This window comes from Homalodisca vitripennis, chromosome 7 (assembly GCF_021130785.1).
Source record: "Homalodisca vitripennis isolate AUS2020 chromosome 7, UT_GWSS_2.1, whole genome shotgun sequence".
NCBI classification, from domain to species: domain Eukaryota; kingdom Metazoa; phylum Arthropoda; class Insecta; order Hemiptera; family Cicadellidae; genus Homalodisca; species Homalodisca vitripennis.
In genome coordinates this window covers 108,762,445-108,823,392 of record NC_060213.1, presented here as the reverse complement: position 1 = coordinate 108,823,392, position 60,948 = coordinate 108,762,445, and the positions used below count along the sequence as shown (strand labels likewise).

Genomic DNA, 60,948 nt, shown 5'->3' with positions numbered 1-60,948 from the left:
TTCCCTGGGTGGGTGATTAATGATAAGGAGGTTAAGACAAGAGGGGGTTTAATTCGTCAGGATATTGTCTGGTCATATAACAAATTCCCAGGGGGGGTTAACGTTCCCGGGAGGGAATAAGTCTCCAGGGGGTTATCTGGTCATACCAGATCCTTCCCAGGTGGGGTTAAGAGATTTTGGTGACTGTCAAATTTCGGACCTGAGTCATGGCAGAAATTTTTCCCTGGGGGGTTAATTTACCAGGGGGGTTAACACGCCATCAGGGGTGAATGTACAAGGAGGTATATCAGGTTCATACCTGGAAATCCCCGGGGGGGGGTTTAATATTACCGGGGTTAATGACACACTTGGGCCTTTTTAGAGGGTATTGTGGTCTGTGAACACGTATAAATATTCCACTGTCCCTATCTACTATTGAACGCTTAGCTAACGCTCACCCCCCTCCCGAAGCCAACAGGACCTTTTCTGTAGATCACGTGATTTCCTAAATCCCGTTTCAAATTTGTTTTGAGTTACGACCAACCGTTTAGCCGCTATCATGCCCGGATGTAAATTTTTAAGCGAAAATGTACCAATAATATCACTTAATCGCGTCTTTTCGTTCAAACTAAGGGTAAAATAAGTAAAAAAGTCCCCTGTGACCTATTTGTATTCAATCTTATTTTCCTAAATAAAACGTTAGTCTTCTTTGAACCTCCGACCAATGGTTTCGCCGCTATCGAACCCCAAAAACAAAAGTTTCTCGCGTAAAAATTTACAACAAAATTGTACATAATCACGTTTTCGGCCAAACCAATCGAGAATAGGGCAAAAGATTCACTGGACCTTGATCTGTAGAATCGCGGCAATTTGCCTAATTTGAAATGGGTCACTCAGATTTGAGCAACGACCAACGGAATCGGCCGCTCATCCGGGCCTTGAAGCATTAATTTTATCGACAAAATCTCTGGAATTTCAAAATGTTCGAGCGTTTTGTACGCTAACCATGAAGATAGAGCAAAAGGTCCTTAGCACCTTTTTGATCGTTCACATTACATTCCTCGACCAATGAATTGTCCGTCAGATCCGAGCTAGGCCTCCAACGGATCGCGGGCGCTATCGTGGCTTACAAAAACTGCCTGCAGGGGTGAAGAATGCGCGATTTTTTGGGAATTTTTTTGAGGGTTGAAAATGCAAAAGATTTCTCACTTTTCGGGATTTTCCTGGTGGTTACACGGTGGAAAAAGCTATCTGTGTAACAAATTCAAGTCTCTAAACTGCATCTGGAAGTATGCTTAGAATTATATACGTGAGTGAGTGAGATCAGTCAGTCTTACACATGCGGATATGTATATTTATTAGACAATTCTTTGACATCAGCTGAACATGTTGTGAATAATAATTAATGGCAATATGAAGATTGGTGTGAACCACGATAGCATAGATTATAGGAAGCTACGGTAAAGTTTTCATTTACAGCCTAGTTAATGCCTTTTATATTCTAGCTTTTTAAATAAATTTTAATTACTTTTTTACGCAAACAACTATTTGAGATTTTGTAACACTGTACAGTTTTTTGTAAACAATAAAAGTGTGTATTTTCATTCAACCTGTAAACAATTCATATTTACATTCTACTATCAATCAAACCAATTGTTTCTCTATTTTCAGTAACAAAATTTAGCCATGTCCTTGCGCGAAGATAAGAAACAAAACTAGTTATGTCCAACAGTTTGTAACAAAACTAGCAACTGTCCAAACGATTATATGCAATAAAGTCCTTTAATTCAACCTTTTTTATAGGCTTGAAATGGATCTTATTAAGACATTACTTTTATCCTTTTAACACATTAATTACCAATAAAAAACTAAGTTGCAAAAGAGAAAATACCCCAAACAGTTTTTTTTGGATTTCTGAACATTTACCCATAAATGACAGACGAGTTTTTGATTCTAGCCCCCTCATATACCTTTTTATACCATATAATGATGGAACAGTAACAAACAGCTATGAAAGAGAACATAATTCTTATTATGGTCAACCCCAATGTCTTTCTGCAATTATTTTCAATTTTCTCAAAGTCAGTGGCTTTACTTAAATAATTTACTATACTCACTTCTTGAATTAAATGTTGATTATGACGCTAAAAGGTAAACTTCTAGTTGTTCTGTGATTACACTAAGTCCTAATAAGTAATCAGAGTCCTGAGAGGAAATGTTTATCGTTCGTTTCATACATTCTTACTCACTCTCAATTCCTTCTATGTTGCTAATTAGATAATATAAATAGATTATATCCAGATGTTAGACTTGTAGTCCGATCAATTTAGACATTGACCCTTACAAAAATTCCCAGAAAGCTGACAATGCATAGATGTTAGGGACACCATTGTTATGAGATTGTGAAAAGTCCCTATCAATCTCATGACTGCAAAAAGTTTTATTCAATGTCAAAGTTCACAAAAATTTTTTTTTATTTTTAAGCGAAACGGTTAGTTTTATGATAAAATATGTCAGACAAAAATTGTAGATCACGCAATTATCTACACAAATTGTCCATACACATTTTTTCATAATACTAACCATTTTTGAGAAAAATACAATTAAAAAAGTTTCTTACGCTGTATTGTCTATAATATGTAAACGTCTCCACGCCACCTACGAGGTAATGTACCTAGCGCGTTTTTTAATGTGGTTTCCCCGGTAGGCCACAGTCTATTCCAGTAAAATTTAATGAATGTTTGGTTAATCTACTTCTTTTCAGTCGTTAACACTCTTGTCAGAGTGGTCGTTGTCGATCAGGTACAGCTCCATGTTCCATGGAGTTCCATGGTTGTAAATATGGTTGTAAACATATTTTATTCATCATCATTAACCTGTACAAGCCCATGGGGTCAGCATCGACCTCTACTAGTACAAAAGTAGTAGAGTAGTAATATAGTAATATAATAATAATAATTATAATCATATAATTAAATAAATATAATAATAGTAATATAATAGTAGTAATAGAGACACAGTTGATCTGCTCCATATTCTGGGTATACTGTATATGATTTATATGTAATAGTACACTAATGCTTTAACCTGTATAAGCCCATGGGGTCATTACCCACCCTCTACTAGCACAAATGTATAACAGAGGAACAGTTAGTTTATCTGCTCCATATTCTGGGTATACATCAGTTAATTATTTCTTCTTCTTCCCTCTCTCTATCTTCTTCTATCTCTTTTCTTCTTCTTCCTCATCTTCTTGAGATGACGTAAATTGTACTAACAGCGATACATAAGTTATTTCGTCGATACACCAACACCATTGTTCTGGGTCCAGTTGATTACCAAGCCACACCTGAACCTGGTAATATACACGATAAAAATGTTGGTGAGTAGAAGCCGCGGTTGGAGAAAGGCAAGATAATATTGCACGCGTTTGTTTTGCAAAAGAGAAGTAACGTAATGTCAATGTAGGCGTAATGAGAAGTTACTTGTCAATGGAAGTAATTTTTTAGAGCTCCATATGCAGACCATAGAAAGCGAATTCCGTTGGTGATTAGAGTTTCTGGTGAAGAGTTGATATTTTCGAAAGCTGGTGCACAAGTAATAAAATTTTATTTTTCAAACAATTTAAAAATTATTGTTTTACCCCTTCGAAACATTGCTGATGTTGTACCACAGCCAGTCATTACATGTAAAAAGAGTATATGATTCAGTGGCGTAGCGAAGGGGGGGTCCAGGGGGTCCGGACCCCCCCGAAATGTTAAGACGTATTAAAAAATAAAGCATGGAGCAGGAGAAAAAAGGAGAGTTATCATTACTCTTGTCTACAAACATGAAATTGATTGATTTAATTAATTAAAGTGACCGTTGTTAAAAATGTGATGGTCCTTTCGTTTAAATCATAAAGTATCAAACTTGCGGTGTCATCAGAACGAGACTGAGCATTTTTCCTAACTGAGTCTTTAAATAAAAGAGTTGTCACTTTACAAATTTTACGACGAGATTTCTGTGCTTGTTTCTTTTCATATTCCTTATTCAACTCATTGCCGCAAAATAAACAACAATTTCAAAAGAAAAATATGACTCAGTTATAAGTTGTCTAGTACGAGGAGAACTTTTTGAGAGGTACAAGCTGATTCCTCTTCATTTTGCCGTTTAGTTGCTGCAATTGTACTCTTTCGATTGTATTGTTTGCGACACTGCACATGAATTGTCACTGTTCTTCAAGTAATCAGTAAATTGATCCTCCCTTTGAATACTCGCATCAATTAATGTCTTCATGCCGCGATCAACAGTAACACATGCACTTTAAGACAAAAGTTTAGTGCAAATAAAACAGAATTGCGACATATTTTCAACAAAAAGTGAATACAGCACAAACTTTAGCAGAGAATATTTGAAAGAAATACGTGTTTTCACTACGAAGGGTATTTCAAGACTAACGGTGATTTAGGTGCGATCTCAGAAAAGCAGGTAGACGGAACGGCAACACGAACAATGGAATGGCAGGCAGATGTTTTTCAAGGGCACACGGTCTCTTAGAATTAGGGACTCCGATTTTTAAACATCATATTCTCAGAATTATCGGTCAACATGAATGTATTAGTCACGCAGACTTATATAGTTTTATATATTTTACAAGCCCAATGATATCATAGGCAGCTTAGTCATGCTTATTATTGACAATACAGCGTAAGATTGTTCTGTAGTAGTTTTTTCTCAAAAATGGTCAGTGTTATGAAAAAAGTGCAAGGAAAACTTTTGTAGATAATTACATGATCTACAATGTTTGTCTGACATATTTTATCATGAAACTAACCGTTGTGCTAAAAAATTAAAAAAACCCAATTTTTGCGAATTTTGACCTTGAATAAACATTTTTGCAGACATGGGATCGATGGGGACTTTTCACAATTTAATAATAATGGTAATCGGATGGAAAATCCAAAATCCGAAATTCCTCCTGAAACACTCAAAAAATTATTTATAGAACAAATAAATGAGGAATTTTCAGACTACATAAAAATTTACACAGATGGATCGAGAAACGCAGAGGGTTCTGGAGCAGCTGTATTATTACAAGGTAGGCCTAATCATCTTAGTTATAAATTCTGTTTACCCAAAATAGCTTCCAGCTACACAGTCGAACTTTACGCCATAAAGAAAGCAATCGAGATAGCGAATCTTCAACCAGGTAACAAAGTACTAATTTGTTCTGACTCAAAAGCAGCCATCCATGCAGTCAAAACAGCCTGTAAACTTGATTATATTGATAACATTACATCCCAAATCGTGGAGGAGGTCCTTTCTTCAGAAAAGAAAATAACACTTCAGTGGGTTCCTGGTCATGTGGGTATTACACCAAATGAAATAGTAGATAAGCTGGCGAAAGAGGCAATTCAGACAGGAAAAGTAATCAAAGATCTGGTCCTTCCGATGGGTGACTTTGTCAGCCATTTAAAATGTGAAATGACATCCTTATACAAAGCTGAAGTAGAACAAAGCAATAAAGCAAGATGGTATAGGGATGTGCAGCGGGACCTTCCTATGGTCCCATGGTTTAAGAATGCTAAGATAGGAAGAAGTAAACTAGTCACAATAATTAGGCTAAGACTGGGTCATGCACAGGTAAATGAAACTTTATTCAGAATAAACTGCTACTTTACTGAAAAATGTCTCAAGTGTACATTGAATGTGAAAGAAAGTCTTCAGCACCTAATCTTTGAATGCCCAACATATGATAGCTTCAGAGAACCATTAATACAACATTTAAAGGAAAAGAAAGTAAGGCCACCATTCTATCTCAAAGAGCTGTTGGTAAGTTTTGACTTAGGCGTATTGTTAGAAATAGTAAGGTACCTAAATAGTATAAATAGGTCAATTTGATAAAGGCAATTGGGTGTTACTAACATTCAAGTATAGAACTCTTCCACACTATCTTGGAGTCATATTTGTTACCTACTCCAGGTTCTAACAATTTGTATTTATCTCCAGGGTCTGAATCCTTTTCGGAGTAGAAAGTCGCCTGGAGGACCTCAGGCGTGAAGAAAGTCTGATCAGTGGGCCCCAACCATTTCCATTGATCCTGTAACCTAAAAGCCTTTCCTATAGCTTGTCCCCCTCTGTGTGTAAATAACTGAACACTACAGGAACAATTGATTGATAACAAAGTCAGGTTATAGGCAAATACTAACATTTATGTGGAATTGTAATTAACTTCCCCTTCCCATGAAAAGAAACAGTGTGAAAGTGAAATAAAAAAAAAAAAAAAAATAACACCCTCACCACAAATCAGTTAAATGCAATACATACAGTGAAAAGTGAAATAAATAGTAAGGGTTATTCAAAACATTCAAAGTGCGATAAAAACAGTGGAAAGTGAAATAAATAATAAAGACTATTGTGGTTCCATGCCCATATGGTAGCAGAACCAGCTACATTTTGGTAGCTAAGAAAGAAAGAAAGAAAGAAAGAAAATAATAATGGTGTTCATAGCATTTGTGTAAATTTTCATCTTTCTTGGAATTAATACAAGGTTACCCCTTTTTTAGGTTAAATTGACCGGGCTATTGGAGGAGACATACTATGAAAAAATAGAATGATGATGGTAACTTTTTTTGTAATTGGACATATTTAACTGCATGTTGTCGTTTAATTGTTGGCTTTCTCACTGTCGCCTGTTGTGTTGGGTTCTTGTGCTGCTTACTCTTTGTTCGATGTTGTGGCTGTCGGCTGTGTAGGTTGATATTGCTCCTGCATCCCTGTTGGTTGGTGGATTTAGGGAGGCGTATCTAAGTTCTGATAAATTTTCATGTCATTTCCTATTCATATTGTATTCATGTATTTATTTTAATTCAGTTGTGAAAAGATACAAGAGGATGGATTTTAAAGCAATGTGGTCAATTTCATAGTATTCTATTTTTTGTTTATTTAGTGGTAAGTACAAGAAAATAGGCTAGACTGCTGTTTGTCCTGAAGGGTATTCATTTTAACTGTTATATTAATTAATAAATTCAGTTTGAATATCATGATTGTTTCAAAAACGTTTATACAATTTTATATTTATAGGTTTTCATGCTGAGCATAAAAAGTATCTAAATGGCAATATCTATTAACATTGTGATGTCCAAAATCCTATTTCTTCTAGCCTAATCCTGAGGAGTAGGATAGTGCTGTCATGCTCTGTTGGCAAAGACTGAAAATATTCCTCTAGAGGTACATGTCAGATAATAACACAAGACCACTAAAATTCAGCACCCTCTTCAGTAATCCCTATCTCCATCCAATTGAGGTGCAGAAAATAAAATGGTTAAGATAAATAATATATTCTCTTAGTCTTCTTTGAATAAGTCTATTTAAAGTTGAATGTCAATGTTTGAAGAACATTTTGTTTCTCATTGACATTATTAACACCTTAACTGAAATGCGTTTTGGTAATATTATCATAATATATAATTATACTCGGTTTTATATAGATTAGTATAATCATCAATACTTAATAATCATTTATTGGTTGAGTCTATCAATTATATCAACACATCTAATTATAATAATAATCATATTTGAAATTAAAATAATTAGTATAATATATATAGCGACAATCTCATAAGGAGATATAATGATCAAACAAACAACTAGAACTTTGGTATTTATTTACAATACCGTGACCATGAAAAATGGACTTTTTTTTCATGGGTTGGGCATTTATAGCCAAGTATTATTATCACAGGTGCATATAAACTGGGGGGAAAGTATATCATTGTATTATATTGATGCCTTTCGGGCATTATTGCATTAAGGATTGAAAATAACCGACAAACTTTTGTCGAACAACAATTGGAGGGTTAAGGATCAGGGGCATCACGTGATCTGGGATTCGACTTTTGCAAGCTCGAGTTAATTTTTTTTCTAAAAGAGCAAGCAGTGCGCAGCACTGCGCAGCGGGCAGGCATCGTTGACAGGATTAACGTCATCATTTCAGTAAAATTGCCAGAGGTACTGTCAAAAACAGAGTTTTCAGAGGATTTCAAAAAATCGTAACTCCTTTGATTTTCGTTGCCGACGAATTTTTTCTTCACTATTGTTTTCAGGAAAAATTGTAGTTTTCAGGAAAAAAAAATGAACATACCTTTCCATGGTCACGTTATTGTAAATTGATACCAGAATTTTAAATAAGAAACACTCATGAATAATAATGAAATGATAACATGCATAAAATATGCATACCTATTTGTTTCCTCCTTTGTAACAATGTTCAAACCGCTTCCAAGAATTTCTTGAAAGTATCCTCTCTAGAAAACCGTACTTCTCTTCTGTACAAATAGCCTACTCACATAGATGATCTGCAAGCACGTCGGTATATATGCCACTTTAAACTTCGTTTCACGGTCATCCACAAGCTTTTGACTGTGTTATTTTCTATAAAAGACAATATGTTTAATATATGAAAAAGTGTTTAAAGTTTATTCAAATTAGTTATTGTTCCAAAATCAGGATGAAATGTTTTTACAGTAAAATACGAATAAAGAGTTGTCACTGTATGAGTAAAATTGGAAAAATTAATTTAGAAGGTTTCTGACTAAAAGAAGTATTTTACATTAGCTGAAGTGTAAAGCAATATATTCCTTACATTTTTTAAACATCTTACTATGATGCATTTACAATATACAATTAATAAAAAGTAATTTATTTAATTAGGCTAAAAGTAAGCCATTGACATAATTATTATATTAGTAGGATTGCAGTATGATAAGCATCCAACACCTAAATGATTGATAATATCTAATCACAATTAGAACAATTTAAACGCTGTCAGACATGTTTACTCTGTTTTAAAGTAATTGAAAGTACTACACTGCTCAAACTTAGTATAAACAAAGTTTGTTATTGTTTTCTGTAATCTAAAATGCGTATATTTCGTTGGAGTATAAAAATATAGCTTCACTGTAATACAATCTTAAAAGTCAACAACGTAAGTCAGTCCGACATTATTGTTCCATATTAATTCAAACCAAGTTAAATCGTGTATGTTATTTCGAGCATTAGTCGCTAAACGAGAAATGCTGTTGTGTGTCAATAATCTATTACAAAATAATGTGTTAGAGATATCATGTTCCAGTAACCTCTTACCATTGTAACATGTTAGTGTACTAAAATTTAACTAACTCATTACAATGTAACACAGTGACAACATAATTAAGGGGTTAGTTCAAATTTTCACTATATAACACAATTATTGGGTATACTACAAAGTCCTTATCTACTATTTGTTATTAGGCTATTTGATATAATTACGTATTATAAATATTAAGTTTTTTGGGCTGGTTATATTAGTAGCCCGATTGTTTATTCATATATTTGCTATTTTGTATTCGTGCCTATAATAAATATTTGCAGGACAATTAATTTACTTCATCAGATCCGTCACTTGTTAAAAATACACTTAAGTTACGCAAATAATTCATTTTGACAAAATGTTTCAATGTTATTTTACAAAAATCAACATTAGATAGAACATATAAAACAAGAATACATTTTAATGAACCAGATGTATTTTTAAGGCAGTAACTAAATATTATCCAACCTTGGGAAAGACTCATGATAACTGCAATTTTTGGTTTGATTGTCCTGGAATTTTAAATATATGTGAGTGAAAATACAGGAATTCTACAGGAATTTCATGATTGAAATTGGTTGGATATCCTGTGTAAGATCTTTGGCCGACCCCAGTAGAGTTTACTTCTGATTGGTCTATACCTTCCAGTAGAATCTACACTGGGTACAGCAAACACTGATGTGTCATTTAAATCTGAGGAATACTATGGATGTCCAGGAGCGGCACATCACTAACTGCAAATGTCGAGATAAGGAGTGCAAGGTTAAATCGATAGGTCTACTGTTGGGAATGACTGTTGGAGTTAGTGGGGACCCCTGTGTTTAAGTTCCTAGCCTGGAAATAAAGGCGTGTCACCACCTCTACCCACTTCACTGGAGTGCAGAGGTGGTCTCTCTTTTGTCTAAGGAGACATGACAAATTTTGTTGCCCTAAATCCTTCCTCATGGATCGGAGCAGGAGGTGGCCCCTACTCCCAACCTTACTGTCCTGAATATCCTGCTACTCTTGAAGCAGTGCAGAGGTCCTTTTATGAGCAATAAGAGGTTTTCCAGCTTCTTGTCCTAAGAAAAAAAAATCTTTGGTCTAACTTGTGGTAAAATCAGATTTTGTAGTTGAAGTGGTGTCTTTGTAGCATAAATACAAAATGCACACATTTAAACTAGCACTACTTAGGAGGTAAAAAGTAGTCAAGAGGCCAACGTTTTAGGAAGTGGCCCCTACTCCCAACCTTACCATCCTTAATATCCTGTTACTCTTGAAGCAGTGCAGAGTATTTTTGTTAATTCTAGACTACAAAACCAATTGTTAACTGTCACATTATGGTTACTTCATTGTATTGGTTTTGTAAATCTTAGAACAGATTGTGTCTGTATTAAAAAAATCTTTTTCAGATTATTAACTTTACAATGTATTAGAATTTTTTAACTGATGTTCAAAGTGTGTTATAATTTTAATATTATCAATCAGTGGTATTTTAAGAAATAGTATTTTTATTCATTATGACTGCCTTTGAAACATTGTAATATGTTAATGAACAATAAAGTATTCTATTATTCTGTATAGATGATTCAGATACTACTGTTTTATTATCTAGCAGGTTTTATGGAGGGATGAGTAATTAGCACAGTATTAAAAAATAAAAGTATAGATAACAAGTGATGGAACATAATGTTATGAAAATAATTATATTTAACTGCCATTAACAAATATTGTTTTATTGTAAACTGAAAGCAAGTTTAAATATTAAGTTAAAACATTTCACATGAAAAACAAATGTTACCTTAATGTCACATACATAATTTAAGATCTATTTAAATATCTCCATGTGTTTGTGTTCCTCTGCAGGCGGTCTTGAGCTCATACTAGAAGTTTATTAAAAGACCTGAATGACATTTTAAGTTAATAGAACATTGTTTCCTTCATTAATAGGGTGATCTCAATATGTCCTGTTTTTATTCTCTTCTTCCTTTACCTGCACCCATAAAAGTCTACAAAAGAGTCCCTGTATGGAATAAATATATTTTACTTAAATATCATCAAAAGTGGTATCACATTTAAAAGAACTGAATTATCATTCATGTTCAGGATTCTCACAATTTGATTTTATATAAAAATCAGTTCTTTAGACTTTATACTTTATAGTGTAATGCCGTGTTTAGAAATATATCCTAACCAAATAGCTATTATAACTATGTACAATATATCAAATTGTTTTATAACAATGGTATATTAATGTTTTTTAGACGACGATTCAATATATGAAATCATTACTATTTTTTATATTTTCAACCATTCGAATACTGTGGAGTTACATGGAACAACTCAATATTAAAGCTATGCTACATTGGAAAGAAATAACATTCCAGTGATTGTTTTTTTTTATCTTAAACAAGTACTTTTGTGGTCCTTGCATTTCGTATAAGTTCCTGTATTCGTTTGGTGCTTAAGCACATAATAACTTCAATATCCTACTATACATTTAAAGGTAAAACTTCAAAGTTTTGAGTGCATGCTAGAAAAGAACCTCATTACCAAAGTCTAAGAAATTTAAATTCATTCAGTCATTTGACTCATTATTTATAACTTACATGTAACATTTAAATACACCTTGGCAGTTTTAGGTGGTTAGGCTTTGAAAGTTTTAGGTGGTGTTGAAAGGGTGAAATAAGTACCCATCAAATGAAAAAGAGAATACACAACTGCATAACTACTTAACGTGATTTAGTACGTGTTTTATTTGCAACGTGAAAGATTTTAAATCTTCGTACCATATGTTGGAATTATTCCAATAATGTTTGTTGTTTTAGGTGGTCAAGAGGTGCCACAATGATTGGTGGACTGTTTGTGTATAACCACAAGGGGGAAGTGCTGATATCGAGGGTGTACAGAGATGACATTGGCCGTAATGCTGTCGACGCATTTAGGGTCAATGTTATTCATGCCAGACAGCAAGTTCGCTCGCCGGTCACTAACATAGCTCGTACCTCTTTCTTTCATATTAAGGTAAGAAATAGGCTGGGCATGTGTGTTGTAATGTAACTAACATAGCTCGTACCTCTTTCTTTTATATTAAGGTAAGAAATAGGCTGGGCCTGTGTGTTGTAATGTAACCGGCTAATTGGCAACAGTTGGAAACTAAATGGGAAATGTCTCATCAGTGGTGATCATGAAATGTTCAACTGTCATAAGAAAACTCGTTTAGTTTTTTAGTCACTGGTTCAAGAAAACAGTGAGATATTTATTTATTGTATTCATATCACGTAATAAACAAGAAGTTCTACTTTTTTATTTGACTACTGGTCTAGAATTTTAACATCTCTTGAATGGATGATGACTCTCTATAGTGAGGTCAAAATATCTGAAATCTATAATATTGTATCAGCAATAGTATGACACACTGTAAATCGTAAAACTCAGAAAATTGACTGTGTAAGTTTTAAGTATTTCATCTATATCCCTTCATCAAGTAGTATATGTGCCTTTGAGATTAATTGTACCTTGATTCCTAATGTTAGGAATGTCCTGTGTAAAGTCCTTATCAGTTTATCTAAACAGGCTATGAGGTTATATAAACCCCTATTAATATTAAATCTATAGGCCTATATAGACTACATTTTTCACTTATTTTAACCAAGTCAATATTTACTTTTAAGGATCAATGATTCAAGATTTAAAATAATAAACAATATTAAAAAAATTCCAGCTTATTTCGTTTAGTTTAATAAATGTTCGGCATTCAGATTAACGCATACAATATTATTTATTACACATGAACAATTTTGTAGAGACCTGAAAAGGGTTGATGGTTGTCAATATGCAACTGGCTTCATACTGAAGATGATTGGTTCCTTGTTTAGTTAGTTATTGACGATGGATGATTAGAAAGGATAGTAGGATGTCAGGCAATGATTGTTGGTGTGATGACCGACGTAGCAGCAGCTTGTTCTTTAACGATAATAGAGGACAGTAAAATCGATTCTTTTAATAAAGAACAGAAAGATGTCATGACTCACTGGTGCCATGGTGCAGCTTGACCGATTCAAGGTCTTTTTTCTCCAAAATTTCAGCTTTAAATGCCTACAATAACAAAGAAATGCCTTGTGGAATGATGAAAAAAGTTTGATACATTGTCAGCGAAAATGGTGGGCTATGAACCGGGTCTGTTTGATCGTATTTCACAGTAGTAATGTGTACCAAAATTAAATAAAAAGGACTAACTTATATTTTGTTATTTTTATATACAGTAATTAATATTTGTAGAAGAAAATAATAAATTGGCTCTCTTTTAGTGTTACACTTGCAATAAATAAATTTCATATTATCTGTATGTGGGCCTAATCTGTTGTTTTTATTGTATTAACAGGTTATTTGGATTGTTGTTTGTCTAGATCACCTCCCGTCCTAATCATTCCTAATAAATAAAGTTGTACTGTGTTATTAATAGCCATATTACTATGTAAATGGTTTCACAAGGTCAGTTACTGGACATTTATCTAAAAGGAAATCACATCTGAAGTTTTCTGTAATATTTTAATTTTACTGAAATACAAATGCGCAGGTGTTATAGTAGTTTTAACGATTTTATTTTGGAACCTTTCTAGTTAAAGCAATCTTTTCTAGAACATCAATTTAAGATAACAACTCGTTTTACTATACATTTTACTACAAGATTAGATGGGTCACACAAGATTAGATGGGTCACAGATAAGAAGGGCTCTCTCTGTTGATAAGACAGTGCTCACCTTTGGACCTGGCTATAACCTGCTACTGATAACTTGACTTCATCTGTCACTCAGAAGAGCTGCTTCTATTTACAATAACAACTGATTGTGACTGATCCTAGCACACTGTGTTTGTTTACTGAATTGACTTCAAATTTTATTTTAAAGTACGAGGGCTGTTCAGAAAGTAACCTCCGGTTGGTCACAGTGCGGGTAGTGGAGGGGGAGTAGCGCGCCATCTGTGCATTCACGCACTAAGCACGTCAGTCGGCATCAAGCTGTAGTCGAGTGAAACATCGTACCTGCGCTAGTTTAGTTTTTGTGGCAGTTTGAAATGTGTGCTGCAATAGAAAATACCGCCAAATGTGAAGTGCGTGCTGTTATACGGTTTTTTACAGCCAAAGGATACTCTGCAGCAGCTATTCATCGTGAGCTTTGTGCCGTGTACGGACCACAAGTTATGAGTGAAGGAGTTGTCCGTGAATGGGTACGTTTATTTAAAAGTGGACGAGAAAAACGTTCATTGATGAAGAGAGGAGTGGTAAACCATCCTTGGTGACTGACGAAACTCGTTCAGACAGTTGATGCAAAAGTTCGTGAAAATCGACGTTTCACAATGGCGGAGTTGTCTACTGATTTTTCCACAGATTTCTAAGACTCTTTTGTACGAGATAGTGACAGCAAGATTGGGTTACCGTAAGTTATGTGCACGATGGGTGCCCAAAATTCTTACCGACCACCACAAAACTCAAAGAATGGCCTCTGCATTAGACTTTCTGTCACGTTATGCGGACGAAGGAGAACCATTGTTAAACAGAATCGTGGACCGGTGACGAAAACCTGGATTAAGTACGTAAACCCTGAGGACAAAAGAACAATCAAAGATGTGGCACATTCAGATTCGCCTACCAAACCAAAAAAAGCCCGGCAAGATTTTTCTGCCAGAAAACTGATGGCAACGGTGTTTTGGATGCCAAAGGGGTGGTTGTTGGTTGAATTCATGGAACGTGGGACGACCATTAATCAAGATGTGTACTGTGAAACACTAAAAACATTACGACGGGCTATACAGAAAACAACGCCGTGGTATGCTGACTTCCGGTATCGTTTTTTTGCACGATAACGCCCGTCCTCACTCTGCTTGGCAGAACAACAGCCCTTCTTAAGTCCTTTAAGTGGGACGTTTTCAACCATCCACCTTACAGCCCAGATCTGGCGCCAAGCGACTATCACCTCTTCATGCATATGAAGAAATGGCTCGGGTCCCAGCGGTTTGATGACGACGAAGAGCTCAAAGATGCGGTCACAGGCTGGCTCAAGGCACAGGCAGGTGATTTTTATGCAGAGAAGGAATTTCAAAGCTTGTGAAGAGATACGATAAGTGCCTCAATCGTGATGGAGACTATGTCGAAAAATAGTGCAAAGATGTAGTTGTAAGATGTATATATTAAAATATTTTTACTTAACTTGGTGTATTTTTTTCAATCGACCGGAGGTTACTTTCTGAACAGCCCTCGTATCTTTAAATTCTATTTGTGAATTGACTTAAACTTTATTTTAATATCAATGATGAACTTTTAATTTATGTGCATTTTATTTAATTTATCAAGTTACATACCCTGCCAATATATAAATTAATTATAAAATAAGAGAAAAGCCATAAATACTAACTTTAATCACATACATAATTCAATAGTTTGAAAATATAGTTAAATATTAATTTTTAATATATTAATGGGATTGACAATAAAATTATGATATGGACTGACTGATGTATATACTGTAAATAAATATTTCTGTGTTTAAGTGAATTAAAAACACCATTTTAATATTTAACAACAGGAAATAGCTAAACCTAGCACAATTAACTTTTTTGACCTGAAAATGGCGCATAGTAGGAACAGTCATAAGTGTGGATCGTGTCCAAAATTTGTTACAAGTAAGTAAGACTGGTGGCAATCCAGTGTCAAGGAAACTGTAAGTTGTGGTTCCATTTTGAATGCGCCGGTAAATCTAGTAGTGAATATTCTTTTACTGCTGGTGAAAAATCGAACTTCACTTGTGATAAGTGTGGTAAGAAGTCGGACGAGGTTATGTCAATAACCGTAAGTAAGAGCAGCGAGAACTCTGTAGAGATTAATGACAGGGATGACTGGTAGACAATGTAGTTTGCATATTAATATTCTGACAGATCAAATTTTTGAACTTTCTAAAAACCAGTCAGAAATGAGAAAACAATTAACACAACTTCAGAAAGAGAATGTAAACCTGATCGCGAAGCTGAATGAGGTGGGTTTATTGGTGGATACGTCTTTAATATCTCAAGAAAAACAGGATTCGTATGCTGACAAACTTAAACAAAACCCGATTGTAAGAAATTCTTAGTTAAATGGTGCTAATAATTCACACGCTCAAAACATTCAGTAAATCCGACGGCAATAATTATACAGTTTTGACTTCGGAAGTCTCGATTATTCCAGCAGTCGATAGTCAATCAAGTGACAGTTCAATTTCAAAGTCAAACACAGTAGTTCAAAAAGCTGGAGAATATACGAGAGAGACCGGGGAAAAAAAATGGAGTCGGAGGGAAAAAAAGTCCCTTCATCATAATCTTGCTTCTTCTGTGCAGGACTTGGAAACGATTTTCTCCATGTGCCTCAGAAACTGAAATGGCCGACGGTGGCGAACCTCAGCCAAACAAAGATGAATTTATTGAGGTTGAGAAACAGAAAGCGTAAACACAACAGACGTTTCAATAAAAATAATTCTGGTTTTATAATTGGACGAGCTAATAGTGATGAAACACTGAAGATAGTGGACAAAACTTAGATACCTGTTTCGTATCAAGAGTAGGAGAAAATGTAGATAGTTACTCTCTGAAACAATACCTTAAAAAGAAAGCGGAAGGTAACTATGTAATAACCAAGTTAAAAAAATAAGGGACCTGGTTACAGTTCGTACAAGGTAGGTGTACCTATATCTTTATGGGGAAAAAATCTTTTCACCTGACTTCTGGCCTTCGGGAGCCTTCGTAAATCGATTTCGATATTACCGTACAAACTCTTCTACTAGAAGGGACTCTTCTTTTTTGGAACAGGGACCAATATGTAGAAACGAAGAGCTAGACCTAAGTTCAAAAACAAGTGGGACTCAGAGTAGGCCTATGTCTAGTTTGTGTAACTCCGTCAAAGAACACTCTAAATTGTTAGACTTGAGTGTAGATAAAAGTGGGACTCAGTGTAGGCTTGGGCCTGGCATGTGCAACTCTGTCGAAGAAAACTCTGAATTGATAGTTGCACATCTTAATATTCAATCAATAAAAAATAAAGTAAATACTCTGGAAGTTTTTCTGAATGATGTCAAGTGCAATGTACTGTGCATTAATGAACATTGGTGTACTCATGATGAGTTGCACACATACTCACCAGTAGGCTACATATTGGCTGCAAGCTAACTGTGTCCTATGGGGGTGTGGCTATATTTGTGAGAGACTATCTTCAAAGTTGTTGTGAGGTTGTGAACATTTACTCTTTGTGCGAACTGAAGCAGTTTGAGGCAGCTGTGATCGCTTTCACTTCAATTAACTTATTAGTTGTGTCTGTCTACCGTACTCCGGATTCCTCTGTAGAAATTTTCACCGCAAAGATGTCCAAAACTCTTTGACACTCTTGGACAACATGGTAAAATATAGAAACTTTAAAATTTTAATCGCTACTGACATGAACCTAGATCCAAGAAACAATGACAGTCAAGTTAAAAATTTTTTAAACATGCTAAAGTCTTATGACTGTTTTTGTCTGAGCTCTCAACCAACCCGTAACTCTTCCTGTTTGGATAACTTTATTTCCAACCTGCAGCCTACAACTTTTATCTGTGAAACAACACCCCCTCATCTCTCCGACCACAGTGGACTTCTTCTGAAAATGAGCTTCCTTGGCCTAACTAAGAAAAGTAAAGTGTTCCCATCAGTTGCAGGACTGCACACCGAGAACTATAACTTACAGGACTATTGAATGAAAATTGTATTAATAGGCTTAAATGTAGGTTAAGTCAGATTAACTGGTTAAATGTATTTTTACTGGCAAGTAAAGTTGACGAAGCTTTCCAGTCTTTTATGCAAATTTTAACTGACAATTTTCAATGAATGTTGTCCTTTAAAAAACAAAAACTATCAAAACAGAATAGCAATGAAAGCCGTAACACGGTAAACAAAAAATTGGTATACTCCTTACCTTGCTAAAGTTTAGGCTACTCCTAGATATATGCTACGAAAGAAGTAAAGTCTAATCCTAGCCTAGTGTGTATCCACAGAAATTTGAAGAAATATTACAGAGAGCAAATAGACAATGCAAAAAGAATTGGCAAATGATAAAGTATATAATGGAATCCAATAATCACTGTAAAGCTGCATGGGCGGTTATTAACTCTGTTACTGGCCGCTTAAACAAAAAAAGGTCTAAACCATGATACACCTATTACAGCTGGTGAGTTTAATGGACTTCTTTGTAAATATTAATAATATTGTAAATAGAAATAGTGATAGTGTAAGCACTGCTTGTCCTATAGATGTATTGAAATCATCGGGTATTAAAATCACCCAATTCACCCTCTTTCATTGGTCTGAAGTGAGCATTGCTGACGTGTGTAATACTCTGTAAATAAGCTAAGCAATTTTTAAATCTGAGGACATCTTTGGCCTCTCGAATTTTTGTGCTAAAAAAAAATTATTGAAACATATCCTGTCCATTAACGTATTTAATTAATTTTTATTCTTAGCATAGGCATTTACCCTCAATGTCTAAAGTTACTGTCACTGTTCCTATCCACAAGAAAGGAGATAGGTCAAATATAAGCAACTATCGTCCAATCGCCCTTGTGGCTGTTATATCTAAAATAATTGAAAGTATTATGAAAAAGCAAATTGTGAATTTTTTTGAGCATAACCACTTGTTTACACCTGCTCAGTACGGATTTCAGGAATAACTTGACAACTGTTAAGGCAGTGGAAAATGTTGTATCTCATGTATTAGAAAGTTTTGAAAACAAGGAAGAAGCCTGTGCAACTACTTTTAGACTTAAGTAAAGCATTCGATATGGTACCCTCATAATGAACTCATAGAAAAGCTAAGTTACTATGGTGTTGAGCACAAGGAACTGTCTCTGTTCATTTCTTACCTGACTGATCCTTTGCAGTATGTGAGGGTGGGCGCAGACCTGTCTAGTCTTAAGCATGTTACTTGTGGAGTGCCTCAGGGGCTCGTCCTGGGCCCCTTCTTGTTTACTGTTTTTGGTAAATGACTTGCCTGCCTTTGTGCCTAACAAAAACCATACTCTATGCAGACGACACAACTCTGTTAACATCAGGTAAAGATCGTAACCTGAATAATGTAATTTTGAATTACATGAAAGAAAGATCCCACATATGGTTTCATGCAAACAAATTAAAGGTTAACCAAGAAAAAACAGAAAACATTGTATTTAGTTTAAGTAGTAGACCTAAAGGCTCTGAAAATAAATCTGTGAAACTTCTAGGAATTAATCTAGATTCTAGCCTTACTTGGGGGTGTTCATACCAACTCACTCTGCTCTCGCCTTTCTAGAGTTATCTTTTGTTTAAAGAAGCTCAAGTTATGTACAAGTCCTAGTATACTTATCAATGCCTACTTTTCACTTTTTCACTCTCACCTTTTGTATGGCACTATTCTTTGGGGCAACTCTGCTGGTGCAAAGGAAGTATTTAAATGTCAAAAAAAAAAGCTATTCGATGCCTTGTGAACATAAGTGAAACAGATTCTTGTAAACCTTTTTTTATAGAGCTAGGCATACTAACGCTGCCAAGTATTTACATTTTGCAAAGCCTGGTTTTTATCAAAGAAAATCTGACTTCGTTTAGCCTAAGAAACTCTGTACATTCTTATAATACCAGATCTGTAAACTTAATTGATGTGAAATATACTAGGCTGAGCAAATCCCAACATACAGTAGCTATATCTACATTGGTACAAAACTATTTAATAAGTTACCTCTCAACGCCAAAACAATGAGCACTAAGAACTTTAAGAATACGTTAATTTAAGTGGCTAAAAGTGAAAGCCTTTTATTCAGTTGAGGAAGTTTATTTAAATGATTTTAATAACATTGAATGTTGAATTTTAAACTAGTTTTAAGGAATTTTAATTAGTTGTAAATGTTGAATTTTAAACTGGTTTTAAGGAATTTTAATTAGTTATAAGAAATGTGACAATTGATGTGGCCTAACTCATACCAGCTCTGACATTGTTAATACTTTTAAGTGGGACAAACAATAAAGATTCTTGATTTCTACATTAAGGAAAAAAATTGCATTTTTATGTTTTTTTCCCATAGAGAGCCAATATTTGGCTGGCAGCTGTTACCAAGCAGAATGTCAATGCTGCGATGGTGTTCGAGTTTCTCCTCAAAGTCATAGATGTCATGCAGTCCTACTTTGGTAAAATTTCTGAAGAAAACATCAAGAACAATTTCGTACTCATCTATGAATTACTTGATGGTGGGTGGCAAAACATTATATTATCTGTATTGTATATTTTATATTGAATAATATATTTCAGCATCTATTCACTTGGGAAGATTAATTTATTGAGAGACCGTATTTAAAAATTGTTATCAACCAAGTAAACCCTTGATTTCTAGGAAAAAAATTAAAACAAGTACTTAAAGTTGTTCTATTTATGACAACATCCCTCTACTTTGTTCTTAGTTAGTATATAATTATCTAGCCAAGAACAGAACATTTGGGCAAGTTTGTGGTTGCAGGATTAGAGTATTTTAAAGGAAAATAGATTTGTAAGTTTTTAACTTTGATCAATATATATATGAATTCCAGGAAATTTTTCACTCTACCTCGTATGACAATACACCATTGACCTATGTAAACCCTTACATAGGATACAACTGAAGGTGGTGTAGAGTATATTGTATACTAAACTGCTACCAGAAAGGGCAGGGTTGAAATAATTTTAATTATTCTTACAACTGGCTAGTGATGAAACGTGTGAACCAGCCTTCTTGCTGGCTGCAGAATGTTTTTTTAGCAATCACATGATCAGAACGCAACCAATCAACATTGTTCATGTCATTTCATTACAGAAAAACCTATTCTGTATATATCAGTCTAGTAATTTATGCAGTCTACAAATTGGTTGAAGAAAAACTAATTTAAAACATACCTATAGTGAGTTTTAAGTTTTAAAATATAATATATTTTTAGAGTTGTCAAACATAAAGTCTTGAAAAAACGTAACAACACTATCTCTATTAGTAAGTTTAATTTTGGCTCTGATGTTAGCCTTAATATTATTTTTACTAGCTTATTGATACAAAATTGATATATTTTCATACAGTTTTCATTTATATTTAAAATTCAAAATACCAATAATTTATGAAGATTCATTTTTGAAATTGTATGAATGTACTCACATATTATTGTCAGGACTGTATTTTATAATTAAATACATACTGAACTCAGAAATGGGACTTTGTTAGCCGGTTCTCTCAGCTCAACAGTTTTTATATTTATTATACATTTTGCATTCAGTATTTAAACCTTTCATAACTACAATGTCAATTTGTAATGATTGTATAAGTAAATTTTGACTGATTTCTCCAACAGAGATTCTGGATTTTGGATACCCACAGAATTCTGACACTGGTGTGCTCAAGACATTCATCACCCAGCAGGGTGTGAAGTCACAGAGCAAGGAGGAGCAGGCGCAGATCACTTCACAGGTGACGGGGCAGATCGGTTGGCGACGTGAGGGCATCAAGTATCGCCGCAACGAACTGTTCCTTGACGTCCTGGAGTATGTCAACCTGCTCATGTCCCCACAAGGTAAGTGGATCATTACAGGTGGATGTTACTGTTAGACCAGACTTAACAATACCTTCGATCCCTTCAAGCATAAAGTGAAGTTTGCCACGTCACCTAATCTGAATGAAATCAAGCAACGTCGAGCGTGGCTGCTGCTTCAATGGGCAATCCTGTCCTAATCCATTTGAAAATCACTTTTGTTGTTCAATTTTTCGGATAAAACATTTTGTTCAATAACCAATTGACAGATTATCATTATTTTTTTTCGTTTTCTTTTTTTGCAATGTAATAAAGAATATAATGCATATTTTTTCTGGTAAAATAACTACCAGAGTTGTATGGTAATACTACCACATGTGTAGTATTTTTAATATGTAATAGTACAAATTGTTTTACAAGTTTTTTTATAAACTTTTGAGTTGTATTCAAATTTGTTCATATGTATTATTTTAAAATTTTTTCCTATACCATGTAAAAGACCATGAAGTTATAAACAAAATTCATGTATAATATATTTTCTCACAGTAAACTAATGTCTACAATAGATTGTCAAACTTTTATGCACTTGGCAGCAATATTGGAAACAATAAAATAAACAAGATTTTGTTGCTATGGTAACATCCAAATATCAATACAGATGAACTAATTGGCTGACAGATTATATTAGTAAGTTAATTATCATTCCAAAGATGAGGAAATAATAATAATAGGAATAAAGGGCATATATTTTGTATTTTTTTTAAATTTCTAAAACTAGTTAAGCTGGCACATAGGTGTGGATAGATAAGAGAAACAATGTAAAATACGAGGGTCGTCCATAAAGTAACCGCCGTTTGGGCGTGGCGCGATAAGTAGTGGGGGTAGCGCCGCCATTCTCACATCGGCGTGCGCAGCCGTTCAGTACGCTTCTAGCTGTGCAAAGGAGAGCATCGTGCGATCACGCGTTCTTTTGTTACAACGTAAAAACATGAGCGCTGTGATAGAAAATCCCGCCAAGTGTGAAGTGCGTGGTGTAATAAGATTTCTGTGGTCGAAAAGTTACATAGCAGCTGAAATTCATCGTAAATAGAGTGCGGTGTATGGCCCAAACATTATGAGCGAAGGTGTAGTCCGTCAATAGGTTCGTTTTTTTAAAAATGGAAGAACGAACGTTCACGATGAAGACCGGAGTGGTAGGCCATCTCTCGTCAGTGATGACTTGGTGAACAAAGTGGATGAGAAAGTTCGCGAGAACCAGAATTTATGGAGCATGGTACGACCATTACAGCTGCAGCTTACTGTGAAATCTTAAAGCGGCTACGACGAGCGATTCAAAACAAGCGTCGTGGTCTTCTGATATCTGGTGTTGTGTTTGTCCACGACAACGCCCGCCCACATACAGCTCAAAGAACAACAGAATTTTTGGAAAAGTTCAAATGGGACGTTTTTTGACCACCGCCCCCTACAGCCCGGACTTGGCTCCCAGTAATTTCCATCTTTTCCCGTACATGAAGTGGTGGCTTGCATCTCAGAGGTTTGCGAGTGATGAAGAGCTTCAAAACGCTGTGACAGGTTGGCTACGTTTTCAGGCGGCAGATTTTTTTAAAGACGGAATTTCAAAAACTGTTAAAAGATATGATAAGTGCTTGAATTTGTATGGTGGATATGTAGAAAAGTAGAGAAAAGCTGTAGTTTTAAAATTTATATAATAAACTTTTTGTATCTCAACTGGTTTATTTTTTATTTCAAAACGGAGGTTACTTTGTGGACGACCCTCGTATAATTGTGTTATTTTGTTTAATATTAACAAAATGGAAGTCTTTTGAAAATTTAATGTAATAAAAAAAAAAAAAACAGTACAGTTATAAAAACTTTACTGCACACCAGCTATTTGAACAATTTCATTACAATTCTAATGGTACTTGTTTCAACAAAACATACTTAAATAGCTTGCACAAACCGGGAGCAGCAAACATTTTGTCTTTTGATAGGCATCAACTGTTTTACATAGGTTATAAAAATTGTACAAGATACCAACTATTTTGAAATTCTTAAAAAAATTCCAACGGTACTTTTTCCAATGAAATCAGGCAACGCATAAGCGAGCACAATCACTTTAAAGATTACGCTTGCATAATCTGGGAGCGTAAACTACTGATACCTCTCAGTTGTGACATGTTTCTTGCAAGCATACCTTTAAAGCGGTACTGCTCGCTTATGCATTGACAGATTTTGTTTAAACAAGTACCGTTAAAATTGTAATGAAATTGTTTAAATAGTTGGTGTCTGGTAAATGTTTTATAACTATACTGTTTTTTTTTTTTTTATGACTTGGAACATTTTCAAAAGACACCATTTTGTTCTTCTTATTCTTCTTCTATGGGGCGGCTTATTACCAAGCACTTAAGCCTCAAGGGCTTTTTGCGCACCCCGAAAGCACACCATGAGGCCTACCAGCCTCTGATTTCAGCAGTTCCACAAACTGCCAAAAACAACCTATCAGATCCTCCTGGGAAATTCACCACCCTTGTCCAAACTACCAAAGATGGCATACCTCTCCCTTGCTATTGCAGGACAATCAAAGAGCAAGTGTTCGGCAGTTTCATCCTGCTCATCACACATTCTACAGAGCAGATCCTCCTGAAGGATGCCGACTCTGTGAAGATGCTTCCTCAGGTGACCATGTCCCGTGATCAGACCTGTAACCCGAGAAGACATTGATCTACTTAGTGAGAGAAGGTCAGATGCCACCCTGGAGGAATGGCGCCTGTAGTACCATTCTGCTCATTCTCATACCCAGATGCAACCTCCACCTTCTCTCATGTTGAGCGCGAACCCATTTTGAGACAGCCCCAAAGGATTCACACCTTGGAATACCACAGAACGGTTGAGGACCTGTCATAATTGACGCTGAGCCCTGGTTGGCCAGGGCATCAGTTCTTTCATTCCCAGGGGTCCTCTGATGACCAGAAACCCAACAAACAGTCTTTTGAGTAAAAATACTTTAAAACATAGATTTTTAAGGAGTAGCAATGATGTACTAAGTGTTACTGCTTTTTTGTAACCGTTCAGAAAATATTAAGCCATTGTGGGACTTTATGAACACCCTGTATATTAGATATCTTAAGTAATTATCAAACATTTTTTCAATATTAATTTTATTTATTTTGCAATTTAATATATATATTTATTTGTGAAGTTGCCTGATGATGAAATCTTTGATTTAAAAAGCCCCACAAAAAATAAAAATAAAAGTTGAAAAATGTGTAATCATTACTAGGGGTATCAAATGGAAATCTTTCCAATTGTTTGAAATATCTTCACCCTGTATATTGATTATATTGCAATATAAATATGGTAAATAAATATCTTTTGAAATATTGTTATCTTATTTTCAAAATATTTTAATTTACTTAGCATTAAAATTGTAACTGATAATATATCCTGGCTTTTGGTTCAGTAGTTTCTGAGATTTTGTGGACAGACTCAGCTAGATATTGATGATGACTATGATCATAAGAGGATTTAAGAATTATTGTATGTTACAGGACAAGTGCTGTCAGCCCACGTCGCTGGTAAGGTGGTCATGAAGTCCTACCTCTCCGGAATGCCAGAGTGTAAGTTCGGTATCAACGACAAGATAGTGATGGATGCCAAGGGCAAGGGTGGAGCTGGTGGGTTGAGCGTTGCGGGAGGTGGTGAGGATCCGGCACGCTCTGGGAAACCTGTGGTAGTCATTGACGACTGCCAGTTCCACCAGTGTGTCAAGCTGTCCAAGTTCGAGACGGAACATTCCATTAGTTTCATTCCGCCTGATGGTGAATTTGAGCTCATGAGGTTAGTAGCCTGTCTACATGGCATTTCTTTATTTTAAACTACAAATTAGTTTAGGAAGAAATGCAGAACTTTGCTAACAAAGTTACTTTGGAATCGATTATAACATTTGTACCTACATATAGATAAGAAGCAAATTAATAAAAAGGTTTTTTTAAAAGTAATGCTTTGTATAGATATTTTAACTTTTATTAACTTGCTTTCTTATCTATATGTAGGTACAAATTTTATAATCGATTTCAAAGTAACTTTGTTAGCAAAGTTCTGCATTATATATAAGAGAGGCAGAACTTGAGAGTTAACTGGATATACAATAGGTTAAAAAAAAATAAGCAGTCTACTTCTTTGAAAATTTACTAGGATTATTTGAAAAGTAAGGTCAAATTTATTCTAACAAATAAACTATCAGAGATAAAAAAGCATTTTATTTAATTCCTCATATCTTTTTCAGTATTTTTACATAGTTTACATTTTTGTTTACTACGTAACATTCTACAGTTCTTGTATGTTGATGTAATAAAAGTGTACTGGCTGTGAGGGTTAACAGCTTTCAGTTACTTCTTTCACCTACCTTATCATCCATGATAAGAAAATCTTTCAGGTAGCAGCGGAAGTAAAAAATTATTCTGCATCAAGTCTGTTCTGTACGTGGGTGGTGACTCATTCAAAAATCTTATTAGATTTTGGATTATTTGGATGGTAGAATTGTTGTCTCATGATAGTGCCAGATCTCACTCTGCTAGACTTCTGGAACTGATGTGTTGAAACATTGCTGCCATTCAAATCAAAATCTGATTAGATATTTGTGACAAGAAAAAATGAACTACCTGTTATACAGTCAAGTCTTGGGACAGAGCAATTTTCATTTGTTCTGCTACATGGATTTGGCCACCTGTAAGCTACTGCTTCTTTGTCATGCTACATAATAAGCCATCTATTCTCTAATTGATGAATATATCAACGAAATATAGACAAATCTTATATGGCATGTTGCACTGATACTTTAAGGTCAGATATACCAACACTTTCATTAACAAGTCTTATTGTTCAAACGTTTTAAAATCCTTAAATTGGAGTTTATTTATATAGGGCATTCTTTGAGAGAATATGGTTAGATGTCTGTAAAGGCACTCCACATTCACATCCGGGAAATAAATGTCCTCAGCTCCACTTGTATTTCATGTACTCGCACCACCTATTTTTCTAAAATACCACCAGTTCTTCATACATACTCTTAAACCTTTGATTGCCAGGTTTTGTCCATGCTGTAATAATTGTATAACTCTAGTGTATGTAATGATACAAAAGTGATTTTCTTAATGATTATTAACTAATTTTGCTATTGAGTTTTGATATGATAGGAAGATCAGGTTTATAGTTACAAGCATGGAAGGGTTATCCTTTTTATTCTTAAGTAAGAGACATTAAAATAAACAAACAAATGGAGAGATTTCGTGCCTACTGGGCACTTTGTAACCACAACAAAATTTTCTTTTAGTGACACTTCAAGTTGAATCTTTTATTGAAATCATAAGGAAACTGTTAGCTTTGTGATTGCCTCAGATATCGCACAACCAAGGACATATCTTTGCCATTCCGTGTGATACCACTGGTGCGAGAGGTGGGCCGCACACGCATGGAGGTAAAGGTTGTCCTTAAGAGTAACTTCAAGCCATCTCTGCTCGGTCAGAAGATGGAGGTCAAGATTCCAACACCCCTTAACACCTCTGGGGTGCAGCTCATCTGTCTCAAGGGCAAGGCCAAGTACAAGGCGTCGGAGAATGCAATTGTATGGAAGTAAGTACTGATGTACTTTGGAACAAAAGTAATATCTCTTAGTTGATTTTGCCAATTCATTTGCAGTTGACAAACTGTTATCTGTGGATGAAATGAAATAGGGTTACTTTAGACAGTGTAAAGGTTGTCCTTAAGCCATCTCTGCTCGGTCAGAAGATGGAGGTCAAGATTCCAACACCTCTTAATACTTCTGGGGTACAGTTCATCTGCCTCAAGGGCAAGGCCAAGTACAAGGCGTCGGAGAATGCCATTGTATGGAAGTAAGTACTGATGTACTTTGGAACAAGTAATATCTCTTAGTTGATTTTGCCAATTCATTTGCAGTTGACAAACTGTTATCTGTGGATGAAATGAAATAGGGTTACTTTAGACAGTGTATAAAATACTGTATTATGTATGAATATAGAAAGTTAAGAATGTGCGTAGGTTGGGTTGAGGTGTACATAGAGAAAGAAGAGTTGAATAAAGGAATGATGCCACTCACCGAAGTCATCTTCACTTGCCACATGCACAGCATGGTACAGCTGAGATGTCTCATCCACCTATCTAAACACCTGTCACAGGGTCGATATACTGTCTATAAGCACATTTACACATTTAAATTTATTTTTTGTACTATTGTCTGCCTGTCTGCAATGCATATCAAGAGTGAAATGAGCTATAGATTTAAAATTTTGACTGCAACCATGGCAAAACATATTATGCAACACGTGGTGTGGCGTACCCCTACATTGTGTGTATATAGACAAGACAGTTCGATGATGGTTTCAATATGTAATTCTCGAAATCGAAATTACCCAAGGTTGTGCAAACATGGCAACTTGGGTAATACAGAAATTATAAGTATAATGTTAATTTTAATTTTTACTTAAAGTTTAAGTTTATGTATTTTGTGATAAGCTGAAATTTGGGGGGTTCTGGATCCCGTGAACCCCCTTGTTGGCTACGTCCTTATGTAGGACCATTCTGCTCATTCTAAAACCTGGATGCAGGCTCTGTCATGTTTGTGCTGAGTCCAAGTTGGTCAGGACAGGAAACCCTTATGACTAGGAACCCAACAAACAAGTCACATTTTTGATTCTGGGAAGCGACTTGTTAGTGATCGCAGACAAGTTTGGAGTTGAACACACAATAGTCCCACCAGTTCCCTACATGGTCTCACTGTAACAATTCCAGCCCCTGTGCCGTTTTTTGTTTTAGAGCCACCCAAAAACTATTCGAGTTCTGCTGGTTAGGTTTCTTTCCCTCTGACCAAGCCTCCCTAGAAGGTATAACAATCCTGAGGGGTTTGCAAAGGAAACTTTTTGAGGTATCTGATCAGAGATCATGTGCAAAGCATTCCCCTGAATTGAAAGAAACAATATTGGAAACTTACTATTTTATTAATTAAATGCCAGCAAAAAGTTTTCATTACAAAATACAATTTGCTTTGCTTCAGTTATGTTGCAAGTTATGTAAAGTACATAAGAATTGCTTTTTTTCTGAAACATTGTATATGCTCTTATTTTATTTCTTTTGCCTTAATTTTAAATAAAAACTAATGTTAACCTGGGTCTGATATTTCATTGAAAACAAAAAAAATCCACAAATAAAAACACTATAAACGCATTTAACTGTTTAATAAAGCTGTGCGTTATCTATTGCACAGGATCAAGAGGATGGCGGGTATGAAGGAGACACAGCTGAGTGCAGAGATAGAGTTGCTGGAGACTGATACAAAGAAAAAATGGACAAGACCACCGATATCTATGAACTTTGAGGTAAGTTATTCATTCAACATATTAAAAAAAATATGTAGATTAGAACTGAAAACTTGCAGACAATGGTCTTAATTGTGAAGTACTAAACATAACATTGTACACACAGAAATCATATCTGAGGACGAGGGGAATGGAAATGATTGAAAAATGGGTGCTTTTCCAGAAAATAAAAACTTAGAAACTTACTTTGTATTCACATTATAATTAATCGGTAATTAAAAACTTGGATGGGTACTTCTAAGTTATGTAAAACACTCAGAAGAATATTGTTTTCAAAACTAATTAAAAGGGAAAACAAATTATATTTGTTATCCAACCATACAAGTGAACAAACCACACAATTTGTATCTGAAAAAGATCTATTTATAAACAATCTGTGACACTTCTAGGATAGTGCTTTGAATAAGTAGACTATATTAAAACAGAGTAAAAAAATAAAGCAATTGAATTTCTGGAGTTATTTTGTTATGTAGCAGGTGTTAGTTAACCTATTGGCTACCATTGATTGTCCATACGGTCACTGCCCATCATGCTACGCTCATTATTCAGTAGTAAAAAATATTCCTGATATTGATTATCTTAGAATTTGTCTATACTATTATATTGATGGTCAAAAATAATGAAATTTGTAAAATAATTGTTCCTTCAAACAAAGATTCAAGTGTTTTTAATTTTTAATCAGTGACAGTAATGTCATGTTTAGGCTATTTTTTTTATTTCTTCATGAAAATTACATTTTTAGTAAAATTATTTCAATATATAAAAACATTAAAAGGAACTAGTTTTTGTAAACTGTGTTATCAGTTGACTCAGAGCAGCTGTGGTAGTTTGTATAGTGGTAAAAGTCTATTCTATAAACCGTCAAGAAAAAATATAACACATTATAAATATTATAAAGGTAATAGACCTTTAGGAATTTTTATGGATTTGACTAGAGCGTTTGACAGCGTAATTCATGACGAACTTATAAATTTAATGTTCTGGAAGATTTAGGCTTAAAAAATAAAGAAATAAATTGGTTTCACTCTTACATCAGTAACCGTAATCAATACGTTGAATTATCATACTTAATAAATAAAGACAAAATCAATTTTGTATCCGAAAAAAAAGCTCATAAAGTATGGCGTACCACAAGGTTCAATTTTGGGTCCCTTACTATTTATTTGCTATATAACAGGACTTTCTACAGTAGCAGAGGAAAACAAAATGTGTTTATACTCTGATGATGCAAGCGTAATTGTCAAAGGAAAGGATCCTAAGGTAATTGAAACATCATCTCTTAATTGTTTGAATAAAATTAACTCTTTTTTAACTAAAAAAAATTTGTTACTTAACCCCGGCAAAACACATTTTATACCCTTTAAAACACACCAATCGAAGTTTAATTTTCAATATGACATTAAGATAAATAACCAAAATGTAATGGAGGTAGAGGAAACTTGTTTCCTAGGTCTAATAATAGATCAAAATTTAAGCTGGAATCAACATGTACAAACCATAATAAAAAAAGCATCATCTGGCCTGTACGCCCTTAGGCAAATGGCAAACCTTTGTAACCAGGATACTTTAAAACAAATTTATTCTTCTTTAATACATTCCCATATAAGCTACGGGATCAGTGTATATTTAGCTACTTCAAATAAAAACCTTGAAAAAATTCTTATACTACAAAAAAGATCAATACGGTTAATTCTAAATTTACCATGGCAAGCAACCGTTAAACATTTATTTGCACAATTAAGAATTTTAACTGTTTACATTCAATACATATACGATACAATAACTTAAACAAAATTTAAAAATATACCTAACTATACCACTCATAGATATAATACTAGGAGTGGTATAATTTTTGAAAATCATAAATTAGAGCTGTTTAAAAAGAAAACTGAATATGCCGGTACATGATTTATTCAATACATTCCTATTGACATAAAAAAAAAATTGAAGGAATCAATCCGTTTAGAAATAAATTAAAAAATTATCTCATATCACGATCATTTTATTCTTTTGAAGAATTTTTTGAGGGTTTGGGCCATTAAACAAAAATAAAAATTAAGTTGATTTTAGTTGTTTAAATTAACAATATTTATGTTAAGTTAACATAAGATTTTAGATAGGTTAACCTGTATCTGTGATGATATTAGTCTATCTGTATTTGTGACACTATTCTGACTGTATTTATAATATTACAGCTTTGAATAAAGATCTATGACTATGACTATGTTTTTGGTTTAAAAAAATCAAATACGCAATATAACAAATACAGTTACTATCTTTATTTTCTGTTACTATCTTTATTTTCTTGCATTGTTTAATAAATAAAGGTACAATAGAGCATCTTTAATCCGGATCAATTGGGACCTGACCCGTCCAGATCGTTTAAATGTCCGGATTTTTGAAATGAATGAAAAAAGGTAATGACAAATAGCTAATGAAAAGTTATGTACAATTGAACATAAATAACTTTTTTTGGAAGTGGAGCGGACAAATAAAACTATTCATTACTGTAGTTATAAAAGCTTTAAATGCTGAACTAGCAGTCAAAAAAAGTAGTCATATTTTTGTGTAAAATAAATCTAGGCCACATAAAACTAAAATTTTGTACCTAATGTAAAACTGTGATTAACAAATCAATCAAATTAAGAAATATTTGAAGTTTAAAAAAAATTAGTTGTGGATTTTTGAACCACTTTATTGTTTTTTCAGCCAAGTTCTTTATTTGATTAAAGACAACAAGCTGAATTGGTGTGCTTTCAGCCCGTTTTTCAAACCATCCGTTTAAGTCTCTGTTGCTATAAAGCTTCAGATTATGTCGGTCCAACTTTTTCAATTTAATTTTCATCAGAATTGAAACCAGATTATTGATGGTCCGGATTTTTGACGCTCTACTGTAGTTGACTAAAAATTTGGAAATGGGATTCTTATAAAATTATTATTAATTTTAATTATTATTAATAATTAATTAAAATTATTATTATAAAATTACTTATTATAAAATTTACGTGTATTCTTTGGATTTTTATCCCATTTAAGAATAGATGTAATTTTAAATCAACTTTAATAACGTTTATAAATTATTGAAAATGTAATAACTGACTTACAGGTACCGTTTGCGCCGTCTGGCTTCAAAGTGCGCTACCTCAAGGTGTTTGAGCCAAAACTGAACTACTCAGATCACGATGTGATCAAATGGGTTCGATACATCGGGCGCAGTGGTCTCTACGAAACTCGATGTTAGATCTGAGATGAACCTGTATCTCCTTTCTGCCCCTAATAAAGTCTATCCTGCAGTTGTTGTTGATCCCAGACCTAGAGCATGAAATATTATTGGTACACGATATCATTGAATGTAATTGTATAGACAAAGGACTTTATTTATGTATTTATTTTATATATACTCTTCTGAAAATGATATGCTTACAAACTGTTTAGAGCTCATAATTTTTATTGAGGAAGGTGAGGATTAATCATTGGTATACATTATCTTTGTTTTAATTTACAAGAGACGTTTTGTATATGTAAAACATCTTATAATTATACAAATTGAAACTGTACAAATCCTTACCATCTTGAGAAAAGTATGATTGTAATTTGAGATATACCACTATGTGATTTTGCAAACTCTCTATGTACTCTATAATGAAGTACTAAATGCTATATTGAACATTATTGTGAATAAATAACTAAGTAACTATTCTAGCTACTATAAAGGGAAAAATATGTATGCAATACATGTATTAGAATGCTTGGTATATACATATATACTATAAGCTGCTTTAAACATTTTTGTTGATTTACAGATATTATTATTTCATAATTGTGTGATTTTTATATTATATATGTTATTAATGTATCTATCTATTTACCTCTGTGTTTCTTGTTTTGTTTCTATTTACTTTTCAAACAACATTAAAATAATGGAAATCATTTAGAAAAAGCACATGGCTAAATAAATTATGTTATGTTAATATAATTGTATTTTTATTCGATTAAGTTCTCCTATTTTATTTGGTTCCTCTTTTTACTAATGCAGGAAGTATATTTGACTGTGAATGTACCTGTACTTTTTTAACTCACACATGACCATTATCCACTACAGAGAGTCCATAAAGTACTGTTATCAAACCACACCATTTCATTTTTCAGGTCAAAATAAATAAGAAATGTCCTATTAAGAATATTCATATAAGTTGCTTAGTTTACTGTCTGTCTGTTCGTGTTTTTAGGAGAACAATTATAGTAACAGGCTTTGCATGCAAAATTTCAAATCTTTTAACTCATTTCATTCTCAAGATGTCCTGCAAACAGATAAACAGAAAGGCAATCTTACAAAAGTTAAAAGTTGATGACACGAAAAGGACATATAGAACTCATCCTTGTAGAAATGAAGTTTTATTATAAGTCTACCTATGAATTCTTTCTCGACATATCTTGCCACATGATAAATTCAGATTTTTGTTCATTAAATTGGGTTTCATATCAGTGTTTAAATGCTAAAAGTCAACATACCAAATCAGTATAAATGATCTAAGTATTGGGATGTTTAGATTACATGTGTTAATATGTCACATATTTTATTGGTGAATTGAGTTTGTTTACAAATTTATTTATTCTGCTATTTCTCGTTTCCCTCATGGTTATGGTTACCCATAACGCCAATGTGCAAAGATCCATGAATGCTCATCCAAATCCTATGGAGCGACATGCAGCATCATTAACTCATAGAGATGAATGTTCATACACAATTTCAAATGAATAGGTCAGTTTGATTTTAAATACCGTGCGGATAGACAGACAGACAAAAATGAAATGTTTCCCAGGCCTCTAGTGATAGGCTTCGCTAAGGCTCAGCTAATAAATACAGTGTGCCTACAATGTTGTGTCACTTCTATCTTAATATGCTATATAACGCTATGCTTTTCCACAAATTGAAAATGGAAATGTGATTGGAGTACCTTCCCACTATGGCATTTTATGAATAGAAACACATGGAAATTAATGTGTGGCCACCAAAATCGCCCAACCTTATCCCTTTAGATTTTTATTTAGGGGGACGTGTCATAGGTCTGACAGTGTTCGGAAACAAGAACAAGCGTTAATTTTATCTGCACTCATTCATTCCCAAGATCCTTATATCTGATAATTCAATTACGATCAGAGTATGATAGTTTTAAATTGGTCTTATCCAAAAACACAAATAATAGACAATATTCTATATTTAAAAATGTATGGAGGGCCATTAATGAACTAATGAAAAATTGTAATTTACAAAGTTTGTATTGGTTTTCAGTTTCATCATATATAAAATCTGTTCTATAGTGTACAAGGGATTTTGTAGCAGCCACTTTACTTTCTTCATAACTTGTTTGGTTTTGTTGCTATAAACTTTTACAAAAAAATAAAAATTAAGGTTTTTTAAAGGATTAAAAAAAAATGTTCTATAAGTTTTCCCCGAAAAATTGTCATTGGCTTTTGGTTATTGTACGTAGAAACTTTCTATTTTTATGTTTGAAAATACTAATCAACTTCCAACAAGTAATAATTCCATTTGTATTGGATCTGAATATATCATAAATACATAGTTGTTATTTTTGTTTTTTTATAGGCTATAAATGTTTTCTACAGGCTTTTCAATGAAATACATATTGTTCCAGTTATTCGTGAAAAACCGCCTGAAAACATGTTTTTTGTTTGAAAACTGACAATTTCACTTGTGAATAAATTAAAAAGTATTGACTTTCAAAAAAAAACTTCATAGAGGAAAAGTTGCTTAGAATTAGTCAGTTTATCTATTTCCACACTTATTTTCAATGAAATATCGCTCACCCCCGAGAAGTATCCAATCCATGGGAAAAAAACAAACACCTGGCACATGGTAGACTTTAAAATAGAGGAAAATTAGAACCTAAATCCAAATTTTTATGAAAATCGGTGCAGCACAGGATAAATATACGGGAAAATTGTCATTGACTGGACTATTATATGCAGCTGAATAAAAAATTAAGATATCACATAACAGTTAACAAATGGTTATACCAAGAGCTTATTTTAATGATAATACTTGTAATACGGAGAAGAACTGGGCTATACAGGACTTAGTTGTCATGATCAACTAATCAGCTCCACAATCAGTATTAGCTATATCGGTCTTTTGTCCGGAGACTCAAAATACTTGTGCAGAAGCAGCGAAAGGGACTATCTCCGACAATGACAAAAGAATGTGGCAAGTATTTCAGACGTAATATTGTAAGTAAATCAGTCCAGGAAGAAATAAGCTGACCTTAGGCTCTAGACCTTAGTAGACTAAACAGTTTCACGTAGTTCATCAAAATACACTGTCAGCCACTAATAAACTAAACAAATTGTATCTTAATTGCGATGAATTAGCCCGATAGATCTGTTGTGGCAGAACAAGGCTTTAAAACTGAAATGCTGATCACTAGTAAGCACCTGCTGGCGGAGCTGGTGGTGGATAGTCTGCGGAGGATGAACCCCTCTGTCCTCAGAGCGCCATCATCCCAACCGCCTGCAGCCAGCGCTGCTGAGACGCCGTCAACCGGACCTCAGAAGACTGCATCTGCGCCACCACTCTCCGCCCACCCTGCCACCTTGACAGCCGCAGCCCAGCCCCACGTCTTGCCCTTCGACTCATTCGCGGAGGCGGTTAAAAGCGGCCTGCCAAACTCGTCTCCGGTGAAAAGTCCACAAAAAAACTGTCCATCCTCAAGTCTTGTGCAAATAACATAAATTATTTATCAGAACTAGGGAATCACAAATCAATCAATCACAAAAATCAAATTCACAAAATTCAAAATTCAACCCTTGTTTTTTCAGTTGTGCACCAGAATGCGCAGTCTGCCACAAATAAAATAGACGAGCTGACACTCATGGCAGAAGAGCTGCACCCCGACATATTCGTTGTTTCTGAACATGGCTTCACGGCTGACACTGTCGCTATGTTCAGAATCAACAAATACGAATTGGCTAACTCTTTTCACCGAACAAATTTCAAAGGGGGTGGTGTGGCAATATTTGTCAATCCTCAATTGAATTTCCAGCCCTTCAGGGATTATAGCTGTGATCTTAACTTTGAAGTGGCTGGAATAAAAATTGATCAAAATTCCGTTGGAAAAATTGTAGTAATTGGCTTATACAGATCCCCAAATGGGTGCAGCACAACCTTTTTTGAAAACCTTGAAATCCTCCTAAATTTGTTCAGTTCAAAATCATTGAAGTTGGTGACTTCAATATCGACGCGATGGATCGCACCAACCCCCTGACCCAGCGGTTTCGCGATATTCTTGCTTCTTTCGGTTTAAACTGGTCCGTGAACTCACCAACAAGAGTGACCGCCACATCGAGCACAGCCATCGACAACGTCATCACAAATGTTCCTGATGTTTCGGTCTCTGTGATGAACGCGGCCATCTCTGACCACTTCGCGCAGGAAGCCATTTTCACAAAATCCAAACAAAAATCTGAACCTCCCGCCATGAAAACAAAACGAGATTTAAAAGCTGCAAATGTAAATATTTTCAAAAAATATCTCGAGAAAGAATCATGGTCTTTCTTGGATTCTTTTGACCGAGTAGAGGACGCCTTCAACGTGTTTCTTGGCAAAGTAATTTTCATTTTAAACATCACTTGCCCGTTCAAAAATTTCAAAGAGCGTATCAAAGAGGGCAAGAATACCTGGATTACCCAGGATATTCTTGAACTAAGAGAAAGGCTCATGTTTTACCATTCGATATATGTCAAGACTGAAAATCAGATCAAATCAAATCAAATCAAATCAGATTTTTATTGCCGGAACATTCTATAATGCATGGCAAAAGTCAACTTTTTACTTGCTAGAATTTTGTCATACACCCCACAATAGATCTCATTCAGACATACAATTTACAAGTTTACATACATCAATTCATTCGCCAATGATTCCCACTTCCAGCGACGGATTCAGTCAGTCTTTTTAATTGGTGGTCTCCCAATCAAATGCTAAAAACTCGTCTACATTATAAAATGCTTGTGACACTAAAAAGCGTTTCAAACGAGTCTTTAACACCTTGGGCGTTGGAGCGTTTTTTATTGAATTTGGTAATTTGTTGACGAAATGAACACCTGCCTGTGAAGGCAAGCGTTCATAAACCACCGTTCTGTGCCTACCAGTTCGGTAGTTATCTCTGCCTCTAGTCTCATACGCATGTATGTCCCGGCCATTCGTCATGGTACATTTAGACATACAAAACAGAGTTGTTTCCAAGATGTAGAGACTGGGCAGCGTCAACAGTTGTAAATTTTTGAAGGCTTCCTTGCACGACTCTCTAAATTTCAACAGAGCGATAATGCGGATCGCTTGTTTTTGCAGCTTGAACACTCTCATAAATTGATTGTTTACACAAGCTCCCCACAACACCAACCCGTAAGTGAGATGGGGGTAAATCAAGCCAAAATACGCCATCATTAGAACCTGAATAGGGCAGTATTTGGCTAGAGACCTCAAAACATAAATGCCTGAAGCCAATTTGGAGCAAACGTGATCGATGTGATTATTCCAAGTCAACCCTCGATCTAGGTATATTCCCAGGAATTTCGAGCAGTAGACTTCTTCCAGCATTGTGTCAGCCAACATAACAGCTGGCTCGTCATGCCTGTCTACTGATCGCAAAGCAAAATTTAGAAAATTAGATTTTGCAGAATTTGTCTTAAGATTGAGGCTGTTGAAATGTTGGACGCAGTTGTTGATCTCAACAAAACTTTGCTGTTCCAGAATCAATTTTGATTTGCTTGTGAAACAGAGAGTCGTGAAGAGTTCAAAAACTTTTTTCGCAATTACAAACAAAATTATCGAAAAGAAATAAAGAAAGCCAAGGCACGAGACGTCGAAGACCAATTACAACAATCAGAAAACTTTTCAAAAAGCGCGTGGAACATCATTAATAGCAGCAAAAATCAACCACAATTTTCCAAATTCTCGGTTCCGACACTAAAAACAATAAATGACACAATTGACGATCCCTTTAAAGTGGCAAGTGAATTTAACACATTTTTCTCGACCATAGCTGAACCAGATAACTCGTTTATCTTGGACAGCTCTCGCGAAGAGCCATTGACGGGACCGGTCTCATCTATGGTTCTTTTTCCTGTAGGTGAGGCTGAGGTGGCCCGTATCGTGCAGGATCTGAGACCAAAAAAGTCTTGCGACATCAACGGAATGTCTGTATGGTTAATCAAAAGGTGCTTCAAGCACCTTTTGACACCAATCACAAAATTGATTAATCTCTCTTTTGCACAAGGCGTTTTCCCCTCTGCATTGAAAACAGCCAAAGTCATTCCAATTTTCAAGAAAGACGATCCTTGCATCTCAAGCAATTATCGTCCGATTTCCATCCTCCCTGTTTTCAGCAAAATTTTTGAAAAAGCATTTCTTAAACAATTCGAAAAATTTTTGAACCGTTATGAAATTCTTTGTCCCGAACAATTCGGGTTCAGGAAAAACAAATCGACAATCGATGCTGTAACGGATCTCATTCACAATGTTGTCGATGGCCTGGAAAGGAGAGAACATGTGCTAAGCATATTCCTCGACCTTTCCAAAGCTTTTGACTGTGTGCATCATGCAAAACTGATGCACCAGTTGTGGACAAGTGGTATTCGAGGTCTGCCGCACGACTGGCTCTCGTCTTATCTTCAGGATAGAGAGCAGTGCGTACAGATCGCGAATGCCATGTCAAGCAAAGTGAAAATGCCCTATGGTGTCCCTCAGGGATCAATATTAGGGCCAGTCCTTTTCATAATTTACGTCAATAGGTTGACGTCATCAATCCAGAATGGAAAGGTGATTCAATACGCTGACGACACGACTCTCTGCATCAGATCAAAATCAAAACACGATCTCGAAGTGAAGGCATTTATTGAGTTGAATTCATGCATCGAGCATTTTTCAAAACTCAATCTGAAAACAAACAGCTCGAAATCAAACGTCATGAATTTTTGCCTCCGGCAGCAACAAGACCAAGAACTACGGCCTGCAGTGATGGTGGACGATGTTCTTCTTGATGAAGCTGAATCCATTAAGTTCCTTGGAATGCACCTTGACCGAGGACTGACATGGGACGATCACATTGAAAAGGTTTGCTCCAAGGTTGCCTCGGGCATTTTTGTCCTGCGCAATCTTGCAAAATTTTGTTCTTTGGATGTATTGAAAACGGCATATTTTGGCCTGATACATCCACATTTGACTTACGGCTTGAGACTGTGGGGCAGCTGTTCTAAGTACAAACTCGAAAGAGTATTTAGAACTCAAAAGAAAGCTGTCAGAATTCTTTCAAAATTGAACCCCAGAGAGTCGTGTAAAGATTCCTTTAGGGAGCTTGGATTGCTGACTTTACCCTGCCTTTATATTCTCGATGTCGCCCTGTACTGTAGACTCAAATGTGAGTTGCTGCAGGGTAGGGATGTCCATCAGTACGAGACTAGAGGCAGGGACAACTTTAGAATCGACCAACACAGAACAATTGCTTTTGAACACTTGCCCTCACAAGTTGGTGTCAGAATAATCAATAGGCTCCCTGAAGTTATCAAACAACTCGATGATCCAAAAAAATTCAAAGCTCGTCTAAAACACCTCCTGGTATCAAAGGCATTTTATTCTGTTGATGAGTTCATGATGGGCCGCTGGGATGAAAATTTTGAAAATTAAGAGCAACGAGAAAAATCCCTGGTTCTGATTATTGCCTTTCATTAAATAATAATTTTAGTTGACAAATCATCAAATAACTGATGTATTATTTGTACCATTACTGACGCTTGCAATGCAATTGTTGTAAATTGTTTTTATGCAATAAAGGAATATTATTATTATTACTTCAAAACTATGAATTGCCTATTGACCAATTTCTTTCTCCGATAAAATGATAAAAGGAGAGGTAAGGCAATTTTTGTAAAAAAAAGATAAACTTTAAAATTTGCATCTCCGAAAATCCCTTGAATGTATAATAATTGGTGAAAACCAGATAAATATTTTTAACCACATCGACCCCTCACTCAGCGGCTGTAGAATGTTCTGAACTCTTTTGGCCTAACAAAGTGGTCAGTGTGGTTTCCAACCATAGTGACTGCATATTCAAGCATATACAGTGTCGTCACCAACATCAATGTTTTGGTCTCTATATTAAACAAAGCCATTGCCAATGTGCTGAGGAAGTTATTGTCGGAGGGGGTGGAGTTGAGACTGAACACTCAACAGACCTTACTTCCACAGGTCTCAATATAATATGTCTTAACAGATGCTTAGGAGAGGAATCTTTTTCATGTATGGATGATTATGATAGGGACACAGAAATGTTTGAAAAAGCAATGTGACTGCCATGACATCTCAGGAAATATGGGTCACGAGAACGGCAGTATCATCCAACAAAGACGTATAGTATGCCTTCGGACATCAAAATTACCCTTTCAACTAAAAAAAATTGAAACTTGTGATAAGAGTCAATTGATTAAAATGTGGACAAAACAAACTAACAACTCCAACCAGGGATTTGAATAGAAATAGAAGATACCACCCCACCCACGCTGTAGTAGTATATTTTAATTACATTAATTTTAATTTAATATTAAATTATTCCATATTTACAGTGCTTAGTAGATACTGTTTTCCACTTTCAAAATTCAGAACCTAATTAACTTCCTTCTTAAACAACTTAGAAGGTCAGCGATAATGAGTTATAATAAAGATTTAAGTGTAACAAATATCTATTTTACACTAAAAAGTAAAATGATAAATTTATTAAATAGTAGTTTAATGACCGAATTCGGCTTGCAACATACATACACAATAAATGTCCAAAAAATCATCAGTATATTTTGTTGTCTTTTAAGTAACAAAAAGAAATAGTAGTTGTGCTATATTTGTATCTCTGTTCTAAAATCATGGGAAGTGCAGATAACAGAATAAGTGTAAGGATTTTAATTAATCTTCCATATTATCTATTTTGAATTTTTAAGTATGCTAGTACTCTGCCATTTTCAACTTGTAATATAATTTTCTTGTAACATAGTTTGTAGCATCCATCCACAACTCTTTTTTAAATTAAGTAAAAATGCTCTGCACATTTCCCAGTCAATGAATCATTAGACATGGGTATTCAGGAACAAATACACAATCCTGATTTTGTACATAAGTATAATTTTTGCCTCTTGCCCTAAAAATATAAAAATGTCACATTTGCTTTAAGAAAAATGTTTCTAAATGCTCCACATATTTTAAAAACACTGTACGAACTTCAGTGACAGTATAAAGCACCTTATTACAAAAAACCAGATATTATTGGATGATACTGACCAAGGCAATAACCATCACGAAGATTGACTACCAATGATGGGTGATCCAATTTACGATTCGGTAACTGCCCCCATGAGACATATATCTCCTAGTTATGGCTTGTACAACGCGTTCCCTATCTCTCCCCATGATTTACTGTTTCCCTTTATCTTTAATACATCTCTATAACACTGGTTTAGAGAAAAAATATAATTTTAAAATTAAATGTAATATTTTGCAATAAACTGGGCATATTAGTTAAGAAAGAGGTCTGTGGTTTTGTGGCATTGAAACATCAACTTTGGTACCTTATAATGATTACCATAAGTGAAACAGGCACTAAAAACTTAAGAAATATTAAAAATGGTAAAGACGTAATTTACAGTGGTATAGAATTAAAGATGTCTTTTGCTGGGCCCTGATGTTCCTCTAGATTTGAAAAACATAAAAAATTGTGAATGGGTACGCAACAAAATTGCACTTAGATATTTTCAATTTTAAAATTTTAAAACTTTTTTAGTGCTGTATGAAACTAGAATAATTTTTACCTCGATTAGAATATTCTACATACTTTTGGATGTTTAAAAAAATAAAGACCCTCCCCCATTAAATGGCCACCGGAAGAAAACCTGATTACCTAATTTCGAGGCCAAAGGGTGAGAAAATTCATAGCATGATCTGAGTAAGATAAAACAGTATAGAGAGCAATGTGCTTAATATAAAATTTTCATACATTTCTTACATTTAAATTGTAGTAAATATAATAATTATATGTGAAGTAGCTGAAATTATTGTTTAATATTTCTAAGATACGTTTCACAGCATTAAAATAAATACGTAATAGTAACTTTATTGATAAGAACAATGTTTACATTAAATCGCAGCTGTCCTAAAGACATACATTTTCGGATGTCATCTACAATCTTACTTACATCTTACTTTTACTCTGTTTTCAATTACATTCATGCGTTCTTAAGTCAGTGTTAGGAAGTTGCGCTTGTTGAGTTTTTGGAAAATTTGCGCCCAAATATATTTAGTTTTTCCCACCAGTTTTACGTAAACTTGCCAACAAAGTAAAATGCTTTGCCAATTATAAGTATTTGCAGAGTTGAAATTTCAGCCTTCTTGGGACAATAAATATTTTTACATCTTAGGGAAGATGGTTGATTGACTTCACATCAACTTGAGCGGGAAGGTGTTCAAATGTGATTATTCTATATCGCTGCACCTGATATTAGTTACTGGGATACTAGCATTCCCTGCTAACTAATACTAGTAAATGACTCTGTCCCTAGTTTTATACCAACAAATATAACTCATATGATATGGTCTTTAGTAGAGGCGAAATCCAATTTTTCATTGGCACTCAGGCGTTAAGTGGATGCCTGTTGAGGGATCTGTACACTGGAAAGTTGGCCAGATATCAAGGTATTCAGTTATTGCAATTGCTGTTTTTATGACCTGAGCGAGGAGCCCTGTAGCGAATATATAATTTTTTACAATAGACCCTCAGTTATCCAAACCCCGGTTATCCGGCCCCCTGTTATCTGGCCCTTCTCTTATTCGACACTATGTTATACGGCTTCCGTTTATCCGGAACTCCGTATTATTTATACATATAATGTCGCGGCGGGTTGTTAAATCGTTAATTAGTTATGATTTTGAAACAATATATATTTCTACACGTACTGGATGTGAGTAATGATTAGAAATTTATACTCATTACACTTGTATCTCTTTAGAAATTAGACAATATTTATTACTTGTGAGTGAGGACAATGAATAATAAATGTAGTAGATTATTCACTGGCGAGAGTGAGGTTTGAGCGAGATACAGTCACAACACTGAATTCTAGACAAGCTGAGCCGCCAGCTTGCTATGTTATGTCATAAAAATAAAACATACGAGTATATACAGTACCTATCCCTATGCGTTAAAAACAACAAAAGATAGAATATTTACAATTGTTTTCACACAAACCAACCAAGATGTTTAATTAGGCTTGTATGCTTATATATATATCAACTTTCTTGTATATATAAAGTCACTTTCGGTTAACCGCCATCCCTATCCAATCCAGGTGTACCGCCTCTGGGTGTCGTCATCGTCACCTCCGTCGCCGCTCTCGGTCTGTCTGCCCTACTACCCACTGTCCACTCAGTCCACTCCATACCATCGCTTCTTGGAGGAAGAAATTTCCTCAAATGTTCAGACGAAGGGAGACTTTTGAGTGAGAAGGGGCCCCTTCGTCACAATACCATACTTATTTCAAGAAAAGGGCGAACTATTCCGTTGGGCAAACTGAACAGATCCTAAAAATTATTTCACAAACATAGTTTATCGCTTATTACAATACAATTATTATTAGTTACAATTATTCTTAAACAATATAACTATCATAGTTCTTATGAGTACGTAATCACAAATTACAATATCCCTCGGGCAACACGTTCACAAGGCATGTTTTGCAGGCGTGCCTCGCCCTCGCTCTACATCCAACACAGCGCCATTCCTCGGCTGATGAGGGAGGGGAATGAACTCTCTACAAATGTGGCCTTCTTTGGTTCATCCTTTCAGCCTTATTAGGATATTATTGTAGTCTTTCTGGTCTGCTGTTTCTATGTCATGTATTGTCAACTATACCACCATATTGTGTCAAATGTGTTGTATAATATAATGGTTTACCGTTGGAAATAAATAAATAATGCGTAGGCCGGCGTCCCTTTGAAATTCTAGCAGTGTATTTTGAAAAATTTGAAGGTTTTTTACTAGTAATAAACGTACTTTACAAAATCCAAACTTTACACAAAACTAAAAACCAACGGCAATAATAATAATAACAACTAACTTCCGACGGGAACAGCTGTTATTAGTAACCACGCAGTGCCAAGCAGACACCGCTGCCACTCGATTTCAACGCCATATTTGCTGTTGATGTATTATGTAACATTGTAATTAAACGGATACGGCAGTCAGGGACCAAAGAGAGAGGGGGTACCGGATCTCGAGATCTGTATCCTCCGGTGAAGGTCAAGGGGCTGGTCATCCCAGACATGAGGTGAAAGGAATGGCTGCACAATGGTGAGACACATCCCAATAAGCCATAGCGTATAAGTAGTGTAGTGCTATCGGGAGGGAGATCGGCTAGGGTTAAAGTTACGCCCCCTCCTATTATAAGGGGACGCGAGCTACAGAATATGGCACTGGGGAGCAGGCATAAACAACTAAGCCTACTGCGGAAAGGACAATATGACAATGGTCGGTTCGAGGTGCTGACTATGTAGGTCGTAGTGCCTGTCGTCAAGGTTGGAGGTGGGACCCTAGTGGTCCCCCCCCACCATCCCCCAAGTCATCCTTTTACTTTCGACTTGACGTTTACCATAACAGACTGGATAACCGAGGGATATCTTGTATGTAAAGAAAACATGCTGAAGGGTGAAGGGCGATTCACTTCTCTTTGGACCAAGCTGAGTGAGATATTCTCAGTGAATCAAGGTCTCCACCAATACTGACCAGTAGTTAGGAATAACTAATAGTTTATCAGTAATTATGGATGGGTCTATTGGCGAATGCTAGTAATTTTTACCCTGCTCTATGGCATTTATAAATTCAGAATACAATATTCTCTGGAGGTAGGCACTGTCATCTGGGCTGGCAAGGGAATATACGACTGTGATTCTCTGAGGGGCAGCCATATGACCGAGGGATAAACATCATTGAGGTAGGGCATGTTTTAAGTCAAGTAGTCTTTCCACCTACTTCACAAGTGCGTGGATGACTCACATTAAAGAAGAGTTTGAACTGTGGGAATACAGTTCCTTTATATATTCTCTTTTCACACAGAAAAGAGTCATAGGTCCCATTTATGTTTAAAAAAACAAAAACAATTTCATTTCTAATTTTATTTTGAAAATGTTTTGAATCTTCCCTGTACACTAGACAACTTAAAGGATTTAAACTACAGAATGCACACATTACATTCTTCTAAGGCAAAATTCCGAATAAAAAATTAAAATACAGTGAAGGAGAAGACAAAAATGTTGTGACATGATGCAAATGTAGTGACAGGCTCAGACTTACTCTGGAACGGTAGACATTTGCAATGTAAATGCGGACAAGGGGAATCTGAGAGACTGTGGAACTGTATTGTAATTGACTTGGCCAATGGCTAGAAGGCTTGCGAATCAAGCAAGAGCTTCGTATTATTGATATCTACAAATAAATACGAAAATAAGGTAGATGTAAAATTGAGATAGGTGGTTGGTATGAATGGGGTAGGTATAAATTGGGATAGATATAAAGGAGGTAGATATAAACAGAGATAGGTGGTTGGTATAAGTGAGGTAGATATAAATTGAGATAGGTGGTTGATATACATTAGATAGGTATAAATTGTGATAGGGGGTAGTAAAACCTGAAATATGAATTACTCCCAGTTTTTCTTAGCGGTTTTCTTAATCATGAACAAAGAAAAATGGTTGCATTACACATGGCTAATTCCGATTTAAAGATATCATACGACCCTATTTTATTACACCACAAATGCTTTTTCTAAGCAGAGTCAAAAGATCAGGACAGTCTATTGCGCCGTTCACAATCTTGTGCAATAACATCACATCAGCAATCTTCCTTCTTGTTGACAGAAGTGGGAGTCCAAGGGAAGGTCGAAGGGCATCAACCGGCGTCTCCAGGTACTGGTATCCAAGACGCAACCCAATGAGCCTTAGAAATCTGATCTGCAGCCATTCGAGAAGGGCAATATGTCCAAGTTGGTGAGGACACCAGACAACAGAAGAGTACTCCAGGACCGATCTGACTATGGACTTAAAAAAGAGTGGCCAGTGTAAATGGAGAACGAAAATCCCTTGACGTTCGACACAAGAATCCAAGTAGCGAGTTAACTTTGTTACACGCATGAACGACATGGTCCCAATTAATTAATTAGTTAGACTGGCATTAATTTTAGTGTATGCCAGTAAACGTTACTACGTAACTACAGTAATAAAAACACACGTACATAGTGTAAATATCAGTTTTAATTTCAATGCTTTAAATAGTCAGTTTTCAATAGGGGTTTTAAGGATAGAAAATGAAATAAAAAAATTAAACATATTAATTTATTTTTTAAAATATGTATTTGTACATTTACAAGCAACATTATTTTTTATTTGGTAAAGAATATTGTTTGTTCAAAGCAAAATAAAAACCAGGCCAATATCTTTCAATTTTATTTAGATATGAATTTTTAAGTAAAACTACAAAATACTACAAAATACAAAACATACCACAATCCCTATAATTTTACATATGAAATATCAAAAGATACCTAGCACTACAGGGTTAATAATAATATTAAAAACATGTGGAACCCTTTTTTGCAAACAACTGTTGAATACCGACCATAATTAAATTTTCTTATCAGTCACTTACAACTTTATAGTGTTTTTTATAATACGGCTTAACTACAAATTATATATCTGTTGTATGCGTGAAATAGAATATATAATAAAGTGATATAGAAACAAAATGTCACAGTAAAAAAATATAAATCAATATAACATTGGAATCGACTTATAATACAGCACCAAATACAGACGACAAATTTATTTCTAAAAGCATCATTGCAACACAGTTGCCAAATAAACACCAATCAAATCAACATGAAAAGTACAATATTATTAAAAATAAGACGTCATTACAAGAATTGCAAAACTTGCAAGGAGATCCAATACAGTCAGTTATTAGCCAACAAACCCTGAATATTAATCGAATAGAATTGGTTTTATTGTTTAATTTGTACACAATAATATAATTTATTTTTAAAAACAAAACATTCTAATTAAATTAAATTTGAAGTGGGGGTACTGGTGAATTGCCTCCTCTAGCGCTAGCATTTTTTACTGCCACTAATAACTGGGAAACAAAGAATCTTCAGAAATATATTGTTCTTTACATAAGTGACACTCTGAAATGCTTATAATAAAATGAACTCAATAAATGAGTGTTTAGGGAGTGTTGATGGAAGGTTCTTGAGGCGAACAGAATAGCCTGATCTCATGATTAGAATTTTAGATTAGATTTAAACGTTCCTTTATTTTCTTAACTTACTTTTGTTTCGTTGAAATCCGTTAATCTAAATTTAACACAAAATACGAATTTAAGTATTTTTGGTACGACACTATGTACCACAAAATACAACTATTATAGTTGTGGTATATTAAGTTTACAAACTAATCTGGGATTGCTATAGAACGGTTCGAATGGAATATAAGATTTAGAATGTCGTCTACATAATTATTTCTTGTATATAGGCTAGTTTCTGAACTGCCAACAGAAGCTTGTTTTCAATATAAAAATACTGTGGGGGGGGGGGGGGGTGGGGGGGGGGGGGGGTGGGGGGGGGGGGGGGTGGGGGGGGGGGGGGGTGGGGGGGGGGGGGGGTGGGGGGGGGGGGGGGTGAAGAGAAGGAGGAAAAAAGAACAACAAACCGCTTTCAGAAGGTAGCAAAGCAGAAAGAGCTTTCAGGGAGACCAACTTAAAAGTATAAAATTAAACCTGACCCACGCCCACCCCAAAATAGAAGAAACCGATGTCAAAGAACCTGATGCTGATAATAACAATACTGACCATATAAACTATGTATGTAGGATACTATTCGGGAATTGGAGTTTCTCTTGTACCAGCATCTTCTGACATACTCGAGGGAATCTGACTCTTGAGACATACACTTCATATAAAACTGTACTAGTATAATCTGACTCTTGAGGACAGAAACGAGTTTATCTATCCCTAGACCTAGAATCCCTTAGAAAGCCTCAATGTTCATTGTAATAAGAAACCAAAAAGAGAGCATAGGGTCTTCTTAGTTTTCCAAAACAGTTAGAATCCTTAGTTTTGAAAAAAGAAGAAACTATAATAAATTTAAAGAGAAAAATAAAGGAACAAAATCTTATAATTAAGGAGCCTCATTGGCCAAGTTTAACAACATGAGATAGAGAAAAATTACATGTTAGTCTTCCACTGGTTCATTCAACTCCAGAAAAAAGGTACACCAGGTTGAAAAAAAAAGCATGGAGTTCTAAAAAAAACCAAAATGTTGCTCCTCCATCAGTTGCAAACACTAAGAAATGTACAAAATTATATGAAAAAGAGCTATATAAATCACAAAATTCAAATTTTTAATATAGCAACTCAAAACCGTTTTGAAGTTCTTTTATCTCAAGAAGAGGATGAAAAAAAAGGTGAACTAAAAGAAAACACTTCTGATGATGAGAGACCTGGCAAAAATAAGATTCTCCTCTGCGCTGATAGTCATGGTCGAAATTTAGCCTAGCATCTGAACAACATACACTCCCTAATCTGAATATGAAGCAGTGGGTTTTATAAATCCCGGGGGGAGATCAAAGCAAATTTTGAAGAAAAAGAATATTGAAGGGGAAAATTTAAACAAAAAAGACATTTTGGTACTCATGTGTGGGTCAAATGACATTGCTGGAAATGAGGCTGAAGAGGCTCTGTCAAACATATCTGACACATTGGACAACACAAAAAACACCAATGTCGTTCTGGTTGATCTGCCGACGCGATACGACTTGGTAAACTGGTCTTGTGTGAATCGAGCTGTATCAAGGACTAATCTACGCTTGAAGGGGTTTAGGCCAGAAATACTCACACGCTACAGTGGTTGATGTGAGTAAAGCAGAGAGACACTTCCATACTCGTCACGGCCAACATCTCAACACCCGAGGGAAACAGTGATTAGCAAAGCTGATAGCTGAAAAAATTCAACAAATCACAACAAGTGAGGCAGAGACAGTTCCAGCAACTCAGCAGTCAAGACAGCAAGTAGAAGAAGATCTTTCCTCTTCAGGAAGTACTGCGTCGGAAAACTGCCAACCCTTGCAGCTGGGCAAGCATCCAGGTCGGGACTACAGCGACAATAAATCCTTAAATATTTTTCATTTAAACATTCGATCCATTAGAAATAAGTTAGATTTGTTGGATTTATTTTAAGTAGTTTGAATTGTCATATTGTAACACTAAGTGAGCACTGGCTTTATACTGAGGAAGCCTCCATGTATGTTCCATATGGTTTTAAGATAGAAAATATTAGTTGTAGGAAAATGTCATTAGGAGGAGGAAGTGTTAAATTTGTCAAGCAGGATGTTGATTTCAAGACTATTGATGTGGATAGTTTTTTGTATCGAAGGAACCTTTTGAAGCAAACAGCAGTGATTCTGTCTAGGGAAAACCTTGCCATAGTTACAGCTTACAGACCACCAAGATTCTAATATAGACATTTTTCTTAATTCTTTGGACACACTTTTAACTTTTCTGTACAAAAAATATAAAAATTCAAAAATTGTTTTTAACAGCAGATTTTAACATAAATATTGTAAAGGAATCATATGAAACAAAATTCATTTTTAAATGTTTTAAGATCTCGTAACCTGTACTGTCTGAATCAAGAAGCAACTAGAGGTAAAGCATGTATAGACAATATTACCACAAATGTATCTAGAGAACATGTTTACTGTATAGTTGTAGAACCTCACTTATCGGATCACGCAGGGATTTTGGCAAAGTTTGATTGTTTTAACCCAAAATTAAATGGTAATAAGGAAGTAAAATATGTTAGAAACCTTACATATAATGCCACTTTAAATCTTAGGGAAAATTTAAAAGCTGTAGACTGGTCACATATTGGCAATTTTTCAGAGGTTGATCAAGCCTGTGATTACTTTATTACTAATGTGACAAAACTCTCTCAATGAGTTTTGTAAAGTTGAAGCAGATTAAAACTAACGCTTTGAAAATCCCACACCATAAATGGTTTACATCAGAGTTAAGAAAATTTAGAGAGTTTGTGGTTGGCCTTTATGATAGGTTCAAAAGTAGCAAGGGTACATTTAATGACAATTACCATAAGAAGGTATATTTAGGAGCTTTTAAAAGAGTACAGGTCCAAAATTAAGCAAGAAAAAATAAAGTCAAATGAAAACTATATACAAAATTGCCACAAAATAAATGTAAAGCAGCCTGGAATGTAATAAAAGCAGAAACTAACTCTGGCAATAACAATAAATATGATCAGGCAGCAGGCATTCAATGTGATACATTTAATGACTATTTTGTTAATTTAGTAAGTAATCTAGACATAGGTAGTGGTTTTAAACACTGGTGTATTGGAAAACAATGCAATAGAACTTACAAATAATTACGTCTTGAATTCTAATAGGGCAATAGAGATCTTTAGTTGGAAAAAAATTGTAAATAGTGACATTTTAAAATTGGTAATCAAACTTGAGCTCATCAAGGAGTGAGGACTATTACGGGATATCTAACAAAGTGGTAAAGGACATCATAAACATAATTTTTAAGACCTCTCACCTTTATTTTTAATATGATTCTGGAACAAGGTAAATATCCAAAAGCTTTTAAGATAAGTAAAGTTACACCCATTTATAAAAAAGGAGATAAACTTAATCCATCAAGTTATCGCCCCAATTTCCTTGATACCAATATTTAGTAAAAATTTTAGAAGGGTGTATAAAAATGCAAACTAAATCTTTTCTTTGTACAAAATAATTTGTTCTGCGATCAACAATTTGGATTCATCTCTGGACGTAGTACTGTAAAAGCTGTAGAAAGAGTAGTGGAAAAAATTCTTTTAAATTTTGGAAGTAAGTTTCTGACGTCTGCAACACTGATAGATTTATCAAAGGCCTTTGACTGTATTTCTCATGAATTAATAGTGAAAAAAATTGTTTTGTTATGGTATTAAGAATAATGAACTAAATCTTTTCAAATCATTCCTTAGTTATAGAGAGCAGATGGTTGTACAAGGGCAAGACAAATCTAATTTTAGAGAAATAAAAGTGGGTGTCCCGCAAGGTTCAGTGTTAGGACCTTTACTCTTCGTTATTGCCATCAATGACTTAGCTTTTAATTACACTGTGTACAACAATATTGTACGCTGACGATACCACTCTCTTAAATTTTGATCAAAGTCTTGATGAACTTGTTAAGTTAGAAAACCAGGCAGTTAAAAGGGCATTAGATTGGTTTGAGGCTAATAAACTTATGGTAAACAACAGCAAAACTGAAAAAATCATTTTCTCTTTGAATCACACAATATATAAAGACATTAAGCCTGTAAAGCTTTTGGGAATGTATCTAGATAGTAGGTTAAGCTGGGATTATCACATTGAAGAACTGTGTAAAAAACTGGCAAGGGTAACCTATCTTTTGAGAAGGTTAAAAAAAGAAATATGCTAATTATGGCCTACTATGCATTTTTTCAATCTCATTTGCGTTATGGCATAACCCTATGGGGTAACTCTTGTAATTCCGAAAAAGTTTTTGTATGGCAAAAAAAAGCCCTTAGGATAATAAAAAATGTTGAACCTAGGGCGTCGGGTGTAGAAAATTTTTAAAGAACTAGAAGTAATAACCCTTTATAATTTATATATATATTGCTGTTTAATTAGTGTTAAAGAGAGTCTTGAGTTGTTTAAAGTACGGCAGGAAGTACATAGATATCCAACTAGATCCAATTATTTTTTAGAATTGCCTCAAATAAAATTATAAAAAACCAATAGAAGTCACATTAAAATGAAACTTAAATTTTTTAACAAATTACCTGAAAAGGCATGGACTGTACCCCTGCAAAGTTTTAAAAAAATAACAGAAAGGTGGTTTAAACAAAATGTTTTTTATTCAGTGAATGATTTTTTTGAACTGTGATATTAGTAGCCTAAGATTTTAAATTATTATTATTCATTTATTTATGATATTTTTAACTGTGTGTAGGTTCAACTTTTAAAACCTTACATTAACTTTAGTAAATAATTTATGTACATAGTTTAGTTTATTTATTGACTGTCATATTTATTCAATTGACTTACATGAAAAATATGTGCCTAATATGTATTTTTTAAGGTTTATATGCTATGATCATTGTAAATAACTTAGCTATGACTTTGTCAATTTCATTTCTATGGATTGCCTAACGACAATAAAAACCTTGAATCTTGAATCTTGAATCTTCTCCAGATACACAAAAAACTCTAAAGAACATGGAGAAAGGTAGTCTGGACAAAAGCAAGCCATCCACAGACTCAAACACTCAGGCAGAAAATTCCATTTTCCAAGGTCCCATGACATCAGACCTTTCTTCTCTGAGGAAGCAAGGTAACAAACGTTTTTTAGCATTACGTATCTCTCACAAATACAGGTAGAAACAAAGAATAAACGGAAGAATAATAATCAACTCTTGTTATCATGGAACATGGATAATTGGACACGGAGGATTAGACTATGATTCCATCTTAAATATACATCTTAAAAACTGTAAGCTAATAATATTTTTTCAGCAGGGCTAATCACAAAAAGAGCGGAGTCATCATTTACAGCCACAATGTAATTGCTAACCCTCTTAAAAGCCTTAACATTGAACATCTTAGCAGAGAGCGCTTTTTGAAGCTGTCAGGCTTAAATCTCTCCCTAATCAATGGAGGAAATTTTCTCATCCTGAGTGCCTATCGACCACCAGATGTTCCCCTTGAAGATACACTGGCACTACTATCAGATGCATTTGAAACTCTGCTTTTTGCATCAGTAGAATCTGAATGTTGATTACCTGGAAGATTCAAGAGATAAATGACCCTTAAATAAGCTTTTAGCTTCTTTTGGCATCCATAGGCTGCCACTAGAATAACGGAGCTCATCAAAAGACTTCAATTGAGCTAGTGTGCACTGGTCTCGACCAAGACCTGGTAAATGTAGAAATAATTTGTAAACACCTGTCCAATAAAACTGGCCAAATATTCACCATAAATGTATGTAAACTGTCTCTATTTGGCATCAAATTAATTGCAATACAATGCTAACCTTCAAGGAAGCGATCACTCATCTATCCTAGGATAGAGTGCTCATGGAGGGCGATGTAGACATGGCTTACTCCAGATTCATCACTCTGATGGTCGATAATTTGGAATTCTCTTGCTCGTACAGGACATCTTGCAACAAGCCAGTAAAACAAAAAATAACTTCATATTACAGAGATATGAAGAAAAGGAAGAAAGTCTTTACTGAAGCATGTGAAAAATGTATTCTGACTATAAGATTAGAAAAACAAGTAGATTCAGCTCACAAAAAAGTTTTGTGATCTCAAGCTCAGATTACTAAGGTAATCTGTCAATGAGAAATATATATCTGAATCTGCAAACAAGAACAAAGGCATTTGGTCAATAATAAATGCTAAAAGGAAGACATTGAAAAACTCAACTGACTCCATATACTCACTAAAAATAGTCTATGAAACAATCTAATAGGAATTACAAAACATATCTGAACACTTCAATATCTACTTCATCAATGTGGCCAAATATACCTTGAAGAAAAAAGTCCCCCAAAAACATACACACCCACTGATAATAATTTTACCCTTGAAGATTATCTCAGGGTATTTGCTCCATCCACAATAAAAGAAGTTTGGGCGATAATCAGAGCAACCAAATCATCTTCTTGGGCTGGTGTGGACGACATCTCTTCAAGGATCATGAAACTTTGCAAGGAAGAACTACTGGTACCTTTGACAGATGTGATCAAATAAGTCTCTTGCACAAGGGGTGTTTCCATCTAAAATGAAGACCTAAAAAGTATACCTCCTCCATAAAAAAGGCAAAAAAGATTAAATCAAGAATCACAGACCAATCTTGTTACTTCCCACATTCTCAAAAGTCTTGGAGAGGGTTGTTTTAAGTAGACTTAAGAGCACATGTTCAGGAAAATGACATTTACCTTGAAGGGCAGCGTGGGTTTATTCCCAGCTGCTCGACAATAACAGATCTTAGAGAGATCATTCAGTGCATAACTGATGATCTGCATCCTGGAAAAACAATCATGAGTACATTCCTTAACCTGAGCAAACACATTCGACTGCCTCGAACACAATATGATTCTAGACAAACTCAAACATCTTGCAGCTGTCAAAATAGCTCTCTCTAAAAGTTATCTAAGCAGTTGACTGCATCTTATGGAGTTAAAGGTTACCATCGATTGTATTTTAACTCTGACTAGATCAAAGCCACTAAATGTCAAGTGCGGAGTACCTCAGGGCTCAGTATTGGGACCAGTGCTATTGGTTTTGTCCACACCTGATCTTCCCAACTATGTTAGTCAATGTAGCAGAGCCATTATGTTTGCCAATGATACCGTGCTCCTGTCTAGCAATAAAACAGCAGAACCACTGGAGGTGAACAACTTCATTGCAGTGAGCTCGGCGCAAGACTAATGCATCAGCAATGATCTGGTCCTCAATAAAGACTACACAGATAATTATGGGAAAGCCTAAAGATGAAGCCACTGGTGCTCCTAACATTCAAAATCTTAGTTTGAAAACACTTCAGTGTGATCCTTGATAACAAACTGTTTTTGAGCTATCATGTTGAATCACTTTACATGAATCTGAGCTCTACAATTTTCGCTTTAAAATGTATTTGAGTCATCAGCACAGCCGAAGTGACAAGAAAAAGCTACCTCGCCTCACCTCAGATATGGTATAATATTCTGGGGTAGAGCAAAGCAGGAGAACTTGGAACAAGCGATGGCGCTCCAGAAACATGCTCTTCGATCTACGGCAGGTCTTCAGCCAGGAAAAAGCTGCAGAGACACAAACTTTGGAATCTCATTACATATCTTGGAGACAACTGATTTCACTCTAATGTCTTTGCTTCCAAGAAATGGCAAAATTCATAGCACAATGTAATTTTTAATCTTCCTATCCACAGAACTTTTATTTTCTCAAAAAAGCCCTCATATGCTACAGCAAAGCTATTCAATGTGCTTCCACAAGCAATAAAGGAAGACCCACCCTCTGCATTGAAGAAGAGCCTTTGTCAATGGCTTGCAGTCACTCCAATATACAGTCTAGACAAATTAATCACTTGTGTAAGACCTCATGTCAGCAGTAGCATTTAATATTAAGTTCCATTAAAAATAAAGTGTAGTTATTAACTGTTTGACACCATTCTATCTGTGCTTGAAGCTTATGAATAAAATTATATCTGTACCTGTAACAACCATGATGTTTGTCAACTACATGCACACTATTAAATATATAATTTTATAAACGTATTCGGTTTGCAACAGAGTTACCGTGACAATGGCTGTGCTGCAAATATTACAGTCCCGATGTGTTGCACTCATTCAGTGAGTACAGATTATACTTGAAGGAAACCATTTTTCTTTTCCATTACCAAATGTAGTCTTATTGTAGTCATACAATACAAGACTTACAAGAGCATGGAGGGGTGTCACATTAACATTTTATTTATCAATGATTCTTCAATGAATCAATGATAATTTTTTACAACTTTAATGAATGAATAAGGAAACAGAATAAAAAACAGTATTAAATAACTCGGTTATGGTGCTTTCAACATAAATTTATTAGTGAGAAGGTAGTAATGTTGACTACCACATCCCCTTGTTTCTTTGATATGTGCATGTATGTTCAGTTTTTTCATATAACTATTATTTTGTACTCCGAAATAAAGCTTGGATGAGAATAGAGAGAACACATTGGCACTACTAAGCTGAACTCATGATTATGAACGTACTATTTGTAACAGAATTACAGATACCGCAAATAAAATATACATCCTATGTTTTATCTAGTCAGAAAAGAAGTTGAAATTATGTCACCTTTACATTGCTTTACTAGATGTTGCAAAGCAATTTGATATCAGCCACATTGACATATACATACTTCCTCATACACAACCCCTTCCAAATTCTGATACAGCTGAAAATAAATAATTTTCAATACTGCTGAGAAACTCCTTTCAAGTACTGGAGAATCAGATTTGGTGTAGTATTGGTGTAATACTCCTTACAGAGAGTTTAGTCCAACTTTAAGTACATACAAAAACAATTCATTGTCCGATTGTGCCTGTCACAAAAAAACAATAGAATTGAATTAAACTACAACACAACAGTATAGAACAATCACAGCAACAAAGTTAAAGAAAAAAGTCTTATTGGCAGCTGTCTGTTGAGGTCAAAACTTGTCATCAATCCTTGAGAACACGCTGGGCAACAATTACAAGGTGACTGATCAACAACTCTGGAGTACTCTTCAACTGTGTGGCCAGTAACCTTCAGGATCTAACAAAGTACTTGACATATGATGACTATGCTATCTTCCTTGTTGGGACCAATGACACAACAGACTCTAGTAGTGATATGGTAGCTGATTGTTTTTATATTAGTACCTTGTCTAATGTAGCTCTCAACACTAACTTGTCAATCATTAGTGTCTCTCTGACATTAGTTTGGCCTTCTCTTAATGACAATATTATAAAAGCAAACACACACAGGAGGCTGTTAAATTATTTAGAATTGTAATTTTATTGACACTATCTCATTGCATCTTACATACCACACAAACAACAAACTACACTTGAACAAGTATGGAAAAATCTGTTTAGCTCAAATAATTTATCGATCCTTTAAGAATTGGGATAAATAAGCATAACATCATACAGGAACAACCAAACACTCCTCTTTTTGACCAAATCCCAGATACTCCATATAATAACCCTCAACCCTGTTTTAATTAATTTTATTTTCAGAGGGGCAACAAAATAATTTGTATCATTTTCAACTTTCCTTTCTCTGGCCACAGTGGTTTTTTGATCAGTTTTCCATTAAATGAATTCCACAACAAATTGACAATGTTTTGAAAAAATTTCTTCTTTTTGTATAGTTTTTAGCTAGGAGATTAATTGGCTCTGGTTTAATTAGTTACAAACAGCTACAACAAATGCAAAGGAGGGGTTGACACTGTGGATCAAATGAAAGCAGCCTACTCTGTTTCCAGAAAAAGCAACCGATGGCCATTGACTGTGTTCTTCTCCATGCTGAACATATCTGGCATCAACAGTTTTGTGATATTGCGGAGTAACGTTGAGGACGCAGGTGACAGAAGAAAACTTCATAAAATCTCTGGGAAAAGATCTATGTAACCCTCAAATGATAAAAAGGGCAGCAATGCCATGACTGCCTGTGTTACTACGGAAAAGGATCCAGCAACTCCAACCAGAACCAGCCCATCCAGTGGTCGAAGAAGATCAGCATGAAACAGGAAAGTGTGTTCTTTGTTCAAGAGCCAAAAACTGAAAAGTCGCACGAGGTGCCCTCAATGTCAACACTTCATCTGCCGGGAACACACATCCTTTGCTTGTGTTACATGTGCCGCTGCAGAAGGGGATGTCAGTGATACAGATGATGATGAGTGAAGAGAGTAAAAAGTTTGAGCAAAAAATTGTTTTCCGTAGCAGTTTGTAAGTTTTTTTTAAATTTTGATTTGATTTGATATTCAATTATTAAACCCTACGGTTAGTTATTAGGTTTTTATATTTTGTTAAAAAAGTGTATTTTTGTTTTAGTCTACTTTCTTTTTAAATTACATATTTTGTTTTGTAGAAATGTTTATTTAAAGCTACACGTTATATCTCCTCATTTATACTAAAGACTTTTATTAAAACAATTTAGTTTTGTAGTATATAAAAATATTAAATGATATTTGTTACAGTTGAACACATTTTCAGTAAAATTATTCTATTCCCAAAGCCTTTTAATGAATAAGAATTGTATATAAAGCAGTATTTAATCAATTATAATGATTTAAAGACAGCAATTACATAGTGCGGTCTTTTGTACACCAAGCGACCTAGTACATGTGGATCAGTGCCCTCCTCTCCAGTGTTAAAAGAAAGATCAGCATGATATGCCAAACATAATTTTTCCAGTATTTTATAAATATTGACAAAATAATATTAACTACCAAACAAAAACATAAATTCTAAAAACTATAATAATTTACATAAATTGATCAGTGCTAGGTGGAATGAAAGTCAGGGTAGTATTTTTAGTCAAATTAATCAAAACTGGTACACTTATTGAAAACTGTAATGAAATTAAAGATTTTTTTTTTAATTGAAAAAGTTATAAAAAATAGTATTGAGAGAAACCACAATAAAATCGAATACAAATTTTTAATGGATATAGTAGTAACAAGTACAAAACTTCTAGGAAAGTAATAAAGTATATCCGCAATCTTTCTTCAGAAAATAAAACTAACTACAAAATACACCCAACAAATTTTCATTGATTCGGTAATACCTATTAAAGATCAAATAGACATCTTTTTGTCATTTGTGTAGTCTTGAGCGATTACATCCACACCAAGAAAAGAAATCTAATATTTGCTAGCACCACAAAAGAGAATTTCTAATTCCTTCTCAGGCTTTACAGGCAGTATCAGATTTGAGTCGTCTTCATAACAAAACTAGTTCAAAAATATATGCTTGGGGTACTCCATATTTAAGTATTCAGATTTCGTTTGATATTTTAGTATTTAGATTGTTTTCAGTTATCTCTACATATTGCTTTCGGTTAGTTAAGTAGTAATCAAACCATTATAAATATGAATCTTTAATTCCTAGCTCACTTAACTTGTGTATCATTTTATCATGTGAAATGCTATCAAAGGCTTTATAAATATCCATGAATATACCAGCGATTTTATGTTTTTCATACAACGATTCAATAAGATTTAATAAACTTATTAGGGCAATAATTGTAGATTATTTTTACAAAAATCATGTTGTTCTTGATCATAGAGATTAGAACGATCCAAATGTTTTGCCGACCTTAAATGCATGGCTTTCTCAAAAACTTTAGATACAGAAGGCAAATTGAAATTTGACGGTAATTTTAAGTTGAACTAGAGAAAAAGTTGAATATTTGTTGAATCGTACTAAAACAATCAACTGCAATAGGGCAAGAGAGAACAGCATTGTTTTAACCACTAGATTTATGGAATGGTTACCATATGACAATGTGAATCTACTTTCAACCTCTAGTCTTTAATACTGAACATTGGAGAGCGCTTATGCCCCTTATGCTTGGCGCCATACGTGACCGTGTACTTTACTTATCCCTTAAACCGGCCTGCTTCCGACATATCAGAAATTCACCACCAACAAATTGAAAATTCATTATTTCGTTTTTATATGTAGGTCAACTATACAAAACATTTTGATGAGCATATAACTTTAAATGCGTTTTCCACAATTTTGATTATAACAAAAACTGGAGAAATGTAACAGTAACAGCGAGTAAAATTTAGTCACTTTCAGTGGCGTAGCGAAAAGGGGGGGTCCAGGGGGTCCGGACCCCCCCCCACCCCGAAATTTTAAGACATATTAAAAAATAAAGCATGGAGCAGGAGAAAAAAGGACAGTTATCATTACTCTTGTCTACAAACATTAAATTGATTGATTTCACTGATTGAAGTGACCGTTGTTAAAAATATAATTGTCCTTTCGTTTAAATCATAAAGTATCAAACGATACTTTTGGGCTCGGCCTTTCGGATAGTGTAGTGTAATCACGGTATTTCTATAGGGCGCGGTCACGTGACGTCGCAAAGTAACCTGAACCGTAACACGGCGAACAGTTTAAATTAGCGACCACTTCGTTCAAATTCGTCGTGGGGACGTAAAGTGACTACATAGAATTAAGTTACGACGTTGATTTTAGGTGTCATTAAACTGTAAACGTGTATATAATTATCGAAAAAATCACTTTCGGTCGGAAAATACACTTGAAAAAACTCTACTGATTAGAACTTCAACTAATTTGGACTTCAATGATTGAGGTAAACGTGGGGTTTTCGATTGAGTTAGGCGACGATTTTTGTTATCATTAAACTGTACACCGTACCTATATAATTATAGAGAGAAAAAATCACTTCCGGTCGGTAAATACCGAAGAAAAGCTCTCTACAGATTCAAGTTTTGCCGATTTTGGATTTCATTGATTGAGTGGTTGAGGTAAAAGTGGTACTTAGGATTATGTTAGGACGGTGATTTTAGGTATGAATTCAACGCCGACTAATACATATATAATTATTGAGAAAAAAAACAATTAAATTATTTTAAATTAGCGACTTTCTTCCTATGGAGTCACACAGGGATCTATACTTGGACCAGTCTTGTTCCTTGTGTACATCAGCAGGCGGAACTCATCGCTCCTGAGAGGGAAAATGGTCCAGTATGTTGACGATACAACGCTCTGCATTAAAGCTCCAAACAAAACATGAATTAGAAATCATTTCCTTTTTAGAACTGAATTCATGTATTCAGTTTTTTTTCTAAATTAAATCAGAGGACCAACAACTCCAAATCAAATGCACTAAATTTCTGTTTGCGGCAAAGAGAGATTGAGGATCGCGCTGCTGTGATGGCGGACGATGTCCTCATAGAGGAAACTGATTCCACCAAGTTCCTCGGAATGTACCTTAATCGAAATCTGACTTGAGACAATCACATTGAAAGTACCTGCTCAACGGTTTCTTCAGGCATTTATACTCTACGGAACCTTTCAAAATTTTGCTCCCGGGATGTACTAAAAATGGCCTACTTCGGCCCTGTACACCCCCATCTAATGTACGAGTTGAGGCTATGGGGCAGCTGTTCTAAATACAAATTTGAGCGAGTATTTAGAAGTCAAAAGAAAGCTGT

General features: G+C 34.9%; 2 protein-coding genes across 3 annotated transcripts; both read left to right on the top strand.

Annotated features, from left to right (window-relative positions):
- Positions 1-5,110: 5,110 nt before the first annotated feature.
- On the top strand, positions 5,111-6,257 carry LOC124366175. The gene is made up of 2 exons (XM_046822529.1): positions 5,111-5,793; positions 5,971-6,257. The coding sequence occupies exons 1-2, from the start codon at positions 5,413-5,415 to the stop codon at positions 6,019-6,021; spliced, it is 432 nt and encodes a 143-aa protein (XP_046678485.1). The 5' UTR covers positions 5,111-5,412; the 3' UTR covers positions 6,022-6,257.
- A 453-nt stretch (positions 6,258-6,710) lies between these two features.
- Positions 6,711-33,002, top strand: LOC124366174 (AP-2 complex subunit mu). Of its 2 annotated transcripts, XM_046822528.1 has the most exons (9): positions 6,711-6,912; positions 11,899-12,094; positions 20,179-20,341; positions 21,464-21,682; positions 25,189-25,477; positions 27,038-27,167; positions 27,428-27,531; positions 28,920-29,031; positions 32,138-33,002. In XM_046822528.1, exons 2-9 carry the CDS (start codon positions 11,918-11,920, stop codon positions 32,270-32,272), a joined length of 1,329 nt encoding a protein of 442 aa, XP_046678484.1. In that variant the 5' UTR covers positions 6,711-6,912; positions 11,899-11,917; the 3' UTR covers positions 32,273-33,002. The 2 variants fall into 2 exon arrangements, with proteins under 2 accessions (XP_046678484.1, XP_046678483.1); XM_046822527.1 differs by lacking the exon at positions 27,428-27,531 and having other exon boundaries at positions 6,713-6,912; positions 27,038-27,271.
- Positions 33,003-60,948: the final 27,946 nt, after the last annotated feature.

Excerpts from the sequence above, each read along its gene's own strand:
- LOC124366175 (XM_046822529.1), top strand. The coding sequence starts at position 5,413 with ATGGGTGACTTTGTCAGCCATTTAAAATGTGAAATGACATCCTTATAC. Across the intron at positions 5,794-5,970 it reads TCTATCTCAAAGAGCTGTTG|GGTCTGAATCCTTTTCGGAG; the intron begins GTAAGTTTTGAC and ends ATTTATCTCCAG.
- LOC124366174 (XM_046822528.1), top strand. The coding sequence starts at position 11,918 with ATGATTGGTGGACTGTTTGTGTATAACCACAAGGGGGAAGTGCTGATA. Across the intron at positions 12,095-20,178 it reads CCTCTTTCTTTCATATTAAG|AGAGCCAATATTTGGCTGGC; the intron begins GTAAGAAATAGG and ends TTTTTCCCATAG. Across the intron at positions 27,168-27,427 it reads CATCTCTGCTCGGTCAGAAG|ATGGAGGTCAAGATTCCAAC; the intron begins ATGGAGGTCAAG and ends CTCGGTCAGAAG.